The sequence below is a fragment of the Perca flavescens genome, chromosome 14, assembly GCF_004354835.1.
Source record: "Perca flavescens isolate YP-PL-M2 chromosome 14, PFLA_1.0, whole genome shotgun sequence".
NCBI lineage: Eukaryota > Metazoa > Chordata > Actinopteri > Perciformes > Percidae > Perca > Perca flavescens.
Genome location: NC_041344.1, coordinates 7,485,886 through 7,544,491, shown reverse-complemented (window position 1 = coordinate 7,544,491; position 58,606 = coordinate 7,485,886). Strand labels below are relative to the sequence as shown.

The 58,606-nt window shown below is 38.8% G+C and overlaps 3 protein-coding genes and 1 pseudogene across 4 annotated transcripts; all 4 read right to left on the bottom strand.

The window, feature by feature from the left end:
* Positions 1-8,783: 8,783 nt before the first annotated feature.
* LOC114567970 (major histocompatibility complex class I-related gene protein-like) lies at positions 8,784-14,083 on the bottom strand. Of its 2 annotated transcripts, XM_028597278.1 has the most exons (7): positions 13,845-14,083; positions 13,355-13,624; positions 12,426-12,704; positions 10,425-10,727; positions 9,360-9,464; positions 9,136-9,153; positions 8,784-8,986 (listed from the first exon to the last, which is right to left on the bottom strand). In XM_028597278.1, the coding sequence occupies exons 1-7, from the start codon at positions 13,891-13,893 to the stop codon at positions 8,937-8,939; spliced, it is 1,074 nt and encodes a 357-aa protein (XP_028453079.1). In that variant the 5' UTR covers positions 13,894-14,083; the 3' UTR covers positions 8,784-8,936. The 2 variants fall into 2 exon arrangements, with proteins under 2 accessions (XP_028453079.1, XP_028453080.1); XM_028597279.1 differs by lacking the exons at positions 8,784-8,986; positions 9,136-9,153; positions 9,360-9,464 and adding an exon at positions 10,185-10,264.
* An 8,481-nt stretch (positions 14,084-22,564) lies between these two features.
* LOC114567980 (antigen peptide transporter 2) lies at positions 22,565-32,560 on the bottom strand. The gene is made up of 11 exons (XM_028597298.1): positions 32,002-32,560; positions 31,291-31,405; positions 31,053-31,183; positions 30,656-30,861; positions 26,134-26,331; positions 25,879-26,007; positions 25,386-25,574; positions 24,986-25,159; positions 24,328-24,487; positions 23,976-24,112; positions 22,565-22,938 (listed from the first exon to the last, which is right to left on the bottom strand). The coding sequence occupies exons 1-11, from the start codon at positions 32,513-32,515 to the stop codon at positions 22,732-22,734; spliced, it is 2,160 nt and encodes a 719-aa protein (XP_028453099.1). The 5' UTR covers positions 32,516-32,560; the 3' UTR covers positions 22,565-22,731.
* A 1,020-nt stretch (positions 32,561-33,580) lies between these two features.
* LOC114568553 (proteasome subunit beta type-9-like) lies at positions 33,581-36,655 on the bottom strand (annotated as a pseudogene).
* A 4,435-nt stretch (positions 36,656-41,090) lies between these two features.
* On the bottom strand, positions 41,091-55,432 carry LOC114567988 (major histocompatibility complex class I-related gene protein). The gene is made up of 7 exons (XM_028597305.1): positions 55,281-55,432; positions 50,884-51,150; positions 45,540-45,818; positions 44,784-45,086; positions 44,062-44,157; positions 42,446-42,553; positions 41,091-41,920 (listed from the first exon to the last, which is right to left on the bottom strand). Exons 1-6 carry the CDS (start codon positions 55,345-55,347, stop codon positions 42,465-42,467), a joined length of 1,101 nt encoding a protein of 366 aa, XP_028453106.1. The 5' UTR covers positions 55,348-55,432; the 3' UTR covers positions 41,091-41,920; positions 42,446-42,464.
* Positions 55,433-58,606: the final 3,174 nt, after the last annotated feature.

Below are 58,606 nucleotides of genomic sequence, written 5' to 3'. Positions count from 1 at the left end.
GTCCCTTTAACCCCACTCTGATCTCATTCTCACCTCTGTTGGTCCTGATCTCTGCTTTGTCCAGTTTGGTGATGATGTCTGAAGTGGGGTCGAGACGGTTCAACAAAAATGCAAACGCTACAACACAACACAATGATGACTACTTACAGAGTGCAATAAATTAGAGGTCCGGGAAGACCAGAACCCCCCCCCACCATCAGTTCCACCTGGCTACAATTAGACTAGCAGATATGTAGGCTAGTAGTCAATTTAAATGAGAATTTGCTTTATACACACACACACACACACACACACACACACACACACACACACACACACACACACACACACACACACACACACACACACACACACACACACACACACACACACACACACACACACACACACACACACACACACACACACACCTGAAAATGCTGGTGTGAAAACACTGACATCTTGCTTCTCTACAGCAAATGTTGGTTCAGTTTTTAGGTTGATGCTGCCCTCTAGGGGGAAGTTATTGAGACACACACCTGGTTGGGTGTAATGGGCTATAGGCTGATATATTTAGTGTTTTTACTAAATGTAATCGACTTTAAACATTGCTTAAATATACATAGGATAATCTTTGACAAGGACAGTAACCAAGTGGACTATTTAAAAGATAAAAAAGAGCTTGTTCAATATCAACAATTTAGGAAAAGGAAAAAAAAAAATATTTAAAAAGGAAATAAAATAAAATGAAGAGAAACATATAAGTGATATATAATAAATGTAATAAAGCTTATATACTACTACTAATAAGTTAAAAACTTTTACTTTTTACATTGTAATCCATGCCATAGCAGTTAGTAAACCTTTTGACTTGGCCCCTAAAAGGGTCATCCACTCAATAAGTGGCCTGCAGTGAGAAAATACAGTCAAACAAGCACAGATGGCTGATTTTAACTTAGTATCTGTGTTTATTAAGCAGAATAAAAACAGTATTTACAATTTCAAAGGTTTGACTTTCTTGTCGCTCAAAAGAAAGTGAAAAAACACATTATCACTGTGAATATAAATAATACACATATAAAATCAAAGTATTCAACATCTTTTGGTGGGGTTTCTTACATAGAAATAAGTTATTGCATAATAACATCTTCCTGATCGAGTATCTCGTGTCATGTTTCTTGTGTCACATTTCACAGTCTGTGATCTGACTCTGGCAAACCCTATTTATCCCGTACTGCACTACAAACAGTTTTATACTTTGAAATCAATACTGATACAATATGCTGTATCACAAATATCTGACATAAATATGGTAATTAATGAATGATAGACACGTTGGCACATGGCAGAGACAAGGATGTGAAGGGTGGTGTTAAATCAGTGTGGAGCCTCCGCTGAACTTTAAAACAGGCTTTAATGCAGCGCTTCCCAACCTTTTTGGTCTGAGGTACCCCCACAGCCCTGTCAGATGAACTAACATACCCCTTCATCAATTCCCAATGTATGTTCCAAATGTATAAATCTATTCATTACATAAAACAAGTGTTCATACAATTCAACTGTAAATATTAAGGTTGGTTTGGTCAGTAATACTACTACTAGCCTACTAGGCTCCTACTTCTTAGAGTGAAGCTGAATATTTCAACCATTTATCCACTAATGTTTCTTTTAGCTAACTATTTCAAACATGTATCCAGTACATTACTTATAACTAATCATTTGAAGTGTTTAGCCATTACTTTTAGCTATCTGTTTAAACTTTAAACTGTTTTCTCTTATCTAATTGCAACATGTTGTGTTGTTGACTTAATGTTAGTATCTGCATGTATTTTTTTTTTTTTATCAAATCATTTACAAATCATAATTTGTAAATGTTCAAATTACAACAGTAGAGCTCTACAATCTTTCCACCTACCCCCTGGCAACAGCAGAGGTCCCCCCTGGGGTCCACATACCCCAGGTTGGGAATCACTATCTTAGTGTATACCGGGAACACACTTACAAACAAATATAAATATATTTTTTAAAGTTAAGCGTCTTTAAACATATTATATGAAAAGCAGAAGCAAGTAAGATGAAATGTCAACACATAAATAATAATTGTTTAACCAAAATATAAATTTGGTTCTTCTTCATCATATTATAATTAAACTGCGGATCTGAGCATCACACCGCTTACTGCTGAAGTTTGAGGTTCACTTCACTTTTAAAGTCTGGATCAAAGCATTTATTTTAAGTCTAAAATCTAAATACTGAGAAAGAAATGAGGCAATCTTTCTGTTTGAGTGTCTCACCTTTCTTCTTTCTGTAAACTAGGACTCCGATCACAGCGAGGAGGACGAGAGCCAGAACAACCACTGCAGCCATGATGGGGATGGTCATGTTAGTTGGCTTCTCTGTTGAGCAGAAAACAACAAAATAGTCCCAACCTGAACAGATGAAGCAGGTTAGAAGAGAAGAACATCCATTTATCAACCAGACCACAAACCTGTATACAGACATTATATGTTTGTACTGCTGTTGTTGAAGTTCATTTTTAATCCTTAATCTTTAAAAACGGTATATAAAATATTAGATGAATCAACTACAGGAAAATGTGTGTTTCCTTTCTCACGTCTGATTCCAGTCTTACCTCTGTTGGTCCTGATCTCTGCTTTGTCCAGTTTGGTGATGATGTCATCCTCCACACCAGAGAGATGAAACACACAGTCGTACCTCCTCCAGTCTCCAGCTGGGACTGATGAAAGGTCCAGGTCAACACTCATCTGGAAGGATCCATCGTGGTTGGGGAGGATCTCTCCGAGGTCCACGTCCTCATGAAGCTCCTCTCCATCTTTCCTCCAGAACATCATGGCTCTGTCAGGGTAGAAACCTGTAGCGTGGCAGCTGACTGGAGAGGAGGGAGACTTCTGGAGGAGAGACACTGAGGGAAGATCTGGAGGGAGAGAGAGAGGGAGATAGAGAGAGAGAGAGAGAAAGGAAAGAAACAATGGAAGAAAAAATGAAAAAAAACAATAGGGAATTGTCAACAGAAGGTGTGAAAATTCTTCCAAGTAAAATAAAGAAGTAAATAAACATCAAACAACAAGACTAAGAGTTTAAAGCCATGCTAGCAGCTCTGAGGTTGTTCTGATGGACAGCGATGCTTTGAGCTAATTTTAGCAGCATGTTGATGTTTGGCAGGTTATAATCTCAGTTCTGCATGTTAGCATTCTAATATTTCCTCATTAGTGCTAAACCTAAAGTACAGCTGAGGCTGAGAGAATGTCATTAGTTTTGCAGGTATTTGGTCATAAATCAAATGTCTGGATAAACAGAAGGATTTGACCTGATGATGGAGTTAGCTGAAAAGTCAGAGGTTCAAAGTTTTTACAATTGATTCTCTGGGGACCATGAATATATGTACAGTATTTTACAGCCATCCAGTCAGTCTGTAACAAGCTGAAGGACAAACGGACCAACTGACAGACCACCTGTCAATTAGGGCTGTGACGGTATAGTTTTTTCTTACCGCGGTGAAGAAGCAACGTATCACCGCGGTATGGCGGTTAACCGCAACCCCCTTAAGAGAGTAGCGTAAGTTAGAGCTACCCTTTTGAAAAAGGGTAACTACTCTTTTTAAAAAGGGTAACTACCCTTCTGAAAAAGGGTAACTACCCTTTTCAAAAACTGTAACTACCCTTTTGATAAAGGGTAACTAACCATTCGTTACCCTTCTGAAAAAGGGTAAGTACCCTTCTGAAAAAGGGTAACTACCCTTTTCAAAAAGGGTAACTACCCTTCTGAAAAAGGGTAAGTAACCATTTGTTACCCTTCTGAAAAAGGGTAACTACCCTTTTCAGAAATAGTAACTACCCTTCTGAAAAAGGGTAACTACCCTTCTGAAAAAGGGTAACTACCCTTTTGAAAAAGGGTAACTAACCATTCGTTACCCTTCTGAAAAAGGGTAACTACCCTTTTGAAAAAGGGTAACTAACCATTCGTTACCCTTCTGAAAAGGGGTAACTACCCTTCTGAAAAAGGGTAACTACCCTTTTCAAAAAGGGTAACTACCCTTCTGAAAAAGGGTGACTACCCTTTCAAAAACAGTAACTAATCATTAACTACCTATTTTTTTGTGTACCTTATTGTAAAGTGTTACCCCCATCAGAACTTCATCCACCACTGCAGCACCCATAAACTCTGGGAAGTTTGGGATTCCAGAAGATGCAGTGATGAGAATCTTGAGTTTGTGTTTCACTGAAGGACAAACAAGGTTTATAGATTCAGTATAAATAGACACATATCATTATTTTATCATAAATATGATGGTAGTATGATTCAGTTCATTTAAAACACGATAGTCTCGAGTTGAAGTTAAAGTGAAACTAAACTCCATCTGTGTTCCAGAGCTCCACAGAAACTAAACGCAGAGCTGAGTTCAAAGTAAAGTAAAGATTTAAAATGTGATCTTACCTGGAGATGAGACGTGACAGAAGAGAAGCAACAACAGGAACTTTTTCATCTTGTTTTGATAAAGACGTGTCTGAGGACCGAGCTGGTTCAGCTGTTCTGTATTCTGTGTTTTTTCTCCGAGGAGGGAGGGTCTCTGGTCTGATGAGAGATGGGCGGGGGTTAAACGTCACTGGGGCTCCAGAAAATGTTCCGGTCAGTTTGACAGTTCTGAAGTTTTGCAGTTAAACTTTGTGATCGGCACATCACTGGGAGAAGAAGAGAGAATATTTGAGAAACATGGCGATGCACACTAGAAAAACAATCATGAGTCTGAGAACTTTTGCCCCCGATACTAAATAATAGGCTAATGAAGGAAATAATAGGCTAATTTAATAAGTAAACACAGTGGCCCTCATTTATCAACCTAATGTAGAAACCAGTGCAGATATGAACGCAGACAGGCTTCACGTGTGATTCATGAAACGTTCGCATCACACCAATCACAGCGTAAGAATGGTCGTACACTGATAAATGCAGCAGCTGGAAACGATCGTCATTTAAATATCACGCCCCAATATAGGCTATTCTTGGTTTTGAGGTCTTGATCGCCCCTGCAATTTACGACATGGCGAGACGTAATCCTTTTCAGAGGTGGAGATTGAAACCCTGACATCTCCGGTTCATTTGCACTAATATGTAGGCTACTATTTGGCAGCCTGAGTGTAAACTGTTGTTTAAGGCTGTAGAAAGAATGCGGAATGAAAAGAGATCACTGATGAGGTCAACAGTGTTGCCATGGTAAATCAAATTATTTAATTTATACATCCTTGACATATGTATGCTATAGTCCTAATAGTAATATAGGTTTATTGCAATCTCTTAGACCTAGCCTACATGTAGGTGTACTTCTATTTTAAACACACGGTAGCTTTATGCAGTGTTTAAGCAGTCTTTTATTTTACTCGTGTTTTTTTTCATGAGTCAGAGCCAGGCAACATCTGGCTCTGACTCCACCACCCCGACCCGGACTCCTTGCTGGAAAAACAAGCCGACGGTCAGTGGCAGAAATAAATCGTTCACTTGTGGCCATTACCGACACTTTAAAAGAGAAACGAAAACCTGAAGAATAAATAAAAATGTTGGGCATCGTCAAGTTTCCTTCATTGTCAAACATAATTTAGGCTACATCTTTTAAAAACGAGGAATAATAGCCTGTCTCATTCGTATTCAGCACCAAAGTAAGTGTAGGCTACTATAGGGCCTACTCACTTACAGAAGGAGCCTATAAGCACTTAATATGCAACTCCATTGTATACTGACTTAACCACCAGAACCGGACCGAGTAGCCTAGGATACAGAGATGGAATGGGAGTGTGTGAACTTGAGAGAGAAGAGGCAAGTTTTTCTTTTAACTAGGCTAGATACTAGATTTAGTGTCTTCTTTTTCGTCAACAATATTCCATGTTGATATCTCCAGTCAGCGTTTAATGTCGGGCGCTGCTGTCGTCATCATTATCGTTAAGGGGATTTAAGACTTCAGCAGAGGTAAGAATATCCCAACAGGCTCAGTGGTTTAGTGGCTTAATGTTAAAGAGCAACATTTAAAAAAAAAATCAGACAGGCAGGCACGTGAACAATGTTAATTAATGTTAGGCTATGTGTATGTATGTATAAGTCAGCTGTATGATAAAACAATATGTCAATGGTTATGTGTGAAGCATTTGACCTCAAGGCAAATATCCCTCTGGGGACAATAAAGTATCTCCTGCAAAGTGGTCTCCATGAAATGTAAAAATTAAAATGTTGTCGTAGGATTATAGCAAACACATTGTTGGAAAGGTCTCAGCCTGGAGAGTAACATATGTCAGTCTGAAAAGGATACATTACTCCTGCTTTGAAATATTGACCTCTGAACCTTGAACCCAGTACATGTTTGAAAGCTCGTCATTATTCATCATTAGAAGGAGCTCCACACATAGGACCAGCTGTTCTAGAAAGCTCTGGACCTCAGCTGTCATGTAGATATGGTCTCCAAAGCTTACCCACTGTAAGCACTGTCAAATATGGTAATAAGATATTTTCACCTTTAACGATTCAATTTCTAAAATCTGATGACACCAGTGTGTTCCCCATCCCAAAAAACCCCAGGGTGTATCTAAAAATTCTACACAGCCAACTTCTACTTATGAGAAATATACAAATATATTTAAAAACTACAACTCCCAGAACCTGTTACAAAGCTTGAGCACTTGTAGTTCTTCCGGGGTGGGTGGGTGGGTTGTTTGACTCCTGTGTTTCTGCTGTCTGCCGTGAATGGGCTTCATTCCATTTCAGATTGCCGCTGGCCGACCAAGCAAACAGTACTGTACATGAGACAAATACATGAAACTGTATTTTATTATTATCGTTGTTATGTTTATTGTTTAAATCCTCAAATACAATGTTGGACAAAAACATCAATATTCCTATCCACCGAGTGGTAATTACTACGTCACTTCCAGAGTATTCCGTTGATTTTTTTAAACGTTATTACGGTGTTTAACTTACTGGAACAAAACTGAGCAATGTGTTGTTGCTGGTGACAAAACCACTGATTAAATATGTACATTCAAGCGATACTGACGTTAAAGACCCGCTGATCGCTGTCCGATTCTCTGATATGAATGCCCGCATTGCATTGTGGGATATGAGCTTTGAATCGCCCAGCTTGGCCCATATCATAGTGTTCTGTCTTACAGCATACTGTAGGTTTAAAAATACCAACTGGCAGAAAGAATCGTGCTGTGATCACGAAAGATGCTTCCTATTGAATGAATGAATGAATGAATGAATGAATTTATTGGTCGTAACCAAGGGTAGGGTCAGAAGCTTCAGCTTATATCAGCCCCCCCTTCTCACATTTTTAAGAGTAACAAACAAATTGTCAAGGAAAAAAATTGACAAGACAAGAAACATTAAATAAATTATACAAAAAAAAAAAAAAATCATAAGAACATATACACGTACCCAGATAACGTTCTATATACATGCATACATACAGTGTGTTTGCATACACTTACATACATATATACACACATACATACACGCCTACATATACCCATAAGGGTCAGTACTTGTATACAGTACAATGCCACCATAAGGTGAAAAATATCCTCAATAATGATGATAACCATAATGATAATAATGACGTTCATCATAATCATCACCATTATCAACATTCTCACAGAATAATACTACTCAATGTCTTTACTTATCTAGTGTCATGTCTTTGAACACGTTTTTTAAATTTGAAGACATTCCTAATATGTTTTAATTCCTCTGGTAATGTGTTCCATAACTTCACGCCACAGACAGATATGCATCTATGCATTTCACCACTGTGTTACAGGTAGGTTGTTTCTAATTGAGGGCATAACCCCTTCTCTTCCTCTAAACATGGTTTGTATGTTGGGAGGAAGAAGGTTATTTAGAGCTTTATACAGAACTAACGCAGTTTTCTGGTTCACCAGGTCCATGAATTTCAGTGTTTTTGACTTAAGAAATAATTAATTAGTATGATCATTGAATGAAGCCAACATTAGTCACAATTCGTATTGCTCTTTTCTGTCTGTAGAGTGGTTTTGCAGGCATTACCCCGTCTCAACACAGTACGTTAAATGAGGTAGAATCAGCGTGTTATAGAGAGAGTTCATAGATCTGTGGTTAAGAAAGCGTCTGACTTTACTCAACACACCATTGAAATACATTAGTTTAAAAAAACGTGCTGACCATCACGAACAAAACGAGATTAACTTGTCCGTGTACACAAATCAATAGATTAAATTACGTGACCATTTCACGAACTGAATAATCCCTGCCGGGTCATATTTGACCCGTAACACCACATAGGCCTATGAGACATTTACAATTTACCAAAATTCTCACAACTTTGGTTGTTTTAGAATAGCCATGTCTAAGGATATCATGAAGCCTTGTTCCAATAAAAACAAGTGAATGGTATTTTTTACACATCTAAACTTTAAAACAAGTCAAATTTGACCCGAACACCATATAAGGGTTAAAAGGTGATCTAAGCGATGTTGGGTGACGTCACTTCTTGTCGACGTTCGAAGTATTGCTCGCCCCTCCCTCCTCCTCATCCCGTCCCCTCCCCCTCCCTTCCGCGCACTAACCCCCTCAAGCCCCACCCCCAAATCCTTCTTGTCGGTTATTGGCTGGAACAACATTTGTTATGTTTGGTGGTGCAGGTTGGCGCAGTATGTTTTTGTTGCCTTTTGTAGACCCTGGGCTGTCTACAGAGACCGCAGTTTTTTATAGTGTGTTCAGGGGACAGGCAGCTAGTGGATAGTGAGGAGATGTTTGCTGTATGTGATAAAAAATGTTGTAGCCTAAAAAACGCATTACATCAATTAGAGCACCTTTAAGGCAGCTTGTTTAACTAAAGGTTAATACTTCACGTCACAGCACCTACTGTTGTGTTGTCCCACAATACATTACAGGGTGCAGGGTGGTGTGTTAGCCAATCATGTTTCTGGATTCAGTTTCTCCGAGTGCTCAGCGCTGTTGACAGGAGCTGGAAGGTCAGAAACACACTTAGTTGGTCTTCTTATCCTGCACCGACCTTAGCTCTCTAAAAACTTCACTTACACAATTATCATTAAAAAGCCTTTTTAATCTACAGCGAGGTTCAGAACAGATACAATAAAAACAAGTTCTACTTACCAGGTGGAGGGAGATTGGCTGAAATGAAAATAAAATAAATGATTACACTTGTCAGTTACATTTGTTCTCATCCTCTATTTAACATTTATATGAACAATGCTGAATATCTGCTATAAACAGATTTCAATTGTACTGTGAGCACAATGACAAAAAGATCCGTCTAAAATAAATGTTTTTCAGTTTTACAGTCTGGACAAGAGCATCAGCTCCTTTGAGTCTCTCACCTTTCTTCTTTTTGGAAACGGCAAATCCAATAGCAGCAATGAAAACAGCAGCAACCACAACAACAACCAGTGCAGAAGTAATCGGGATGGTCTTGTTAGGCTCCTCTGCTTGGCAAAAAAAAAAAAAAAAAAAAAAGATCAAACATGTGAAGCAGGTTGGAACAGAAATACATCCATCCATTTGTTGATCACACATACAGGTGGTGAATACAGTATAATCTATACAGTAGCCATTGTGTGTGCAGAAATATGCTGCATTTAAATGGTACCACATGGGTTAGGGTTAGATTATATTTATAGAGAGTGAGAGAGAGAGATTTGATTTTCTACCCTCTCCAGTGATGCACTTCAGGACTCAATATACAAACACAGAAGCACAGAGAACACAGAGATGGTTAAAGTTATATGTTGCAAAAGTTTATGTAATTAATTATAGGGAAGTTACAGAGAAAAAGTGTCAAGGTCTCACCAGATCAGGTTTCCCCAATAACTCCACAGAGAAGTTTGTGCACATTGATTTTATACTGTCAAAGAACAAAATAAATCCTTTCTGATTGGAATACAGCCAAAACAAATCTCTCCTTATCCTATGGGAAATAGTCTCTACAATTCTCTATTATCATTGGACAAAAGTCCTCAAGCAACACTCCTGGTGACCTTGACAAATACATCAGTTCACACTCAGTCCACATACATGGTGTTTCCGTCCGGTCTACGAAATGCCTAGTTCCTGTCACCGGAGGTAATAAAATGGGCCTCTGACTACATTTCCATATCACAGCTCAGTGAACATTGTGAGCATTTTTTTAACATGACGCATACATAAAAATGTTCAAATGATTAACAAAAACTCAAAGGATCATAATTCCAGTCCCTGTCAGGGTCACATGATCTGACCAGTGATCCTGGAAAAGGAAGATACATCAGTTTAAGACTGATCTTGTCTTCAACAAGAATGATAAATCACCAGTTTGGTACAGATGACAAAGGTAAAACTGACAAGAAAGCCAAACAATGAGAGCATTCATCATAAAAAAAAGATCTAATTTCTAAATGCATTCTCACCTCTGTTGGTCCTGATCTCTGCTTTGTCCAGTTTGGTGACGATGTCGTCCTCCACACCAGAGAGATGAAACACACAGTCGTACCTCCTCCAGTCTTCAGCTGGGACTGATGAAAGGTCCAGGTCAACACTCATCTGGAAGGATCCATCGTGGTTGGGGAGGATCTCTCCGAGGTCCACGTCCTCATGAAGCTCCTCTCCATCTTTCCTCCAGAACATCATGGCTCTGTCAGGGTAGAAACCTGCAGCGTGGCAGCTGACTGGAGAGGAGGGAGACTTCTGGAGGAGAGACACTGAGGGAAGATCTGGAGAGAGAGAGAGGGAGATAGAGAGAGAGAGAGAAGAAAGGTCAACCGTGAAAGGAAAGAAAACAATAGGGAATTGTTAACAGAAGGTGTGAAAATTCTTCCAAGTAAAATAAATAAGTAAATAAACATCAAACAAGACTAAGGCCCTGTTTACACGATGACTCTCGCGGGTAAAAACGAAAAAATATTTTATCGGATGTGGCTTTCGTTTATACGGCAACGGCGTTTTTGGGGCTTAAAAACGCAAAAAAAAAGTGAAACCACCCTCCAGAGTGGAAATCTTAAAAACGCTCCACCGTCGCGTTACCGTCTAAAGGGTAAAAATGAAAAGTCTGAAGACAGCGGTGTGGAGAGAGACGAGAAAAAGGCGTCCAGGTAGTCCGTTGTTATGGAGTAGGCTACAGAAATTATAGCCTCCTGTTATGTAAAATAATTTCAATATAATGGCTCAATATTTAAATGATTTCGACAATGTGGATAAGGTTGTTAAAGTTCGATGACGATATGTAGGCCATTCATTTGAGCCAGAGTAGGCGACGACGTTGCGGATGAAGAGAAAGAGAGAGCGAGCGAGTGGCAGCGGCCAGCGGGCAGAGGAGGGTCTGCTTCAGCCTCCTCTGCCCGCTGCCTCTCGTTCTCAAGCAGCGGCTGAAGGGCCGCGAGGCTCAGGGTATTGGTAGTGCTCCCGTGGGTGCTGTGGCTCAGGGTATCAGTGCTCCCGTGGGTGCTGTGTTGTGTCTTATCACGGTCGACTGTGCCGGTCATCATCAGACAAACGTGCAACTCTTTCCAGATAAGCTTTTATTGTTGCTTCGACGTGTTTTGGTTTCGCGCTACAAGGAGAGAAGGTTCTACGCAGGCGCGCGGACTTTGGAGGTGAACCACCCACCCGCCGCCTGGCGTGCATACACATCGAATTTCACACACTTTTGCGTCACCATATGCACGCAGATTTCCCCCCCATAACGCTCGTCTAAACGCAGAATAAAAAGTGATAACGCAACGCCACTTTTGCGTTTTCTCTTCAGATCGTTTCCGTGTAAACATAGCCGAGTTTAAAGCCATGCTAGCAGCTCTGAGGTTGTTCTGATGGACAGCGACGCTTTGAGCTAATTTTAGCAGCATGTTGATGTTTGGCAGGTTATAATCTCAGTTCTGCATGTTAGCATTCTAATATTTCCTCATTAGTGCTAAACCTAAAGTACAGCTGAGGCTGAGAGAATGTCATTAGTTTTGCAGGTATTTGGTCATAAATCAAATGTCTGGATAAACAGAAGGATTTGACCTGATGATGGCATTAGCTGAAAAGTCAGAGGTTCAAAGTTTTTACAATTGATTCTCTGGGGACCATGAATATATGTACAGTATTTTACAGCCATCCAGTCAGTCTGTAACAAGCTGAAGGACAAACGGACCAACTGACAGACCACCTGTCAATGCAGTTAAACTTACTCACCGTATGCTAACTGTGCACTGGCTATCATTGGCTATTGATAGAAAGTAATGTCAGAGCACTCTAACTTGTCAGTCTCTACTGATTGAGGAGGGCTAGATCAAATCTTACCACCACAGAAAACAGCCAAAAAGAAGGTGATGTCAGACTGATTGGAGTGATAATAAAATGGCAGTTCAGTCTGAGGAGACTGTATGAACATTGTTGTGTTCATGAAACTACATCAGGAAATGTGATTCTACCTTTTCTCAGCAGAAAGATCTTGCTGTAGTCCACATACATCTTCAGCCAATCAGGACAAATCTGAGTGAGCTGATTCTCAATGTATTTTTTTCTAGATATATCAGCATCCCAACTTTGTTTGATGATGACAGCTTGTGGTTTTGCAGCGATCCATGTCTTTGTCTTCAGGTTGAATGCTAGGAAGTCTTCTCCATCATAACCATACTGAGTAAATCCATTGACCTCTCCAGTCTCATTGTCCCACTCACAGCCAGCCATCCTCTGGAGAATGTGGACACCTGAGAGACAGAGACTGGAATTATAATAATGCATAAAACTACTACTACTACAACAACAACAACAATAATAATAATAAGAGACAGTGTCACTGCCTCATTGTTATTTACTTCTTGGATTACAACAGGACAAAGTGGGTCAGCTGCAGTTTTTAGAGTCAGTTAGTTGCTCACCACCAACTGCAAAACTCCAACTTCCCCTGATATAAAAGCTCATTGTCTCAGATGTTTTTAAAAATTCTCATTTCATAATTAATTACTTATAAATACTTTGAATTTATTAGTCTGATTTTGTGCGATGAAAGTTTTATTTGTTAACAGAATATTTATTCTTTACATGACGAAAACTTTAAGCCTAGACAGGCTGGTAAAGTTAATTCCAAATATTCAAGACAGTATCAAATCTTAGTTATTTAATATTTTAAGAATTATACAGACAGATGTTAGACCCCTCAGCCTCATTATCTGACAGGTCAATGAAGGAAATAAAGGATGTCTTGTATTACTGCTTTTCCTCTTCCTGTGTATGTGAAGATATTTTAACTATGTGTTGATGTTTAGAATTTCATTATCTGAAAGTGGAAATGAGTTTGGGTCACTTTAATATACAATGAAGATATACAACAGTGTAGCAGTAAATAGTGAAATATTACCTCCAGTTTGGTTGAAGCTCTGCTTCATGTCATTCATCCAGGCTTTGAATAAGTTAGGCAGAACCTCAAAACAATCTTTAGTGTAAATTTCCCAAATCTGAGGATTGTTTTCGAAAAATGTTTTCACCCAGTCCTGTTTTGGTTCTACTATCTTTTTGTTGGTGTCGCAGTAACCAACCAGAACTTCATCCACCGCTGCAGCACCCACACACTCTGGGAGGTTTGGGACTCCAGAAGATGCAGTGTAGAAATACTTGAGTGAGTGTTTCACTGCAGGACAAAACAGGTTTAGATTCAGTATTTATAGACGCATATCATTATTTTATCATAAATACGATGGCCTAATTAATATGAGTCAGTTAATCTAAAACATGATAGTCTTGAGGTGAAGTTAAAGTGAAACTAAACTCCAGCTGTGTTCCAGAGCTCCACAGAAACTAAACACTGAAATGAGTTCAAAGTAAAGTAAAGATTTAAAATGTGATCTTACCTGGAGATGAGACGTGACAGAAGAGAAGCAACAACAGGAACTTTTTCATCTTGTTTTGATAAAGACGTGTCTGAGGACCGAGCTGGTTCTGTTTTGTATTCTGTGTTTTTTCTCCGAGTAGGGAGGGTCTCTGCGCTGATGTTGGGCGGATGTTAAACCTGACTGGTGTTTCAGGAAATGTTCCGGTCAGTTTGATAGTTCAGAACGTTTTGCAGTTAAACTTTGTGATCGGCACATCACTGGGATAAGAAGAGAGGAGAATAACTGAGACACGTGGTGATGCACAGTAGAAAGACGTAAAGTAGGCTATCGTATTGTATCTCAACACAGACACAATAGCCTATTTGCTACGTGTTTGATTGTAAAGAGAGAAAAAAAAAAAAAGTCTTTATAAAGACTTATTTTTTTGTATACGATCCATTTTCTTCATGAACTTTATTTAAACAGACCTAACACCATTCATAATAGCACATCCAAAAAATTATAGCCTATTACATTTCATGAACAGATGGAAATAAATACATTATACTTACCTCAATTATAACTTGTCTCCTGCTGGTTGAACTACAGCACTTACTTTTAAAAAATAAGTATATTCCTAATTTTGGGGAAATGTTTTTGCCAAAAACATTTTATATTTTAATAATTAAAACGAGTGGTGTCTCTAAACTTACCTCACACATAATTAGTTTCCTGCTGGTTGTACTACACCACTTACTTTCCAAAAATAGGCATATGCATAATTTTGGGGAATATGTTTTGACTTAATTACAAAGAGTCATGTCTCCAAAACTACTCCACACATAGAAGGCCCCCTGCTGGTTGTTAAACATAGTTTAAAAAAATAAGCATCATAATTTTGGGGAATATGTTTTGCCAAAAACATTAAATATTTTAATATTTAAAAGGAGTGGCTTCTCTCACTTATCAAAAATAGGCATATGCATAATTTTGGGGAATATTTACAGAAAGTCATGTCAAAAATTAATTCGTCTTCTGCTGGTTGTACTACATAGCTTATAGCAATGTTTCTCTATTAGCTGTGTGTTACAAAACTGTTGTGATAAGTAGGTTTGTAGAGAAGAGTTTTTCTGTTCTAATCTTGTGGGAAAAAACAAAAGCATTTAGTCATTTATATACCTCCAGTTTGGTTTAAGTGCTGCTTGAAACTCACTTTCTGCTTTGAAAAGATGCTGATGACCAATGGCCTCATGAGCCCTGCTTTTCCAGTTATTTGGCTCATCTTCTATTCATTTTCTGACCCAGTCTTCTCTGGGTTCTGGCGTTGTCATGGTGCTGTCATAGTTAACTATACTCATTTGTTTGATAACGCTTGCGACGGCCACATAAGGTGGGATGTTTGGGACTCCAACAAAGTTAAATGAAAACACAGAAGAAAAAAAAACACCAAGGCAACAAAACAAAACTCCCACAAAACCCTCATCATCAGAATCAAACTGTTATGCCGAGTTTTGCAACCCTGCCGAGAATTGCTTCCACCTCGCAGGCCTATGCTAATACAAACCTTCTCACTCTCCTACTCAACTACAGGATTTATTGGACACCTATGGTACTGTCTCAGGACATAAAGTAATACAAGTGAAATAATTCCATTAACAACATTCAACTACTCTGTGTGTCAAAGGGCATCTGCATTCAAATGGGCCCCAACTGGAATAAAATATCTTGGTATAGTTGTGGACAATAACTTAAAAAATCTTTATGAATTAAATTATAGTCCAATACTTTAAACAATTGAGGAAGATCTACACAGATGGATTAGCCTCCCCATCACTTTGATCAGGAGGATTAATTGCATTCAAATGAACATTTTGCTGATTTTGCAGTACCTCTTTCAATCACTGCCTACTCCATTACCCCAAACCTTTTTTAAAACTCTTAATACAAATGTAAGACAGTTCATTTGGAATAACAAGGTACCAAGAATATCTTTGAGAAATTGACGTGGGACTATAAGTCAGGGGGACTTCAACTAACCAAATTTAAAAAAATATTACGTTGGAGCCCAAATGCGATTTCTTTTTTCTCTCTGTTTGAGAATGACACAATTCCATCCTGGGTTCATATTGCATTTTATTCTTTGAAAGACAATTTTTTCAGTGATTTTGTTTACAAATACAACTACCGAATTTTGTCAAAAAAAGACTGGTAACCCAATTTTATTATATCTCATTAAACTTTGGTATGATAAGCCATTGGCATGGAGATAGGACTGTCACCAAAATCACCTTTAAAGCAAAACAAACTTATCCCTCTGACATAATGGCATTTGTAACTTGGAGGATTGTTATGAGAACGGATTTTCATGACTTTTGAACAATTAAGAGGAAAACATAAATTTGTCTAACAATACTTTCTTTTGTTACCTTCAACTGCGGTCATTTCTGAGAAGCACTTTGAACAATACTATGGCTTTACCCAAACTCACTGAAATGGAAAAATTGATGATGGTGGACCATATAAGCTTATTTCTAAAGTATATTCTTTGTTAATGAATGAATTAACTGAATGTCCTAAACCGGTTCTGTATAGGTCTAAGGAAAGATTTAAATATCACATTTGAAGACCAACTTTGGTCAGAGTTGTGTCAAGACAGTTTATCTGCCACTATTAATGCACTATTAATGCACTATAATTTCCTTTATCAGTCTAGTGTCTAAGTCTAAGCCTGATCTATCTGATACATGTTTCCGATGTGCTGCAGATGTGGGCTCTTTCCTACACTGTACTTGGTTGTGTGTGAAGGTGAAAGATTTCTGGATTGACTTTTGTGACGTCTTGACTAAGATTACTCAAATTTCATTACCTGTCGACCCAGAATTGTGCTTGCTGGGGAACTTTATGAAAATTGATAAATCACTTAAGAAATTTCAAATAACATTTTTGGAAATAGACCTGGCAGTGGCCAGGAAGTGTAATGCTGTCACATGGAAGTCTGATTCCCCTCTATCCATGACTAAATGGTATTTAGAAATTAATAACTGTGTGCCTTTAGAAAAAATAACACATACTTAGAAAGGGATACAACACCTTTATTAAAATGTGGCAGCCCTATCTGGATTATGTGGATAATGTGATATTGGAATGTGACTGACCTTGAAACGTTGTATACCTACTTTAGAATATTGGAGCATCCTTTTGGGGATGGGGGGGTTGTTTGTTTGTGTTTGTTCTTGTTCTTGTAAACTGAAAAATGAAAATAAAGTATTCCAAATAAAAAAAAGCACCAACCTACATGACCGACAGGAAGCCACAAAATTATCTTACACCAAAAGTAGTCTACTCACAATGAAGAAACAACATCCACGGTCACAGTCAGCTGCCTGAAGGTAACTCCACTCAGCATGCTGCTCCCAACCAAGCACTGAGCCTACAGGTGCCGCATATTAGGATAATTACTGACAGTTAATTAGAAAGACCACCCCAATATCAGTTCCACCTGGCTACAATTAGACTAGCAGATATGTAGGCTAGTAGTCTCACACACACACACACACACACACACACACACACACACACACACACACACACACACACACACACACAGATTCAATGCAATGCTCTCAAAATGCTGGTGTGAAAACACTATGTTTGGTGTTTTTTTGCCCCCAACGGCGCCTTCCAGGCAGCGAGGAAATGGTTATGTTTAGGGTTACGGTTAGGGTTAGCTGCCTGGAAGGCGCCGTTGGAGGCAAAAAACACCTTTGACTGAAAACACTGACATCTTGCTTCTCTACAGCAAATGTTGGTTCAGTTTTTAGGTTGATGCTGCCCTCTAGGGGGAAGTTATTGAGACACACACCTGGTTGGGTGTAATGGGCTATAGGCTGATATATTTAGTGTTTTTACTAAATGTAATCGACTTTAAACATTGCTTAAATATACATAGGCTATTCTTTGACAAGGACAGTAACCAAGTGGAACTATTTAAAAGATCAAAAATAAAAAGGACCTTGTTCAATATCAACAATTTGGGAAAAGGAAAATGTACATCAATAAATATATATAGTATAGGACATAAAAGTAAATAAAATTAAATGAAGAGAAACATATACGCGATATATAATAAATGTAATAAAGCTAATATGCAACTACCAATAATTAGTTAAAAACTTTTACTTTTTACATTGTAATCCATGCCATAGCAGTTAGTAAACCTTTTGACTTGGCCCCTAAAAGGGTCATCCACTTAATAAGTGGCCTGCAGTGAGAAAATACAGTCAAACAAGCACAGATGGCTGATTTTAACTTAGTATCTGTGTTTATTAAGCAGAATAAAAGCATATTTATAATTTCAAAGGTTTGACTTTCTTGTTGTGTAACCTTAAAGCTATCAGGGAGAAAACTGAGACAACTTTTTATTGAAGGATTAAAACCTTAAATAGTTTTTTTTAAAAAACATTTCTGTCTGACAATAACACAAACATGGTACTTTGTATGTAAGCTATATGATTGATAATATGCCTATCATGTTGTACATACATACAGTGTCTTGTCCCTTTATATTGACATGTGCAAGGAGCCAAGGGGAACCAAATAAACCTGCTGGTGTTTCTGCATACTTTGGGACCTTGGCTAAAATTTGAAATACAGTTTGAACAATACTTACCTTAGCAAGAATGGGTTTGCAATGGATGATACATCTGTCGGTAACATTTGTTTTGAAGAGGTTTGTTGATTGTTCTGAAAGAACATATTCAATAACATCTTATCGTGTAATGTAATGTTATTTTATCTTGTATAAATACATTAAATTAATTTCTTATTTTATCCCACTTGGGGGCACTCAAGATCTTTTATTCATTTCTTTTGCAAAAGAGCCAGATCACCAGACTCCACCAGACTGAGGAGTTCCAGGAAATCACATGGTTGTCTGGTTGCATGGTGAAAGTGCCTGAGATAAGCACTTGGGGTGCTGTTGCTCTTACTAATGCTGTTCATCAAAACTCTGTTTGTAGTAAATGATCTCACCCTCCCACCATATTGCTCCTGACACACTGAGAATTTGACTGTCCCGGTGTAAGCGTAAACCTCTGAATCACTGTTCAATTATTAATTTATTCATAACACAGTGTGGGGTTAGAAAGACTGTCTTGTAGCTGAAATTCAGCTGCTTCAATCCATACAATCCCCTCAAGCTGACAGTTTTCTGTCCCTGTGGAAGAGTCTAAGAACAAGATGAGAACGGCTCTGTATTTTAAACCTTTTGATAAAATATACAGATCTTATCCAGTATGTCTGGTGACCCGTACAAGCTAAAATAAACCACAAATGCTGAGTCTTTAACCAGAGAAATTGATCTCTGTCAACATCCATGTGGCTCTTCACTGTCACCTATCTGTTACAAGCTGAAGCTTGTGGTTTCCTGTGAATCTGCACACATCACAAGATCTCCCACAACACAAAACCTATAAAGAACTGAAAATACAGCTACATGACACTGATAACCACTTCACAACCCATAGTGGTTTATGTGTTAGGGGTGCTTTTTAATATTAGTGTTTTGTTGCTGTCACTAGATGGCAGCCAAGATCAATGGTTCCACCTTTTGCTGCCTTCTCAGACTCCCCTAACTTTTACCAATCTACCAAACAGACCGTTTCCAAGAAATCACATGGCTGTTGGTAAAAGTGCCGACTACAACCACTGGAGCGCTGTTACTCTGCTTTAAAGGATTAATCACAGCTCAGGGTTGAGATGTTTTTTTATTAGCTGACAGACGATCAGTTTCTGCCCATATTTGTTCTCCGAAGTCTAAAACTGACACCAGATCAGTGTTTTAGTATTACCTTTGTTCATAAGGCGGGACTTCCCTCAACTGATCATGTGATGTGTGTTTGATTGAATGCTTTGTCTTTATCATTAACTGAGGAAACCGCAGTCATTTGTCCTGCAATATGTTGCACTTGCCCAACTCCCCAGGGGAAGTTAGGGGATTTACAAAAAGAAAGTGGGGTTTACCTGACTGTAAAGTAATACAAAGATCTCTCTGCACAGTTTAAAATGGCCGCACACTGTTGATGAATAGTTATTTTTACCTCAAACTAAACAGTATATCAAGAATATAACTTATCTGAATGGCTTTATTCTCCAAGATCAATAATTGCACATGACTTTTCGAGACTTTATTTAGCAATATGGGTACCCTGTCTATTTTCTTCTATTCTAAGCTATTTAAACTCATCTGTCAAACTAAATGAGATGAAGTGTGGGAAAAGAAGCTACATCGGTATCATTTCTGTTTTGCTTCATGCTGCATCAGTTCCTTCATTACTTTTGATTTAAGGAGGAGAAGCGAAGCAAGTATTATGTTACAGTGAAGCGAATCTCTCAAATGGCTCTTTCTCTTCTTAAAATGATTTTCACTTTAGTTCTTTTGTGTTGGTGATTGTACCAATCAACCAAAGTGTGTCAGGGACAGAAAATACAATACTAAATATACAATAGGTTTAAAATGAAAAGTTGTTTATGCTGCTTTATACTTCTACTACACTACATTTTTGAGATAAATATTGCACTTTTTACTACATTACAGCTACAGATATAGTTACTAGTTACTTAACAGATACAAATATTGTACATAAAAAACAAATAATCAGTTCATAAATTATTATAAAAATTAGACTAGTGATTTCCAACCTTTTTGCCTGTGACCCCTTGGAGTATTTCCACACTGTTGTATCAGTACTATTGCTTAAGTAAAGGATCTGAATACTTCTCCCACCACTAGGATAAAAACCTGTTCTAAAATATTTTACAGGACCTGTTGGAAGGAAAAGATATCGTGTAATAAGGGCACAAGTTTGATTAACACAAACGTCATTAAATCTTCATCCACAGCCAACTGTTCTGTTAAAGTATCCTCAGTGAAGACTACCAAACCAAAACCAAACTACAAACTGTTGCTCTGGATGGGGTCATCAGTCAAATGCCTAAATGGTAACAAAGTCATTACAGAGGAACATGCATATACGGCCCAGTTTTTGCCCATACGTCAGGCTGTGTGGCAGGTGTTTTGTATCATATCAACTATATCACTGTGACAACTGCTGAAAAATAATGGTTTGGCCGAGCCCGGGCCGCCTCTGATTATTCAATACAGTGAAGAAAGAAAGTGAAAGAAAGATAGAAGGGACTTTCCAGCTTGGCAGATATGGTGCTGAACTGGTTTGACAAAAGCTTCTCGCCACATATGCACATCCAAATTCACATACACACACATAAATGTATAGCTGCACACTGAGGTTTGAGGATGCACATGTCATTTCTATTATACCACATACAGCCACAGTGTCATTTGAATGATCTTTTATTTGCTTTATTGCCTTACATTTTCTAACTTTCTATGCACGCTGTCAGCCATTTTGTGTTCAGGTTTTTAAAGTTCTCACCCTAAGATGGCGGCAACTGTTGGCTTATGCCTTTGAAACCTGCAGTCGGCACACAATTGCTGATAGAAAGCAAGCTAACAAGTTTCCTGATGAGTCACTGTGCCGGATTCTATCTCCGAACTGTCAGTTTTTTTAAGAACAATGATGAATACATTTGTTTTAGTTTTTTTCGGCTGCACCACCACACATTTTTATTAATCCATCCAGGCGATTTTATAAACTTTAAAAGTACCAACAGTAAACATTTTACCCATAGAGAAGCATGTACTCCTTCATTAAATGTTAAAACATGAAAACAAATTAATCTAAAGTTAGGAGACATAGGACATGCAAGCAAAGTATAGGGACAAACATTTCTTGAAATTGAAATGTTTTAAATATTGTATTGATAAATAATACATGGAGCTGTTTTAGTGTAACATACTAATGCCAAAGTGTCCTGCAGTTTGGGTCTACTTTTCACGTCTCCATATTTCCAACTCTAACTAACTCGTCTGTGTCACGTGACTTCAGTCACCATTTTGTGGCTGCACAGACATCTTGACAAAATCGTGACATACTGTGTGTTGTATAAGCCAAGCCTGATCTTTCTCGATAGAGGGAGTTGGTGTTTTGACATAATGCCGCATATTACTCCACTGTACCTTTGGTGTTTGGCAACTTTCCATAAAGCCTCACTGACAGAAAGAAAACATGTTGGTAGTCAGGGACTTTACAGGACGGCTCAAACAATAAAAACCAACCCCCACACACCAAGCTTTGATGTACTGCATCCCACAGTAATGTATGAATCTCACCAAGCCAACTGGGCCTGTATAAAACTCACACTGAATTCCCACAGTGGAAATAAAAGCTAAACTACATGCAAATTCTTGCATACAACATAAAATATTGCTCTTTAATTGCATTTTAATTTGTCCTATGAATGTGTTTGGTGAATAGAATTAATACATACAGTATGTGGCACAAGGCTTGAAAAACATAATCGAAAACATTCAGATATGGTTTTCACGTTCTAGCAGGGATCAACTGAGGTCACTGACTATGACATACCCATGAGGCAACCTTTGACCCCTCTGGTAATAAATGAAGGTTTACGGCGTCAACTGTGTGCTGTCAAACTTTTATTCATTGTTACCAAAAACAAGGACATATAAAAAAAAAAAAAAAATATATATATATATATATATATATATATATATATATATATAGAGAGAGAAGAAGTGCTTTTTATATCCATCCATCATCATGTCAGTTGTACAGAATACATACATTTTCTGGAAAAAATAACATTCATCCATATTCTTTCATTTTCAATATACCTATTTATAAAAATAAATATTTACATAAACTCCAGGTTCCATTTGTATCAGGTTAGCTGCTGTTGGTCCTGCTGTCCAACACGTGCAGCACAGCAGAACATTTCTCTCACAGAAAACATGGCGCTGCAGCATCAGCTCAGTGACAGCAGCGTGTCACTGTGGTGACTTTCCCTCGGTGAAGAGCTGCTCTCTCAGTTTGTAGTAGCTCCCCTTCCTGTCCATCAGCTGCTGGTGAGTCCCTCGCTCCTCAACTCTGCCGTCTCCGATCACAACAATCTGATCTGCCCTCTCGATGGTCTTCAGCTTGTGAGCGATCACCAGCAGGGTCTGGTTGGGACAACTAGCCAGGGCCTGCTGAATCTGTGCGGAGTCAAATTTACAGAAATATATATTATTTCAGAAGAATCATTAAGATTTCATTTTTATAGGCTACGTAAAGGGATATATAAAAGAAGAAAAGAGTAAATAAGGAGTTACATAATTTCACCAGACCTACATATTGTCACCTTCCTAAAATAATGGCCTAAGTCATTTTTTCAGGTTTTTCAGAAAACACAAAAAACTGAACAGCCTAAATCACACGCTTGACATTGGCCGTTATAATAAAGGTGTAGAATCACATGACCTGTTCAACTGAGGATGTAGGGAATTTTATCAGTGGTGATTTAGGCAAAAAATGTCATTTTTGTCAAAATATGACTTAGGCCATTATTTTAGGAAGGTGACGATATGCAGCTTTGCACTTCAGTAGCTCGTTCAGAAACATATAAATACTATAGAGCTCGTTTGAAGGACTAAAATTGCAAAAATGAAGGACGCAACACATTTACTGAGAATGAATATGACTGTCAGTACACAGAGTATGCATGCAAGACTAGTGACCACGAAGTCAACAAACAGGCTTAATTATGTTACTTCAGATGGATTATATCACATTTCTTCAATATTGGTCATAAAATACTGTATATAGTTTGTTGTTCGACTTTTCTAGGTGGATACACTTTTAAAGGAAGCACAGCACATTAATCTTTTCCGAAGCAAGTTTTCTTCCTTCTCGAGCTTTGAGCTCTAAGCAATAAAAACGTGATAAGTTAATTTGTGTTCATCAGGTCTTGATTATCCTCCTGGAAACTCTAAGGAAGGCATGTACTTTATATTGCTTGGTTTTATTACGGCAATTCTCAATTCTTGATTAACTGGACAAAGAAGGATATGTGAGCAAATTTTTACACACACTTCCTGTATCTATGAAATACTAGCACCTATTTTTGAGGCCACAGGTGAACACCTGCAGACAACCCTTCAGAATGTATTCCCCTCTGGTGATGAAGAGTCTTCAGGTCATCATCCACATTTAACTCACTATTCCACTGTCTTAAAAGTTGTGACTTTATTACCTTGTTTTCACTCTCTGCATCCAGAGAGCTGGTTATTTCATCCAGAATGAGGACCTGTGGTTGTCTGACCAGAGCTCGAGCAATGGCGATCCTCTGCTTCTCGCTCTCGGACAACTGGCCGCCACGCTCACCCACCTCTGAGAAATGGATATTATAAAATCATAACGTCCTAGAGGTATGCTGAGCACCAACCCCCCAAAAGACCCCAAGTCCTATTTTTAGCCTTTATTATGCACAAATTAAATCTACATACATGTTTAAGATAACTAAATAAAAAGTAAAACATCTTGCAAAGCAGGTTTCTATACAGGCATTCAGACATGTAAAACAGCACAACAGGTAAAAACGTTACCTGTATCGTAGCCTTTTTCCAGCTGATTAATAAAGTTATGGGCGTTGGCTTTGCGTGCCGCTTCCTGGATCTCATCCAATGAGCATTCATCAAGCCCGTAGGCGATGTTGTCTCTGATGGAGCCGGAGAAGAGCACAGGCCCCTGGCTCACCACTGAAATCTGTTAAAAACACTCTCATCAGCTTGACTGAATGAATAACTCATGTTATACATATAAAAGCAAAATTCACACTCAAATCTTCGGACACATTTAGATATATAATGAATATAATACAACTACTACTAATAGCTTGATGGTTTTAATTAAATAATAGTATTATCTCACTGATTAGCTCCCAAAGAGAGGCCATGAACATTATGCATTTATCTAGTGTGTTTACCCCACACTGTAAGAAAAACATCTGTAGAAAAAACAAATAAATAAGTTTATGGACATTCTTGTTAAAAAATCTAAATATGCATTCTTAACACAGTCTAAATTGTCTAAAATTGTTATCTATGCATTAGGCCCATTATTCAATATGTAATCGAAACTTTCTCCCTATGCTGCTTTCAGGACTGTTTGACTATTTGAAAAACAATTTAAACACAGATAACAGACGAGAGAGGAAGAAGAGAGTGGTGTGCATCATCCGAAAAAGCAGTAATGATGAATTACCTTCTTGTGAAGGAAACGGTGGTCATAGGATTTCAGTGGTTTATTGTCCAATAGGATTTCTCCACTCTGCTGCTCATAGAATCGCTCAAGCAGACTCGCACAGGTGCTTTTTCCTTTTCCAGATGGACCCACCAGTGCCGTCATCTGACCTGACTTCAGCTCCAAAGAAAAGTCCTGAAACAAGAAGATAACCATGAACACAGAAAATCAAGTGTCTGTGGTTTACTATACATATATAGTTTATAGGTAGCTGTATATACTTGGGAGGGAAAACCTGTTAAATAATGCCCTTTTGTTTGTCACTTTCTATAGTTTGCAATATTCTTTTCAAACTTTGTTTCATGAAATGTCCAAATTCAAACAGAGAATTACTCTTGTCTACCTGCCGGTCAGACCTCACCTGCAGCACTGTTTTGTTTGGGGATGCAGGATAGGCAAAATTGAGATGGCGGAAGCTGATGTTTCCCGTCAGTTGATCAGGTTTGAGTGTTCCCTCCGTGCTAACCTGAGGTTTTCGGTCCAGGTACTCAAACACTTTCCCAGCAGCCCCTACCGAGTTCAGCATGTCGCCAAAGATGTAGGCAATTGTCTGGAAGATGGCAAACATAAAACTGATTACTTAATAACACATGTTTTCATTTATAGAGTCAGAGGTGCAGTATGTTAAATGAAAATATTTTTGCAAGCACTCATGTGTTTAGAAAAGTGTAGGATAGGCACGGTTTGCTTAAAAGCTAAATGAGCCAATGGGATATCCTTCCTGAGAACATGAAAGCTCCATTCTTTACTCTTCTTTTGAAAGCAATCTCAAAATATTTCTTTCTTCTTTATATTATATTTTAACAATGAGTAAAGTGTACGTGTGTACTTATTAAAACAGAGCAGTAGTATACCCTGATGTTTTTTCCGAGGTCTGATTGGTAGAGGATGAAGGAAACCAGGTTGCCAGTTGTCATCTGTCCACTCCGGATGAACAGCCTGCCGTAGTATAACATAAAGACCTGCATGCCCAACCCTGTCATCTATAGACACACATGCACACACCGGGGAACAACAACTGTTAAATGGGATTATAAACAATGATATGATCAACACTAGGCTCCATGAATTAAAAAATAAAAAATCTAATAAAATTACAAACTTCTCACCCTCCGTGCGAGTAGGTAAACAGCCCTGACAGTGTCCCGACGGGTCTTGATATTGTGTGTGTCCATCAAGCGGTCATCATAGCGACGGGCCTCATGTTTCTCTGTGTTGAAGCTCCGGACAACATGAATACCAGACAATACCTCATTCGCGACTTCATTAGCCAGGGCCATTGATTCCTGCATTGCCAGTGTTAGCCGCTAAGGACGGAATAAAAAAGACAATTCTTTTATTTTTCTATCTTACTCCATCCATCCATCCATCTTCGTCCGCTTATCCGGTGTCGGGTCGCGGGGGGAGCAGCTCCAGCAGGGGACCCCAAACTTCCCTTTCCCGAGCCACATTAACCAGCTCCGACTGGGGGATCCCGAGACGTTCCCAGGCCAGGTTGGAGATATAATCCCTCCACCTAGTCCTGGGTCTTCCCCGAGGCCTCCTCCCAGCTGGACGTGCCTGGAACACCTCCCTAGGGAGGCGCCCAGGGGGCATCCTTACCAGATGCCCGAACCACCTCAACTGTCTCCTTTCGATGCAAAGGAGCAGCGGCTCTACTCCGAGCTCCTCACGGATGACTGAGCTTCTCACCCTATCTCTAAGGGAGACGCCAGCCACCCTCCTGAGGAAACCCATTTCAGCCGCTTGTACCCTGGATCTCGTTCTTTCGGTCATGACCCAGCCTTCATGACCATAGGTGAGGGTAGGAATGAAAACTGACCGATAGATCGAGAGCTTTGCCTTCTGGCTCAGCTCTCTTTTTGTCACAACGGTGCGATAGATTGAATGTAATACCGCACCCGCTGCGCCGATTCTCCGACCAATCTCCCGCTCCATTGTCCACTCACTCGCGAACAAAACCCCAAGGTACTTGAACTCCTTCACTTGGGGTAAGGACTCATTCCCTACCTGGAGAAGGCACTCCATCGGTTTCCTGCTGAGAACCATGGCCTCAGATTTAGAGGTGCTGATCCTCATCCCAACCGCTTCACACTCGGCTGCGAACCGATCCAGTGAGTGCTGAAGGTCACAGGCCGATGATGCCATCAGGACCACATCATCTGCAAAGAGCAGCGATGAGATCCCCAGCCCACCGAACTGCAACCACTCCCCACCCCGACTACGCCTCGATATCCTGTCCATAAATACTACAAACAGGATTGGTGACAAAGCGCAGCCCTGGCGGAGGCCAGCCCTCACCTGAAACGAGTCTGACTTACTGCCGAGAACCCGGACACAGCTCTCACTTTGGTTGTACAGAGATTGGATGGCCCTGAGAAGAGACCCCCTCACCCCATACTCCCGCAGCACCTCCCACAGTATCTCCCGGGGGACCCGGTCATACGCCTTCTCCAAATCCACAAAACACATGTAGACCGGTTGGGCATACTCCCAGGCTCCCTCCAGGATTCTTGCGAGAGTGAAGAGCTGGTCCGTTGTTCCACGACCAGGACGGAAACCGCATTGTTCCTCCTCAACCCGAGGTTCGACTATCGGCCGAACCCTCCTTTCCAGCACCTTGGAGTAGACTTTACCAGAGAGGCTGAGAAGTGTGATACCCCTGTAATTGGCACACACACTCTGGTCCCCCTTTTTAAAAAGGGGAACCACCACCCCAGTCTGCCACTCCTTTGGCACTGCTCCAGACTTCCACGCAATGTTGAAGAGTCGTGTCAACCAGGACAGCCCCTCCACACCCAGAGCCTTGAGCATTTCTGGACGGATCTCATCAATCCCCGGGGCTTTGCCACTGTGGAGTTGTTTGACTACATCAGTGACTTCCGCCTGGGAAATCGACGACAATCCCCCGTTATGCTCCAGCTCTGCCTCTAACATAGAGGGCGTATTAGTCGGATTCAGGAGTTCCTCAAAGTGCTCCTTCCACCGCCCTATTACCTCCTCAGTTGAGGTCAACAGTGTCCCATCCTTACTGTACACAGCTTGGATGGTTCCCCGCTTCCCCCTCCTGAGGTGGCGAACAGTTTTCCAGAAGCACTTTAGTGCCGACCGAAAGTCCTTCTCCATGTCTTCTCCAAACTTCTCCCACACCCGCTGCTTTGCCTCTTTCACGGCAGAGGCTGCAGCCCTTCGGGCCCTTCGGTACCCTGCAACTGCCTCCGAAGTCCTCTGGGATAACATATCCTGGAAAGACTCCTTCAGTCGGACGGCTTCCCTGACCACCGGTGTCCACCACGGTGTTCGTGGGTTACCGCCCCTTGAGGCACCTAAGACCCTAAGACCACAGCTCCTCGCCGCAGCTTCAGCAATGGAAACTTTGAACATTGTCCACTCGGGTTCAATGCCCCCAGCCTCCACAGGGATGCACGAAAAGCTCCGCCGGAGGTGTGAGTTGAAAGTCTGTCGGACAGGGCCTCCTCCAGACGTTCCCAATTTACCCGCACTACACGCTTTGGGCTTACCAGGTCTGTCCAGAGTCTTCCCCACCCCTGACCCAACTCACCACCAGATGGTGATCGGTTGACAGCTCTGCCCCTCTCTTCACCCGAAAGTGTCCAAAACATACGGCCTCAGATCAGATGAAACGATTATGAAATCGATCATTGACCTTGGCCTAGGGTGCTCTGGTACCAGGTACACTTATGAGCATCCCTATGTTCGAACATGGTGTTCGTTATAGACAATCCATGACTAGCACAGAAGTCCAACAACAAACAACCACTCTGGTTTAGATCAGGGAGGCCGTTCCTCCCAATCACGCCTCTCCAGGTGTCTCCATCATTGCTCACGTGTGCGTTGAAGTCCCCCAGCAGAACAATGGAGTCCCCCACTGGAGCCCCATGCAGGACTCCACTCAAGGTCTCCAAGAAGGCCGAATACTCCGAACTCCTGTTTGGTGCATATGCACAAACAACAGTCAGAGTTTTCCCCCCCACAACCCGCAGGCGTAGGGAGGCGACCCTCTCGTCCACCGGGGTAAACTTCAACGTAGCGGCGCTCAGCCGGGGGCTTGTTAGTATCCCCACACCCGCCCGGCGCCTCACACCCTGGGCAACTCCGGAGAAGAAAAGAGTCCAAATCCTATCCAGGAGTACGGTTCCAGAACCAAGACTGTGCGTAGAGGTATACCCCACCAGATCTAACCGGTAGCGCTCCACCTCCCGCACCAGTTCCGGCTCCTTCCCCCACAGAGAGGTGACGTTCCACATCCCCAGAGCCAGCATCTGCTGCCCGGGTCTGGTCCGTCGAGGCCCCTGACCTTCACTGCCACCCATGTGGCAGCGCACCCGACCCCAGCGGTTCCTCCCACAGGTGGTGGGCCCATGGGCTGGAGAGATGGGAGCCACGTAGCTTGTTCGGGCTGTGCCCGGCCGGGCTCCGTGGCAAACCCGGCACCAGGCGCTCGCCCGACGAGCCCACCGTCTGGGCCTGGCTCCAGACGGGGCCCCGGGCTTCCTCCGGGCAGGGTCACTCCATCTCTACCTTGTTTTTCCATAGGGGTTTTTGAACCATTCTTTGTCTGGCCCCTCACCTGAGACCACTTTGCCTTGGGAGACCCTACAAGGAGCACAAAGCTCCAGACAACACAGCCCTCAGGTTCACAGAGACACACAAACCTCTCCACCACGATAAGGTGATGGTTCACGGAGAAGTTTCTATCTTACTAACTCAGCTAATTTTTTATATAAGTAAGGGCAAACCCGAGCCCTGTACATTGGGGGCAGGAATAGGGTTAGGTATCGTTTGGATTTTTACGATTCCGATGCTGAACCGGTACTTTTATAATGATTCCGGTTCCTGAACCGATTCTTTTAAATTATTTAAATTTAACAATATATTAACACTTTAAAGTACTTAAATATATAATAAGAAACCCTAAGTCACCTAAGTCACCTAACCCAAAACTACAATAATTTAACAATAAATAACAGTTACACTATTAACAAGTAACAACAAACACTTTCGACCGCTTCGCTTTAGGCATTTTAAATGCACTAAAAGCTAGCTAGCTAACGATAGACTAGCAGAGCAAGTGTAATATGTTTACTAGCGATCATGTGCAGTGAATGGTTAATATGCTTTTACGTCTGTTTTGGTGAGCCCAGAGGGAAAATATGGCATTTTAAAAGTAGACTACATTTACGGTAGCTAGCTAACGGTAGACTATAAAGAAAGTGTGATATTTTTACGTCCGTTTCGAAGCGACAGAGGGAAAATATTTCAGTCTACACATTAAGTGGAACCGAAACGAGGAACCAAAATTTGCGTTGTAATCCGATCCGAATACTATCGGTTGCATAGAACCGGTTCCATAGTGGAACCGGGTTTCGGTACCCAATCCTAGGCAGGAAAAAAAACATTTTAATCTGATTAAACATCTAAAAAAACTATTGGCATTAGAGTCACAGAAGATAGGCACAACAATTGTTTAAATATTAGTTTTCTCGAGCGCCATTTGACTTTTGAAAGACATAAGGATCTATATGCAAAATCACAATTGTTTAATCAGTTAAAATGCCTAAAATAGTTTATTGGTAATGGATATCATAAACATATGAATCTGCCTTTTACCTGGTAGTGTGTGTCATAGATGTTCTGAATGAGGCCAGTGATAGGCGTCTCCATTAATACGAGGAATGTGAGCTTCCATGAAAAATTCATCATCAGGGAGATCATGCCCAGTGTCTTGATGAATGTCCTCAGCAGCACATTGACGTTCAGAGCCACTGTTCTTCCCATCAAGGTGGTGTCTTTAGACAACCTGGACGTGATTTCACCTACACAAAAAAAATGAATAGAAATTATCATCTGTCCAGTATGTCTTGTCCTGTTACATCCCCTTTTTTAGTTTATCTTGTCTTGTCTGGTTCTGTATTGTTGTTTAGTTGGATTTACTATATTGTCCAATCTGACCTTCCTTGTCATTATTAATACAGTGTATTTGCATGTTATATAATAAGAGCCTTACCTGTCTTTGTGGTCTCAAAGAATCCAATTTCCTGTTTGGTCAAAGCCCCAAACAGCTTGACTTTCACTCTGCATGTGTATCCATTGATGGCACAAAGTAGGAGCCCCCCTCTGCAGCCTGCACTTACAGAGCTGATATATATCAATCAAAGAGAGAGTCAGTTAGATAGGCCTAGTAACTTTCAGCCACAGACACATGCTGGAGGATGAATGCGAAGGTAAAAGACATTACCCCATACCTTCCCAGAGAGTACAGGCCCATGAAGAGGAGTGCAGATATGAATTCATTTGGTTGGTACTGACTGCTGAGGATGTCAATGACTCTCCCAGTGTAGAACGGGATGAACATTTCACCTGAGAAGAGACACACAGGTAATACATAATCAGACACACACAGAGAGATGAAAATACATCAGCCATGAATATCAACATAAGGTTGTCATCATTGTGAGTGTGGTCCTGTGTATCCCAAGAGATAGATAGATAGATAGATAGATTGATAGATAGATAGATAGATAGATAGATAGATAGATAGATAGATAGATAGATAGATAGATAGATAGATAGATAGATCTTTATTGTCAATGACAATCTGTTTAACAGCTCTTCAGCAGTGTGCATAAAAAAATGATAAATAAAACAAAGTAAACAGAACAAAGACAAATAGAGAAAATATGAATAAAAGCAAAATATGTACACGTTTCTTAAATAGTAAAACACAAGTAAAGCAACTCTTTTAAGGCTGGAGTTTGTATTCCAACATTGAGACTCAAATGTAAAAAGAAAAATGTAAATAATGACCTTGACAGTGCTTTCAAATGTGTTGTTGATAATTGACCATTATCAATCTTCAATTTTCATAGCATCTATTTAATATTGAATTCATCATCATCATCATCATCATCATCATCATCATCATCATCATCATCTTCATCCTCTGCTGTACTTACACAAAACAGCCAGCGTCAGGAACACAAGCCCTCCAAGCAGCAGCAGATAGTCGGGTTTGTACAGGTGGAGGACTCTCATAAACAGCACTCTGGCTTTCTGCTTCTTCTCTTTACCGGCGGCAGCATCGTCGGTGTCCGGGATGATGACTTCCCAAAACAGTGCACCGGCCAGCGACGCTCCGGTACACATCAGCCAGCAGCGCATATCCGCCAACATGCCACATTGTGTCTCCTCATGGTAGAGAGCGTTGGCTCCGGTCTCAAACACCGCGGGCAGCAGACTGTGCGCCGTTATAACACGAACCAGCAACGGACTGAGGTCTCCGAGGATGAGCAGAGTTACAGCAATGAGTGCCAAACACCGGAGAGCCGCAGAAACCCAGAGACGCACAAGGTGTCCAAACACGCTATGCGTCACTACACATCCCGATGCGTAAAACAAGGAGAGGTCGACGCAAACTGCTAAAATTAAAGCAGCTGTTCTGCGGGTTACTGAAGTTGTATTGTCTGCCATTTCACAGCAACACTCGTCCTCGTATGACCTGCTCTGTCGCAGACCAGTGTTCTAGTTTTTATCCACTTTCAGTTTCATTTTCTGGCAAAACCAGGGGCTTCCCTGAACCAAACCAAAGGATTCCTAAACTATGTGAATCCCTCAGTTTAAGAATTATTTGTAACGTCATCATCTTCTTCTTCCTCCTAACTAACCACCTGGATGAAAACTGCATTCATAACATCAAGTGTCAGCATTCTCATAAAAAACAGCATAGTAAAGTGAGAAACCAAAAAGTTAATCTTTCAACACATGGCCTTTAATTATTTTTAAATTTCCCACAATTGACATTAAATCATGTTTTGCTATGCCATGTTAGTGTATTTTCACAATGTATGTCAATTTAATCATGCTTTTAATTATGTTCAGACAAATCCTGTAGGCAGGTGACAAACCATCAATAAGTATCTTAATCTAAAAACACTCTGACATTGTCAGAATAAAAGGGAGACATAATCTTCTGGTTGTGCACCAAATTTGACTTTCACTTTTTGCTGATAGGGTGTCAGACTGAATACCTGACAGACAACTGCTGCTGCTGTTGGAGAAAGTGTGGGCGTGTTTCTGTGGGACTAGTGAGGATAAAGGAATGTCAGGGGTTCTCCTAGACTGTTAATATACAGACTATGGGGGGTTCTTCAGGTTTTGTGAAACGAAGGTGCATTTACTTCCATTTGCTTTGCCACTCAGGACAATTAAAACACAAACTGGAGCCATATGGACTAAAAAATTGGTCTAGCAACAAGTTTAAGAGAAGGAAGTGACCTGATGGCTAGAGACCATTTGATAGACACATGGGCAATTTCCACATATACCTCTGTAAAGCTGTCCTGAACTTGGTGAAGGGACAGAGCTCACAAAATGTTTTCTGTCATCCTTCTGGTGAGATAACCTTCTTCTTTGTTATATTTCAAAGTCCCTAATGAGAAGCCACCAACTTAATCAGCTTTATCTTTTAAATGGGAATAATAGAACAATGCATTTTCATAAGTATAATTATTAGTCAAAGTATTCTTAATTTTTAGGTTATAAGCTGTATTAGTTGACAGATGAACCAAAAAGTGTGTGCAATAATGACTATTGGGAGCAAAACAAATACCTAATTGTAACCTGCACTACAGTGGCTCAGCAAAATATGGATGAACAAAAAACGACATATGTATCACTGATCGAAGAAGGTTGGTAAGTCATTCCCTAGAATAACTTTCTCTTCTGTGCCGTGTTCATCAATGGAGACAATATAGGCCACGCCGCCACTGGAGCCATCACGGTTCATTGCCAAAGAGAGAGCTACAAGAGAAAGACAAAGAGAGAAGGGGTGAAAAAGGTGAGGAACGATTTCCATCCATCCATCCATCTTCGTCCGCTTATCCGGTGTCGGGTCGCGGGGGGAGCAGCTCCAGCAGGGGACCCCAAACTTCCCTTTCCCGAGCAACATTAACCAGCTCCGACTGGGGATCCTGAGCGTTCCCAGGCCAGGTTGGAGATATAATCCCTCCACCTAGTCCTGGGTCTTCCCCGAGGCCTCCTCCCAGCTGGACGTGCCTGGAACACCTCCCTAGGGAGGCGCCCAGGGGGCATCCTTACCAGATGCCCGAACCACCTCAACTGGATCCTTTCGCGGTTCTACTCCCGAGCTCCTCACGGATGACTGAGCTTCTCACCCTATCTCTAAGGGAGACGCCAGCCACCCTCCTGAGGAAACCCATTTCGGCCGCTTGTACCCTGGATCTCGTTCTTTCGGTCATGACCCAGCCTTCATGACCATAGGTGAGGGTAGGAACGAAAACTGACCGGTAGATCGAGAGCTTTGCCTTCTGGCTCAGCTCTCTTTTCGTCACAACGGTGCGATAGATTGAATGCAATACCGCACCCGCTGCGCCGATTCTCCGACCAATCTCCCGCTCCATTGTCCCCTCACTCGCGAACAAAACCCCAAGGTAGTTGAACTCCTTCACTTGGGGTGAGGAACGATTTAATAGGAAAAAATACTTTATATAACATGACATTTTGTAGCTCTTTTCAGCAGCCAGTACAAGAGTCAGCAAAGGGCTGGTTTCTCTTTCATCATCACACAATATGTCTGACAAAAAAAACACTTACTGTTGACAACAAACTGCTGGCACTCCTCCTTGTTCATGCCCTTACGATATTCAGCATCAACAAACCCATAAACATATGAGCTGCCAGAGCCACCGACTGCAAAAGGTTGCCTCGTCAGGAGACCATTCAGGGTTGCAAACACCTGGGAGAGGTCAAAGGGCACGGGACAGATCAGACAGACAGACCATAATGTCATTCATTCTGTATGAACACCAATAACATCAGGTGTGTTTGTTGGATAAGATCTTTTATTCAAAGCCTCCAGCAGCAACAAGAACACGTTTACAATCTTTTATCAACATCAAGGGCACTTTAGCAGAAGTTAAATACATTCATTATGAACATTATTTTTCTAATAATCTTTCAGATGACATAAACCAAAAAAAAAGAGACGTTCAAGATGCCAGCACTGTCATCTTTAATCCGATTAGGAGCAGTTGTTCTCAAAACATCACCTAGGTGTAATAAATAAGTGGATATTGGTTTTTTTCATGATCTTCTCATTTTTGGCTCAGCGCCTGTCCTTTTTGGTTTGAATGCTCATGCATACTCCTACTTGTAACATTATTTTTCATTCCAGTCTGCAGCCAACAACATGTGTACTGACCTGTCCTTTATCTTTCCTGTCCCAGCCGTCCTTGAGATCTTTCCTTGGGAGATGTTCCTCACCAGAGTGGCAGCTGAGCGGACCTGGGGATCCTCGTCTATCTCAAGACTGACGGAGGAAAACAGAAAAAAATAGACTTACCACCATAGTTTGTATGCCTCTGCCAACATGGGCGATTTTAGACCCTATTTAGGGAGGCTCAAGCCCCAAATAGGAAACGTAGTGTTGGCCAATTGGAGGTGGTTACACCGAGGCATAAAAACATATTGTAACAGTAACAGGATACAGTGTCTCCCATAAAAATAGAAAAAAAAACTTGTGCATTGTAGTTTCCCTTGCACAACAATAATCTATAACATTATTGATAACTTTACGTTTAAGCTGCCAGTAGTTGAAACCTGTTGATGAAAGCCAAAACATTTCACTCAGTGGAGTTTTTATATTGTATTCAGAATTTCTCAGGAACCATCTTTACACCATTAAGGGACACTATTAGCTGAGCAATTATATGAATGCATAAACTGTGTAAAATAGTCCTTGCTCACTGTATGGGCTCTTCTTTGAGTGTGTATTTACCTGTGGACGTGGAGCTGGTAGTTGACCATCTCAGCGATGGTCTGAGCGTCTGCTGCAGAGCCCGACAGAGCACAGTAGATCTTGTCATGGAGGGGAGACAGCTTGTTCATCACCCTGTTCACCACTGAGTCCCTGGATGGAGGAATGGAGAGGGAGAGCATGTGTGACTGTGGGTTTTTCATTCTTTATATATCTTAGTGTTACATCTTAGCATATTCATTTTTAGTTTATTTATATATATTATCACTATGCTTATTTCTCTACCCTTCTCGTAAAATGATTAACTATGTAATCGTTTATCTGTCCAATAAATCTAATCTAATCCAAAAAAGCAAAAATGTAAGGAAAGATGAAGAGGTGGGAGGATATCGGGGTCATTATGAATGAGAAGCTAAAGAATTCCTGGTGTCATCTATGCAGATAGAAGTGGACACTGCAGTGCATTAATGCACACACACACACAAACTTACCCTGCAGACACTCGAGAATCAGACCCTAGCACGACCCCTCCATTAAACTCTATGGCTATGATGGTCGTCTACGGACACAGATAAAAATAATGGCTATTTATCATTCATTTTACGCACACACGCAACCACGCAACCACACACACACACACACACACACACACACACACACACACACACACACACACACACACACCTACCTGTCAATTCTGCATTTAATTTAGCCCAATCCACAGGTTTTCAGAACTGCGAACATACAGACCATCAACTGTCTCATCCATTTGAAATTATACTTACTCCAGTTTTCACTTCCTCAGACAACCACTCGGGCCCTGTTTCTTCCAACATGCTGATGAATATGGGTCCCCTGTCTATTTTATTTTATAAGCTATTTAAACTCATCTGCCAATCATCTGACAAACTAAATGAGATGAAGTGTGGAAAAGAAGCTACATTGGTGTCATTTCTGTTGTGCTTTATGCTGCATCAGTTCCTTCATCACTTTTGATTTAAGGAGGAGAAGCGAAGCAAGTATTATGTTACAGTGATCTCTCAAGTGACTCTTTCTCTTCTTAAAATGACTCACTTTTGATTTTCACTTTAGTTCTTCTGTGTTGGTGATTGTACCAATCAACCAAAGTGTTTCAGGGACAGAAAATACAATACTAAATATACAATAGGTTTAAAAAAAAAAAAGAAGTAAATTTTATTCTGTTGCAGTGGGAGAAAATAAGTACATTTACTCAAATACAGTATTTAAGTACATTTTTAATGCACTTACTTGACTATGTGTCATGATATGTAGTTTTATACATCCAGCCCATTTCAGAGACAAACACTTTTTACTCCATTAGAGCTTTAGTTTTGAGTTACTTTACACATTTATAAATAAAATATATAATACGTTTATAAAATACAATACATGGTTAAATATTAAACTAGCAGTTTGCAACCTTTTTTTGTATTTTCACACTGTTTTATCAGTACTTAACTAAAGGATCTGAATATATTTTTCCACCACGGATTAGTTGCTAGATAGCTGGCCCTTTGCCACTGATTTAACTTGATCTAGAATATTCTACAGGACTGGTTGGAAGGAAAAGATATCCTGTAAAAAGGGCACAAGTTTGATTAACACAAACGTCATTAAATCTTCATCCACAGCCAACTGTTCTGTTAAAGTATCCTCAGTGAAGACTACCAAACAGAGCAAACCGACTGCCAACATCAGAAATGCCCCTTCAATTGTGATATTCAAACCAGTTCATCTTTTTACATTGGCCTTCCCGGTATCTTAATTGTCTTATCCTGGATGGGTTTGTCTTTTATTTTATTTTTCTTATTTTAATTACCCTGTGGCTAATGGTATGTACAAACTTTGATCATTAAATGTGGAAATAAACTGGAAACTACAAACTGTTTTGGGGTCATCAGTCAAATGCATAAATGTAACAAAGCTGTGAGGAACATGGATCAGTTTTTGCCATATGTCAGGCTGTGTGGCAGGTGTTTTTATCATATCAACTATATCACTGTGACAACTGCTGAAAATAATCACCAGAAGCTGCAGAAAGGTAGAGAGGTAAAACCAGAAAGCTTTCAGTCACAAGACCTTGGGCCTTGCCATGGTTTGGCTGAGTCAAACCACCACTGATTACACAATACAGTGAAGAAAGAAAGTGAAAGAAAGATAGAAGGGACTTTCCAGCTTGGCAGATATGGTGCTGAACTGGTTAGGCAAAAGCTCCTCGCCACATACACACACATCCAAAGACACAAACACACACACACACACACACACACACACACACACACAGGTTTGAGGTTTGAGGTGGCACGAGTTGTTTCTATTACACCACAGAGATACAGCCACAGGGTCATATCGTCTTTTATTACCTTACATGTACTTACGTTCTATGCACGATGTCAGCCATTTTGTGTTTGTGGGTGTTTTTGAAAGTCTTCGCCTAATGGCGGCAACCTTTGTAACCCGCAGGCAGCACGTAGTTGCTGACAGAAAACAAGCAGACATCTTTGCTGATGAGTCACCGTGCCGGATTCTATCTCCAAACTGTCAGGTTTTCACGAAAAATAAGTTTTCAGCTGGAACATGTGGTTGGTTGGTTGTAAGTTTATTTGACAATGCACATTAATCAACATTTCTGTAAATGCGCCAGTGTTAGCCAGTTGGCTAATTTTCAACTGTAGTCACAGCATGCATGTCTTTATGGTGGGAAGAAACCGGAACACCTGGAGGAAACCCACGCAAACATGGGGAGAACATGCAAACTCCACACAGAAAGGCCCGGGATGACCTGGATTCGAAACCATGACCTCCTCTTTTACTGAGCCACCCTGCTGCATCCTGTGGAAATTGCCTGCAAACACTCAGCACTCACAACCATTTTATGAATCCATCCAGGAGATTTTAAAAAGTACCAGCATCAAACAAACAGCAGACCAATCATCATTCAGTAAATTTTAAATCATGATAATAAGTTCATCTAAAGTTAGGAGACAGCAAGCAAGTATAGAGACATGCAATTCTTAATGTTGTGACATGTTTTAAATGATTGAAAACTGATACATAAAGCTTTTTAGTGTAACATCCTAAAGCCAAAGTGTCCATGAATCTTCATAATACCTTCTCAGGAGATATGAGGTTTTAAAAATCACGTAGTCATCAAACTCTAGGAGAAACAAATGTCTAACTCGTCTGTGTCACGTGACTTCAGTCACCATTTTGTGGCTGCACAGACATCTTGACTAAAATCGTGACATACTGTGTGTTGTATAAGCCGAGCCTGATCTTTCTCGATAGAGGGGGTTGGTGTTTTGACATAATGCTGTATATCACTCCACTGTACCTTTGGTGTTTATGACACATATCACCAGGCAACTTTCCATAAAGCCTCACTGACAGAAAGAAAACATGTTGGTAGTCAGGGACTTTCCAGGACGGCTCAAACAATAAAAACCAACCCCCACCACACCAAGCTTTGATGCACTGCATCAACAGGCAGTCAAGTTCTGCATGTCCTGTCTATCCACCACCTGTCTATACTCTGTATATCGCATTGCATTGCAAACTGCATTTCGTTGTCTTTGTATTTGTACTCTGCACAACGACAATAAAGTTAAACTAATCTAATCTAAAAGTGGCTTCAAACCAGAATATAATAGACACAACAGACATGGATATGTGATTTGAAAAACTCAAAGGCCTCTGACATCTAACCAGTTTAACAAATTCACAACTAACATGCTCAGTAATACTTAAATAGTTTAATTTTAGTAATTTTTAAGTGAAATCTTTGCATCCCACAGTACTGTATGAATCTCACCGAGCCAACTGGGCCTGTACCAAACTCACACACTCGGAATTCTTGCTATGGAACTACAAGTTCAACTAAACTACATGCGCATTCTTGCATAGAACATAAATCGTTCTTGAATTGCCCAAAAAAGAAAAACATTCACATATAGTTTAACTGATGATCTAGCAGGGATCAACTGAGGTCATTGACTTTGATCCAAAATGTCTGATGCTGTTGGTCAATCTACTTCAACTATTCCTTTAGCTACATATGAATCTAAACTGTTAACTAAATCAACTTCATCTGCACAGGTGTGAGGATGTTTGTTTTCTCTGTGAAGCTCACAGGATGCTAGCAGTTAATTACATAACCATAAAAAAAACACCCAAAATGTATAACCACAATATTAAAAGATATATTGTATGTATTTGGGGTATTTTATACTGTAGGTGGTATAACCTACAGCACATTACATCTAAACAGAGTTGATTTGGAGGAGCCACTGAACGTTTTTTTTTTCAGTCAGCTGTAATGTCATTGGTTGCCGGGCAGATTTCAGTGCAACAGGTTTCTACAGAGGGAAACCAAAGCTGCACATGGTGCAGCCTGAAGAACAGCTGAGTGGATCTGACAAGTCTTATACATAAATAATACAAATAAACACAATTGCAAATAACAGTATGGCATTACAGTTACATTATTTGACTTATAAAAAAAAAAAAAATATGCCTATATGCCTTCTATGAGAAACACATTTTAATTTTGTGTCAAGACCTTTCTGATCAGAGAAAGGAGATAGGAGAGAGAACACAAAACAGTTTCACAAAAAAAGTTCTAAAACAAACCAAATCATCTTTTGTTTTTCTTGTCATGTGAAAAGTCAAATCCCCCCGAAAGTTATCTGTGGAGATTTATTTTTGTTCTTCCGGCTCTTTAGTTGAACTAGTTAGTTAGTTGAATCACAAAAAGACATAAATGTGGATTATTGGGTACTTTATTGAAAAGCAAAAACACCAATAGAAAATGAATAAAATAGCAAGGAAACTTAATCTACTTAAACAAAACATATTTTTTTTTTTTTTTGAATCACTCTTCAACTTATTTCTGTTATAAAACTAAGACAGAAAACATCCCTCGTCCCAAAATACTAGCACAAGATATTGAAACAAACATTTTTATCAGTGAGCTGAGAAGCTGAAAACATCCCACAACCCTTTTATAATCAAAACAGATCAAAAGACAGATATTATGAAACAAAAAAACAACAACGCACTCCTGATTAATTAAGAAACAACTGAAAGAAATAATTTCTTACTTCAGCCTGGTTGGAATCAAAATATGATTTTCAGTTTTAAAGAAATATACAAACTAAATATTTACACAACTGGAAAATAACTGTTGAATTGAAGCTAACATTGTGTGTGTGTGTGTGTGTGTGTGTGTGTGTGTGTGTGTGTGTGTGTGTGTGTGTGTGTGTGTGTGCAGAGGGGTGGGCAACATTGATCCAACCTATCATTGTATCTCTGATTTCAGATAGAGAACATTTACACCTCCGGGACATTTTGGGTGTCTAATCTGTGCAGCATGTTTCAGCATGTTTCTGGATGTTTCTGGATGTTGCCGACTGATGTTGCTGACTGATGCTGCTGACTGATGCTGCCGACTGATGTTGCCGACTGATGTTTCTGGATGTTGCTGACTGATTTGATCTGATCCAACCAGAGAACCAAAGGATGACTTTCTCACTAGAAATAGTAAAGAAAACTCTACTGGCTGACAAATATCTCTTATCTCAAGGTTTATATCATCATATCGCTGCCACACCCTAGGAGTGGATGTATGGAGATGGGATGGATGTATACGTGTGTTTATGTGTAACAATGTGTTAACATGTTATCAATATTGATTTAACCAGAAAAGCCCGACAGCAGAAGTATCAAACTGTAACTATGGATAATTAAATTTAATTTAGATAGACACACAGATCTTTATCATGTATGAAGAGAGCTGGGATGCTTTCATTGATTTGAATCTCGTTTTTTACTTCTCTCCTAAAATAATCATCCTCATTTTAATTAATCAACATTTAAACTAATATTTTATCATATTTGGAAAATATTTGTCAACCTTTTTTTTCAAACTAGTTTTCTTTGTATTCCAATCAATGAGCATCTCCAACTAGATCCCAGCCCTGATTCTACCAGTTTATGATATGATGATGAAGAACTGATGAGTTCAGTTTATGGAAGAGAACGTGGCTCCGCTGATTGGTCCACTGCTAAATGTATCCATAAACCTAAAGACACACAAAAAAAAAAAAAAAAAAATTACATAAAATAGAATACAAATAATTTACCAAAAATATCTGGAGTTTAATTCCACAAAGCCTCATAAATATAGTTTCATTTAGACCCAATATAGCAACAATTCAGTCATTTAAGTTTTAACAGTTTATAAGTATTTATATATTTTTTAGAAGTACAATTGTTTAATTTGGTTTGACACCATTTCAATAAACTGGTCTCACTGTTTATCTTAAGGTTCATATTTGAGTTTTTAATATTAGACTTTATCTGCTGATGTGAAGGGTTCTGAAAGCATCGGTGCCTTTCTCTTAATAATCTCACTTCACTTCTTATTAAACAGTTTGACCTTTGTTGTGGAGAATCAACAGAAAGTCAGAGATGTTCTTTACAGCTCCAATGTGTCCCAGAGGTTTCCCAGTGGATAGAGAACCAATCCCAGAAGGTTTCACAGAGTTTAAGGCAGCTCTGTTTAACAACAGCTGATAATAGTTCATGTCCCGTATGAAGCTACTCACTGTGTGCAGGGTGATGGGTTTAGGATGAGTTAGACTCTGGTTTCAGTTTCTCCACCTCAGAGAGCTCAGAGCCGTTGTCAGATGGAGGGCATTTGTGAGAGCATTTGGCTGGAACACAAATCAAAGACAAGTCATTTTTTATTTTTTTATTTTTGGCAAAGTATCTTCTAAAACCTTTCCACTGGATATGATCCCCTCTTCTAGTCACTCAAATTCTACCTTTCTGTTTTTATCTTACTTAACTTCTTTTCCTATCACTTCTCTCTTCCAGAAGGAGAGGAACATGCAGAGACTGACTGTAGTGTATAATGATGGTATGAGACAACCAGGGTGGTGTAGTGCTAGTCACATGTTAGTGGTAGTGTTGGTGTGCCTACCTGTTCTGCCTTAATAAGAATCCTTATTTATTAATACATGTTTAGAATGTCAGTCTCAGAAAACAGAATGATACAAGCTTTAGCCCACATGGATTTTAGCTACTGTTAATTACATAACCATAAAAAAACACCCAAAATGTTACAACGGCAATATTAATGATATATAGTATGTATTTGGGGTATTTGATACTGTAGGTGGTATAACCTACAGCACATTACATCTAAACAGAGTTAATTTGGAGGAGCCACAGAACAGTTTTTTTTTTTCAGTCGGCTGTGATGTCATCGGTTGCCGGGCAGATTTCAGTGCAACAGGTTTCTACAGGGGGAAACCAAAGCAGCACATGGTGCAGCCTGAAGAACAGCTGAGTGGATCTGCTGAGTCTTATACATAAATAATCAGGTAAACATCTAGACTGTGGAGACATTGGAGCTCCTGTTTGGATATTACAGGTGAAGGTTGTTGACCTTTTATTAATGTATATGAATTGTACTTTATATTTATTGCTATATTTTTGTAAATATTGTCCTTTTTTATTGTACTATGGACCTTCCATTTGTGTCCTGAATTAAGTCATTATTATTATTATTATTATTATTATTACTACATCATCATGCTATTGTCATTGTAGGATCCAAAAGCATCTCCAGAGTGTTATCCTTTAAGGGGATACGTGATGGTGATAAGGTGATACATGTAAAAAATAAATTCTTTTATTTCTTTTTTGTATTTCCAATTCTTTTTATTTATTTTCTTTTAGCCCATTTCTCTTTATGTTTCAACATTTTTGTTTTTAATTATTTATTATTTTATTTCTTACTCTTTATATTTCCACAATTTTAGTATCTTTTTCTTTTACATATTTCTTCTTCTTTATGACACTCCTAAAGTTCCAAAACCAAACCAAACACTATCCACACTCAGCTGTTGGTTGAGGGCCATCAAACTGCCGATCAGCCTTAAAGGGACAGAAATGTCTCGGAGTTATCAGGATTATCAAAAGTAAAACATAATAAAAGAATCAAATACAACTGGATTATCGTTTGGGTTTTTTTTTTTTAATATTAATTTAAATGGCTTTAAACACACATAAAACATAATATATGAAGAATAGAAGCAAATATGATATATAAATATTGAAGTTTGCTTTACTTTCACAATCTGGTGAAAAGCATCAACTCAAAGTCTAAAATCTAAATACTGAAACATGAGAAAATCTTTCTGTTTGAGTGTCTCACCTTTCTTCTTTCTGTAAACCAGGACTCCGATCACAGCGAGGAGGACGAGAGCCAGAACAACCACTGCAGCGATGATGTAAATGTACATAGTATTCTCTGTTGAGCAGAAAACAACAAAAAATAGTCCCAACCTGAACAGATGAAGCAGGTTAGAAGAGAAGAACATCCATTTATCAACCAGACCATAAACCTGTATACAGACACTTTATGTTACATTTATGAAAGATGTTAAAAAAGAAGTGTTTTGTATGTTTCATTATTGAAATGTTTCTTTTTCATTAAATCAAAGCTATATAACCGGTGGGCAGACAGCACAAACATCATGGTGGTGGACAACAATCATTTCTCCAAAGCAGTTTAAAACTTTTAGTTTACATTACTGTAAAAGTAAAGATTGGTTCTATTTCATATATGCTTCGCCCTCTAAGAGCTGTTGCTATTGGGTTATCCCTTCGACTGCACAGTCGAAGGGATAACCCAATAGCAACAGCTCTTAGAGAGCGAAGCCTATACTCATAGAATCTGGAGTTACAACAACATAACTATCATTTAATGATCTAATCCTTAAAGTTATATATTAAAAAAACTAGATAAAAGAAACTGACAACAAAACCATTTAAGGAAATAAATCTTCCCATCCAACACATAAAACACATGAACTACAGGACTGTTAGAGTAAACTAAATGTGTGTTTCCTTCCTCACGTCTGATTCCAGTCTTACCTCTGTTGGTCCTGATCTCTGCTTTGTCCAGTTTGGTGATGATGTCATCCTTCACACCAGAGAGCTGAAACATACAGTCGTACCTCCTCCAGTCTTCAGCTGGGACTGATGAAAGGTCCAGGTCAACACTCATCTGGAAGGATCCATCGTGGTTGGGGAGGGTCTCTCCGTGGTCCACATGCTCACTAAGCTCCACTCCATCTTTCCTCCAGAACATCATGGCTCTGTCAGGGTAGAAACCTGTAGCGTGGCAGCTGACTGGAGAGGAGGGAGACTTCTGGAGGAGAGACACTGAGGGAACCTCTGCACAGTGAAGACAAAGACTTTATTGTTATTTACTGGAGATTAATATTCTCATTAATGTTTGATGTCATGTATTTCAAATGCAATGTTTATGAAATGCAAATAAACCTCACTGAAGTGTAAAAAAGGGAGGTGAGATAGATTAAAAAGGGAGGACAGGGAGTGCGAGAAAGACAGAAAGAGACAGAGAGACAAACTGAGACAAACAGAAACAAAGCAGAAAGAGAGAGAGAAAAAAGTGAGGAAAAGAGAGGTGATAAATGAAAAGAGGTGAGGGAGTCAGAGAGATGAAGAGAAGTGAGAACATGAGAGAAAGAGAAAATGTGTGTAAACTGAGACAAAGTGGGTCTCTGTTGTTTAATATTTATTGTAATGTTACTGTTGGTTAGAAACACAAGAAGAAATGTTGACATTGTTGGGTCCATTAAACTCCATCAGGTCATGTGATTCTACCTGTTCTCAGCAGAGAGCTCCTCCCATAGTTCACATACTTCTTCACCCACTCAGGACATTTCTGGGTCAGGTAGTTTTTATCCTGAGCTATCAAAGCTTTGTTATTGTCCCACTTGTGTTTGGTGATGACAGCCTGTTGTTTTGGAGCGATCCATGACTCTGTCTTCAGGTCAAATACTATGAAGTCTTCTCCATCATAACCATCCTGAGCGAATCCATTAACCTCTCCAGTCTCATCATCCCACTCACAGCCGTACATCCTCTGGACAATGTGAGCACCTGAGAGAGAGAGAGAGTCAGTCAGCTGTTAACAGTTGATAACTCAAACTAATAATTATTTTCATTATCAATTACACTGTGGTCCGTTCAGTCTGATCTGATCAGGAGTTCTGATCAATATTTAGGGTTTAACCCTCCTGGTGTCCTCGGCTCTAATCTGACCCATTTTCTAAAAGTTTCTACATCAGAAATTTGGGTTTCTTTCAAACAAATTTTAAAACTAAATAACGTGGATGGTTCCAGACGACGCTCTTCACACGTTAAATAAATGATCACTTCACTACTTTCACTGAATTTGGGTGATTTAGTCAATGTTATAGCATGTAAATAAAAACTGATAATAGAACGTTGAAAAACAGGAAACAAATGTCAAAAAAGCGCAGAAAAATATTGACAGAAACTTCGAAAAATAAAAAAGTGACCAAAGTTTGGAACAAGACGACCAAAAGGTTGGAATTATTTTGAACATTTTGAGCCAGAAAAAGTAAAAGTTGCTGCAGGTCGACAGGAAGACAACACAAGAGTTCTAACTAGTTCTTCTTGTTATTATTGATTATGGAAGGAGGATTTGTTGATACATCTAAATTATTGTTTACAATGTCAAATGAAATGTTGAAAACTGTTGATCAGAAGTTGTGAGAGTGTGAGATGAAATCTTCTAATAGTTTCTTCTGTCTGATCAACACTCAACACTATTTATTATTAAATGATATTAATAACCCTCGTCTTGTCCTCGGGTCTAATCTGACCCATTTTCTAAAGATTGTTGAGAACAGAAATATGACTTTCTTTCAACCAAACTGCCCCAAATGTGGGAGTTTTATTCAATTTTTTTTTATAGCATTTTGAAAAAAAATAATTGAAATGGTTTCAAAACAGAATCCTGAAACTAAACTTTGAAATTCTGTGATCCGCTCCACATCCTCTGATCTTTACTATTAGTCCAAATCATTCAGCAGATCTGCTTTTTTTTTTAAAAAAAAAGAAAAAAAAAAAAAGTGGTATAATGTCATATAAATTAGGTTTATTGTCCATGAATTTAAAAAAAAAAATTGTGCCGAAAAAAGCGACAAAAACTTTTTTTTTAAAAGCGTCAGAAGCATCGAAAAAGGAGTCAAAAAAATATTTAAAAAAATATAAATAAAGGGTTGACATTTTTTTTTTGGACCCTGAAGGACAACAAGTTGTTGGTGGACAGGAAGACAACACGAGGGTTAAACAGAGAGAAGAAGAACATGATCAGATCTGAGAAACTGAAACTACTAAATATTTGGACTTTGTTTCTTAAAATGTTCCAAACACTTCTGTCCCCTACAAAAAAGTCTCGTTGGAACTGCAGCGTACGCTGCAGTTCCAACGAGACAACCTGTAATGACAGAAAGCTGAAAAGTTGCATTATATACCTTTAATAAAAGACTAAAATGATGATCTGATTCTAATGATCTTGTTGATGATCGATCAGCATTCTGTAATCACCAGATGTAGTAACTGACTGATTGCTTGCACTAGAAATGTTTATTAGACACAGACACACTGTGGTCCAGTAAAATAGGATCTAATCTGGAGTTCTCCTAAATATTTAGTGTTTTAAACTAATCATCCTCGTCATTATTGATTATGTAAGTATTATTTTCATACACATTTAAATAAATGTTTTACGTTTCAAATGAAATGTTGAAAACCGTTGATCGGAAGTTGGGAGAGTTAGGGTTGGGTACCAACCCGGCACTTTTACCGGTACCGACCGAATCACGCCGGTACTACCGAGTATTGGTTCACGATGGAATCAAAACCTGCCAAAATTTCGGTACCTGAGAGTAAATGCGAGCTTATCTGTCCTCTCCGCACGTAGACAGAGAAGCAGAGGTTTCCGACACACACACACACACACACACACAAACACACACACACACACACACACACACACACACACACACACACACACACACACACACACACACACACACACACAGAGGTGCGGACCGAGCAACGTGGGCTCTGCAGTTTGGTTGAAGTCACAGAGAGTCACGGCGATGCCGATAAAGGTTCCAAGTGTGGTTACAGTTGTTCAGAACTTCCCCCAGACACCTTTCACCGTGACAGGAGATTAACGGCGAGCCGAAAGAGGTCGCGGTGCCGCTGACGTTACACTTCCTGTGACACGAGCAGGAACAACGGTGGTGTCTGTGCCCTGGGGACTGACTGACAGGCTGAGGTCGGAAGGCGCGACGCAACTTTATTTCTACAGCAGCTTTCAGCAACAAGGCAACTCAAAGTGCTTCACATGAATCATTAAAGAGCAGTTAAAGACGGCCGTGATTAAAATAAAACAGGCTAAAATATAATAATATACAAATACAACAATAAAAGTTACAGTGGGTAAGAAATTCATTATTATTCAATTTTATAGGTTGTAGGGACGGGTTTGGGAGGAGAGAAGGAGGGGTTTTATTTTTGTTTTTGTTTAAATAACAATTTTTTATTTATTTTTATTAATTACAGAGGGAAAGTACCGAAAAAAAGTACCGTTGGGTACCGGAACCGAATTCCAGGTACCGGTGTCGGTAGTGGTTCAGATGAGAAAGGTACCCAACCCTAGTGAGAGTCTGAGATGAAATCTTCTAATAGTTTCTTCTGTCTGATCAACACTCAACACTATTTATTATTAAATGATATTAAACAGAGAGAAGCAGAACATTATCAGATTTGAGAAACTGAAGCTAGAAAATATTTGACTTTTTTTCTTAATAAAAGACTAAAATAATGATCTGATTATCAAAGTTTTTGTCAATTAATTTCCTGTAATCAACGAATAGATTATTGACTAATAGTTTGATCCCTTTCTCTGTTTATTCTGGTCCAGACCAGGGCTGAACCATTCATGGTGTTCACATAGATCAGCTAATGGTGAAGAGAGAGATGAATCACATGTTTGGTGATACATTTGATTTAACATGTTTTATTCCTCTTTTTATTATTAAATTCATCTTTTTTAGAAGATAAATGCTGGAATCATGTTCCACGTCACAGATTCTTTACAGAAATGTCCTATTTACAGTGGATTTCTCATTTCTCTTTCATTACTTTATTTATCTAAAAAAAAAAAAATCACAAATCGAATCATAATCATAATATCTGGCAGGAAAATTCGATTCGATTTTTTTTCTCCAAATGGTTGAGCCCAGACCCACTGTGGTGGAGTAAAGTTCATCTAATCTGGAGTTCTGCTCCATATTTAGGGTTTAAACTAATCATTCTTTTCATTATTCATTCTTTCATTTATTCATCAATTAACCATTTACTTCATTTACAATATTAAACTAAGAAAAGCATTCTCATATTTGCATTATATCTCTGCTTAATAAAAGACTTAAATAATTGTTTATACATTTTTTGTGTCAATTCATTTCTGAACTCTCTGATTAGACTAATAGTTTCATCCCTTTCTCTGTTTATTAGAGCCAGACCCACTGTGGTCCGTTCAGTCTGATCTGATCAGGAGTTCTGATCAATATTTAGGGTTTAACCCTCCTGGTGTCCTCGGCTCTAATCTGACCCATTTTCTAAAAAAGTTTCTACATCAGAAATTTGGGTTTCTTTCAACCAAATTTTAAAACTAAATAACGTGGATGGTTCCAGACGACGCTCTTCACACGTTAAATAAATGATCACTTCACTACTTTCACTGAATTTGGGTGTTTTAGTCAATGTTATAGCATGTAAAGAAAAACTAATATTAGAACGTTGAAAAACAGGGAAAGAAATGTCAAAAAAAGCAGAATAAAGTGACAAAACCATCGGAAAAAGTGCCAAAAACTTGGAAAAAAAAATGACAAAAATGTCAGGAAAATCTTCCAAACCGTTCAGGAAAAGTGAAAAAAACATGGGGAAGCTTCAAAAAAATAAAAAAAAATAAAAACTCTTATAAAGGTATAATGTCATATAAATTAGGTTTATTGACCATGAATTTAAAAAAAAAAAAGTGTTGGAAAAAAAAGAAAACTTTTTAAAAAGCGTCAGAAGCATCGAAAAAGGAGTCAAAAACATATATATAAAAAAAAAAAAGGGTTGACATTTTTTTTTGACCCTGAAGGACAACAAGTTGTTGGTGGACAGGAAGACAACACGAGGGTTAAACAGAGAGAAGAAGAACATGATCAGATCTGAGAAACTGAAACTACTAAATATTTGGACTTTTTTTCTTAAAATGTTCCAGCTTCTGTCGCTGCAGTTCCAACGAGACAACCTGTAGGGGGACAGAAGCTGGAAAAGTTGAATAGTATATCTTTAATAAAAGACTAAAATAATGATCTTATTATAATGATCTTGTTGATGATCGATCAGCATTCTGTAATCACCAGATGTAGTAACTGACTGATTGTTTCAGCACTAGAAATGTTTATTAGACACAGACACACTGTGGTCCAGTAAAGTTCATCTAATCTGGAGTTCTTCTATATTTCTATATATATATATATATTATGGGATGTCCAGACTGAGGTCAGTACAGTGGAGTGGTGCCTGTTGAACCTTTTAAAGCTGAGATGTGAAGGAGACATTCAGCATGCGCTCCTGTCAGCAGCTTCATTAAAACCTCCTGCTCCTCCTCTCATATGAGGACCCAGCAGAAGCAGCCTATGGCCCGTTTACAGGCCCCTGCTCCGTAGTTTAAGAAACCAGGCAGTAATGGTCCTCTATCAAACTGTTGGGATGAACTGGTTCCTGCAGGAGAGTTCTTCTGGACCAGCTCACTGTGGCCCGCTCCGCTCCACTTATTCTGATCTAATCTAGTGGAGATAAAGTGGTAATGGTCTCTGCTGCTTATTATGGGATGGACAGAAACACTGGATCAGTGGAGTATAGCAGCATCCAGTCCACTCAGTCTCAGTAATGTTAATGTTGAGTCGGACTGTGTTTCAGCCACGAAAATACATCAAACTGTTTAATCTGTGTGTGTGTGTGTGTGTGTGTGTGTGTGTGTGTGTGTGTGTTAACGTGTTTACTAAAATAAAAGGATGAAAATATAAACAACATTTTATCAGTAGAAAGTGAAACATAAACAAACCTCCAGTTTGGTTGAAGCGCTGCTTTACAATTTCAATGTTGGCTTTGAAGGTCTGCTGGTCACCCCTCAAGTACTCAGTGTTCCTCTGCCAGTACTGAGGATCATCTGCTGTGAGTCTGCTCATCCAGTCCTGTTTGAGTTCGTATCTCATGGTGTTACTGTCATAGTGAACAAACTCAACGCCATCAACCAATCCAACAGCCACAAACTCTGGGAAGTTTGGGACTCCAGAAGACGCAGTGTAGAAATACTTCATAGAGCGAATCACTGTAAGAAAATATGAATGTAATAATGTCAGTTTTTATATAACTAGAGATGTAACGATGCACTAAACTCACGATCTGATTCACCATTTTAAGATCAGGAGACGATATTCTCCCGCTGTGTTAACAGAACGAGCTGCAGATAAATGACTGGGAAATATTCCTTTATATAAACTACTAAACAACAGATGTGTCCTCTTATCAAAAATAGAACTGAAATATTATTTTATCTCAAATAACAAAAATTCAAATAAAAATAATAAATGAAATAAAAAAAAATAAACAATGTAATAATTAGATTTTTAAAACAAATCCCATCTCAAAATAACTAGAAAAAAAAAGTTCAAATAAAACTAAAATCTCTTCCCATAAATAAAGTAAAACCACGTAGTAACGTGTGAAGTCCAAGAAGTGAAATGTAAAGTAGACGAGGACCTTTAGGACATTTAGAGAAGAATCTCAACCAGCTGTAATCTTGAGCCAGTTCTATGATCTTTAACAGATTGACGCTGCATCGTTACGTCTCTACACACTTCTAGAAATCACTCGACTATCTGATTTTCCTGCTCACAGAATCAAAAAGAAGAAGATTCCATTCAAGACCTCCTAATAATCTCTGTGGTGAAGTCAATAAATACACAAATACATTTACTTCAGAAACTCTTCACTTTAATATTTCTGATGATTTGGTCTTGAAAATGTTTTTCATTCAGAAATCAAACTTGGACTAAGTCCCATATTTAGGTCCAGCAGTTGAGTTCCTGCCTTTCATTGGTAGAAAGCAGTTTGTAAAAACATGTCAGTGTGAAGTGAAACTAGTTTAGTTTCCAGTTAGTGGAGTCATTTCTTCATCAGGAAGCATCTTTAGTAGTTTACACTCCTCATCATCTGACATCACAAACCTCGGAGCACAATACAAACGCTGCATTTTATTTTCTATATTCAACACATTAAAAACATTTTCTATTTGATGATATAAAGTCTCTCATGGTCTCTATTTGATTCTATAAATTGTGACCAATGACGACTTCTGTTCCTTCTTCTGAGGTTTAAACCAAATATGAACTCTGAGAGTTTCTGGAAGGTAAAACTTGCAGCACTTCTCTTTATACGCTTCAGAAAATGGCTTCTTTAACTGTTTTATTATTATTTATTTATTCTTTCACTATTTTAATTATTGTGTCAACTTGTATAACCAAGTTCTTTTTTCTTTCTTTATATATTTATTTTTATTTATTTTTTTCGAATTTTTATTTTTCCTTTCACTTTTATTTTCTCTGGATTTTCAATTATGTTTAAGTATTTCGTTGCATTCTTTTCTACGTATATATTATTTATTTATTTTATTTTTTCTTTAACTCAGAAAAAGATGCATATTTGTTGTGCTGTATTATGGACATGTTTAAAATCCATAACTTTTGAACCATTGTTTTATTGTTTATTTTATTATGCATTATCATTGGTTGTTTTATTTCATGTCTTAACAATTTTAACTTTAATTTGGTATTTGATTTTATATTTTATATTTAATTCCGCCTTTTATATTGGCTAAATTGTAAATTTTCAATTTTTGTTGTGAAGTGTTCTGAGACCATGGTCCATGGTGATAAGTCACTATAAATAACAATAAATTGAAATTGAATTGAATGTGTTCCTAATAAAAATGTTGAATTAAAAAAGAAAAAAATGGCTTTCTTTGCTCTTTTCTTGCCGTTTTAATTTTTCATATTCCAGTAAGAATGGATTCTACATTTTGGATGTTTTTGTTGTCAGAGGGTTTGGGAATTTTAGATGTAGGAATAACAACAAGAAATAAATATCTGACTCAGTTTCTTATTTTAATCTTTATGTTTATATATTAACTTTAGAATTATATTTAAATTTAACTCTAAAAATCTCTGATAACCAATTATGAGTAAAAATCTTCTGAATTTGAAGACAATCTCATAAAAATGTGAACGGACACAACTTGATATCTGAGAAAGTTCTCTTTGTAGAAAGTAATAGATCTTTCTATTCCTCATGTAGTCATTGTGTTCAGTTTCTATTAGTATCAGTTCTAGACTGGATTCATCTCCAGCGTTTCCTCCACCATCAACTGATGTTTGTTCTCTCTCAGTCCTGACTCTCAAACTTTATTCGACATTATTCTCAGGATCAACAGAGTCAACTTTCTGCAGGTGTCTGTCTGGGAGTTTTGGATGGTCTGTTTCAGAATCCTCCACTGTCCTCTGCTCTCTCAATCAACACACAGATCACATTTCTGGCTGAAGCTGCACTTTACAATTCTCCACTAGTCACCTAAACATCTCTTACAAATCTGTCCCAGAATCAATAAATGAACAGATCAAATATTTAAACAACAGTAGAGATCAGTGATGCTGGATCTTTGAGGCTGATACTGATATCAATACTTTTAGTTTGGTTTTAAAATTCGATATAACAGTTGATAGACTTTAAAATATAGATATGGACACATGACATAAATAATGAGTCTGACCCAGATCCACACTGATCAGAACATTTCCCAGTTAAAAGATCAACTTGTGCTCTCTGGTGGACAAACTATGTAATGATGACTCGGTTTCTAAATGAGCTCAGACCTAGTTTACTGTTTCCTGTTATCAGCCAACATATCCACTGATACCAATATATATCTGCTATAAGATGATATCAGCTAATATGGATGGAGGATTTATCTTCAAACTCAGTCAACTATATTCATGTTTCAGTTTGTGGAGTCAAACTGTGGAATTATCTGATGAATGGCTTCACATATTTATTTTTTTACGAATTGCAATTTTTATTTTATAGTGAGCAAAACAATCAGTGTAACAATCTAATGTACAAATAGCTATTCTATCTATTCTATCCTTCCCTATCACCCCCCCACACACACAAACACACACACACACACACCACCCAGTAACCTCGACAGCAAGAGGGATCAACATCAACTCAATCAATCAACACAATCTATGAACTATAAATTAAATCACAAATAAATACATCAATCCTCAGCACACATGAAGACGTTTAATCTTAAAATAGATCTTAAAGATGATAGAATTAGATCATTAGGTCAGACAGCAGGTGATATGAACTTCATATTTATGTTTAAAAGGTTGTTATTGATTATGTATTTAGGTTTTTCTGTGCTAACATTTTGTCAAATTATTCTTTAAATATTTGTTTTAATTTATTATGAGAGGGTTATATAATATATTATTAATATTTTCTTCTACCTGTTTTATTTGGTGCCAGATGACAGTTGATATTTCTGGTGTGAAGTGACTGAGATAATTAATGAGTCCTGTATCCTGTTCCAATGTCACTAATGTAGTTTACATTAGAGGAAGATGGAAATATTGGACCAACGAAGCAGTAAGCTGACTGGTGTCGCTGTCCTCGACTCAGAGGTCAAGGGTTCGAATCCGACCTGTGACGATTTCCTGCATGTCTTCCCCCTCTCTCACCTAGCTGTCCTATCGATTAAAGGCGGAAAAGCCCAAAAAATAACATTAAAAAAAATAAAATTCTAAACCTACACGGACTGCTGTTCTGCGGAGTCATGCTGCCATTTTAACATTAAGATCGATCAGACAGTTTCGGTCTTAATGCTCCGGATATTATCAAATAATGGCTCAAAAACACACTTCTGTCACAATTTCACTAAAGGCTGGTATATTTAAAAAAAAAAAAAATGGAGGGATCAACCAAAAAGACCCGATTTACTGACGTTAACGTCAACTTTAAGAAAAAACTAATGCGTTTGTTACTTTTCTTTCTTTCTTTCTTTTTTTTCTTTTTTGGGGGCATTTCTGCCTTTATTGGATAGGAAAGTTAAGACATGAAAGGAGAGATAGAGGGTGAAGACATGCAGGAAAACCGTCGCAGGTCGGATTCGAACACCCGACCTTCTGCGTCGAGGAATAAACCTCCCCATAAGCGCGCCCGCCCCACCACCCGAGCCAAACGGCCACGGTTTGTTACTTTTCACATATTTTTTTAACGCTTCAAGTCCCGGAACTAAACATCAAAGATAGAACCTTAAACAGTGTATGTAATAAAACAAGACCTATTTTCTTTTCTTTTACATTCTACTAATAAATAATAATAAACATCTGAACTAACCTGCCGCGGCGTCCTGGACCATGGGTCCCAGGAGGACCAGAACAAGCCAGGTCTTCATTGTGAACATTTAATCAACAACTTGTATGTTTTTTTATCCAGAGAAACAGACACTGTCCTTCCAGCTCGAGCACCAGAGGTAAAATAAGGATAAAACCAGGAGGAGCGCTGTCATCAACCTTCATCTGAGCCAATGAGAATTTAGACTGAGCATCAACGTCACTTGTTACTCAGTAAAACTGACCCACTGAGGTTATGAACGAAAGAGAAAGTAAAATGATGATATTTCAGCCTGTGTGAGAGGAGGAGGAGACATGCGAGGCTTTATTTTTTTTGTTTAGTTTATTACGATCCACATAGATACACAACGTAGCTTACATAACATAAATAGTAAAAATTAAAGAAAATGTGTCACCTTTATTCATACAGTGTCGTCTTAAGGAGAGACACCCCAGGCAAAACCATCATTTTTAAATTTTGAGTTTTTGGGTTATTTTGCTTCCATAGCATGTCTTCTTTCAGACTATTGGGGGAAAAACATATAAAATACACATTTAGGTGTTTATTATACTACATGTTGTCTATTTGCACCTACACATTTCTCCTAAATTCACCAAAAATTAGCATTAGATAATGCCTCATTTGCATATTTAAACATAACATTTCAGAAAACTTGTAATACAAAACATATATGTTTCAATGTAAGTAATTAAGTGGGGAAGTTTCATGTTGCCATCTGTTAGTTATTTTATTTATTTTATTTATTATTTTGTCCTATTCACCTGGGGTGTCTCCCCTTATCTTGTTTATAATCTAATATACTAATATAATATTAATATTAAAAATAATTTCAGCCTGTGTGAGAGGATGGGGAGACATGTAGGGCTTTATTTCTTAGCTGTGTTCACATATGAAAGGAGTATTCTACCTTCTGCTGCTCAGATCTTCTAGAATGATCTGTAGGCTCATGTAATATAATGTAATGTAATATAATATAATATAATATAATGTAATGTAACGTAATGTAACGAAATATAATATAATGTAACATAATGTAATGTAATGTAATATAATATAATATAATATAATGTAATGTAATGTAATATAATATAATATAATATAATGTAATGTAATGTAATGTAATATAATATAATGTAATGTAATATAATGTAATGTAATGTAATGTAATATAATGTAATGTAATGTAATGTAATATAATATAATGTAATGTAATGTAATGTAATGTAATGTAATGTGCAGACGTATTAAATCTTGTGGGAGGTCAGAGGTCACTGTCAGCTACAGATCAGATACTCTGCAGTTTGTGGGGGTGACAAAGGGGCGGTGAAAGGTCTCGGCAGGGTGGCGTTGGAAGACGGCACACGGAAACCCCCCCATATGTAAATGGCTGTCACAATGGGGCTGCGATGCTTGGACCCAAATGTTGAGCTTGATAATTTATTAAGCAAAAAATAAAGTGCAAACAAACAAAAGGTGTCCTGGGGTCCGTTCCAGGAAGGAGGTTTAACAAACTCTGAGTCTAACCCTGAACTCTGAGTTGATTTACCCTGCGATGGGAAACTCTGAGTTTTCGGTTCCAGAACAGCTGATTTTAGTTGGTTCAACCAACTCGAAGTAGTTTCACTCACGGTTACGCGCGTGCACCACCACTATAAAAAGGCAGCATGAATGGAGCCATGATTCTACGATTCACCATGGTAACAGCCAACAAAACTCGGTCGGCATACTTCACGCTTCACTCTTGAACTGGAAATACTCATGCAGGCGTACAGCGAGTATGAACATAGATTTCGTAAAAAGAGCAACACAGCTGCTGCGGCAAAAGAGAGAGAAACGGCGTGGGAGAAAATTGCTGCTCGGGTCAATGCGTAAGTTCCAACATAGTGTTGTCATTTCATATTTAATTTACACAATCATTTTAATTTATACTTTTCATTAATGCCCAGTGGGGAAATTATATTTTTTACACTGTTTGTTAGAACACATACTAGGCCTTCACACAGGCCTGAAATACACACCCATGGTCATATTTAATCACAAATATAACATTACTGGTAAAACTGGTGGAATGGTATTGAACCTAGCCTATCATCTATTTCATTTAGGTGCAATCCTGCAGGTGAAAAACGCTCTTGGAAGCAGCTGAAAATGAAATATAAGAACATAGTTCAAACAGGTAAGACTTAAGTGTAGTAGGATCATGGCTGTACCTCATTTTAATCACATTTTAAATATAAGAGTAAATATTCATTGGCAATTTGAATGTGCTGTACTTCATCCCCAACTAATGTTCACATACATAGATGTACTCTCGCCCATCCTCTTTTGTTAATTAAAAGGGCCCGTTTAAATTCTACTAAGCCAACAGAAAGAAGGCAGAGGCCAGGAGAACTGGTGGAGGACCAGCACCACCACCTCTGACAGAGGAAGAGGAGCTGGCCCTGAGCCAAAATGCAGGAAGGCCAGTGGCAGAAGGAATCCCTGGAGGGAGCTCTTCCTCTGAGCCAGCCACATCACAGGACACAAGTGCCTTCATAAGATGTAATAGGCTTACATTTATCTTCTTTTATGCATATTTATATTTAGATATATTATTCCCCCCTTCATGGGTTTGTCATTTATTCCAACAGATTCTGATTGTGTTCTCACACTCGTGGACCCTCATGTCACAGCAGAAGTCCTTGAAGCTGTAAGTAGACAACTAAATACTCCAGACATGACGCAAGTAGTTTAAAGTCTAACGAAACAATACTCCTCTTCACAGGAGGAAACGTGTGACAGTATCACGTGTGACATGTATGACAGGATATTCTATTTTTTTTAACAGAACATGGCTGGGCAACAGGAGGAGGGTCCATCAACTTCCACAGCACAGATGAACACAGTGAGATGTGCAGCAACTGCCAGAGGTTCTTTCTGTGGAAATAATGTTCAACTGTACGACTTCTTTTTTAATGTCATGATTTTATGTATTCACAGTTACCTGCGAAGGACCTTTACAAGATTCATCTGAAACAGGAAATAAAAAAAACCCGACCTTGAAATGGCATTGTTGGACCACCAAATTAAAAAGACAGATCTGGAAATCAAAATCCTCAAACACAAGTTAGAGGTGGGTGCATGGTCACAGGTGACTTGTGTTAGTTATTGGAACAATATATAAAAAAAACCTAACTGTTGCTTTTGTGTTTTTAGGAAATAAAGAAGACAAAATAACATTTTAATTATTTCGTCTTTATTTGGATGGTGCTTGTGTTTCAGTTGATGAAGTGATTCCTACATATAATGTCCCTGACATCCTGGACATC

Bases quoted from the DNA above. Each gene is read 5' to 3' on its own strand.
- LOC114567970 (XM_028597278.1), bottom strand. From the start codon at position 13,893: ATGAAAAAGTTCCTGTTGTTGCTTCTCTTCTGTCACGTCTCATCTCCA. The intron at 13,625-13,844 runs GTAAGATCACAT...TTTGTCCTGCAG, and splicing joins CTGTCACGTCTCATCTCCAG to TGAAACACTCACTCAAGTAT. The intron at 12,705-13,354 runs GTAATATTTCAC...TCTGTCTCTCAG, and splicing joins GAGCTTCAACCAAACTGGAG to GTGTCCACATTCTCCAGAGG.
- LOC114567980 (XM_028597298.1), bottom strand. From the start codon at position 32,515: ATGGCAGACAATACAACTTCAGTAACCCGCAGAACAGCTGCTTTAATT. The intron at 26,332-30,655 runs GTAAAAGGCAGA...TTCCGTCCTTAG, and splicing joins TCTATGACACACACTACCAG to CGGCTAACACTGGCAATGCA. The intron at 24,488-24,985 runs GTAATTCATCAT...TGTTTTTAACAG, and splicing joins ACCGTTTCCTTCACAAGAAG to ATTTCAGTGGTGAGCCAGGG.
- LOC114567988 (XM_028597305.1), bottom strand. From the start codon at position 55,347: ATGTTCACAATGAAGACCTGGCTTGTTCTGGTCCTCCTGGGACCCATG. The intron at 51,151-55,280 runs GTTAGTTCAGAT...ATTTTCTTACAG, and splicing joins GGTCCAGGACGCCGCGGCAG to TGATTCGCTCTATGAAGTAT. The intron at 45,819-50,883 runs GTTTGTTTATGT...TCTCTCTCTCAG, and splicing joins GCGCTTCAACCAAACTGGAG to GTGCTCACATTGTCCAGAGG.